Below are 72,089 nucleotides of genomic sequence, written 5' to 3' on the forward strand. Positions count from 1 at the left end.
CACACACACAAACAAAAATGTAAACAATTTGTAAGAATTAAAACATGAAGCAACAGTAGAAGTCATATGCTTCTTACTGGTAAGTTGCAAAGCTTTCCAAAACTGTGTCCGTGTTAATGAGAATGAAAGAGACTTAGCACTCTCATCTAGAAACATGAACAAGCCAAACTTGCTTCCAGCTCCAGATACTTCATGTTTGAGAGTCTGCCTTGAAGAAAAATAATCAGAGGCTCACAGAGATTCCCAAACAGAGAGGTTCATGGGAGTATTGCTTTAAATGTGGAGATAATAATAGCCACAGTGTCTAATGATTGTTGAAATAAATCCACCCTTTACAGTTGAACTTTTGAAAATGGAATAACACGAAATAATGTTAAGTGGGGAGGCAAATTAGACATAAAAGCACACAGATCTCCCGACCCTACTTTTCTGAAATACTGCATGTGATGGCATGCTTATGATAACATGCCCTTGGCAAGAGAAAGGGACTGGAGCAAGAAATGCAGGACACCACCAGCACAAATCAACCCAAGCCCTTGCCTAGTTGGCAGCAACTGCTTACCCTTGTTTTAAAACCATAGCAAAAGGCAAAGGTCAATGTTTAAAACTATAGCAGACCCGGGTGGTGGTGGTGCGTGTGTTTAATTCCAGCACTTGGGAGGCAGAGGTAGTCGGATCTCTGTGAGTTCAAGGTCAGCCTAGTCTATGAGAGTGAGTTCCGGGACAGCTAGAGCTACACAAAGAAACCCTGTCTCAAGAAAAAAAATCAATCAATTACATAACAGAAGCTGATAAATATATTCAATTTCTATTTTTCCAAAAAGATGGTAGGAACAAGACTTATTATTTAAATATGATATGCCCCCCTCCAACAGGCTCGTGTATTGAAGGTTTGGTGTCCCTTCTGCAGTGCTGTTGTGGGACACGCTTGAGAAGGTGGGAGGAAGTTAGGATGTGCTTGCCTTACCTTGGGCTCCCCTGCCCCACCTCAGCTCTCCAGAGTGAGCAGCCCTCCTCTACCACAAAGCTGCCTCACTCCGGCTGCGGGCGGAAAGCTCTGGAAAGCTCTGGAATGATCTCCCTTCTTTCAGTTGTTTCCCTCAGGCACAACGCATCGAAACACAAAGCAAGGGACTCAAAAGGATTTTTAAAAAACTATTTTAACATAAAATTTAAATGAATGTTTATTATTTTTAATTGTGTGTATGTGAGGGCTTTCCAAAGAGCGTTCCAAAGAGATCTCCTAGAGCTAGGGTTACAGGCAGCTGTGAGGAGCCTGGCAAGGGTGCTGGCAGAACTCGGGTCCTCTGCTCGTAGCCACTGAGTCAGCGTTCCAACTCATCAAAGGAACCGTTAAAATTCAAAGACATGAGTCCCTGTCCACATTCTGACGTCAAAACAGTATGACTCTGAGATTTCTTCCTCTCTGGGTGAGGATGTCTCTTCCTGGTGACCCCTTCCTTGTCGAGTAGAACAAATCTCAAGGCCACTTGCTCAGTTCAAGTAGTCTAGATACAGTGTTGCGGGATATTCGATCACACTGTGAACCCCAAGTTTGCGTTTACATTAATATAATAAAACCAAACAGAAGAGATGCTCTTTCTCAGATGCTGGTGAAGGGAGGTCAGCTACTTGCTCTTCAACCTCTCTGAGCTAGCAGGTTTTCACCCCAGCCTGACTCCTGAGTCTTTTCTGGTAAATAGAACAATAGAGATTCAGTTAAAAGCTACATTTGGTGGCTGCAGTAGGAAAGTCAGATCTCAGGCAGGAGGCCACTGCCTGAGAAGCCGCAGTCACCGGCTGAAGCAGCAGTCGGTTCAGGTGCAGCCGCAGTATCAGTGAGGAAACAATGCAGTCACTGCTGCCTTGCAGAGGGAAGTTGGACAAATCTGTAGAAGTTCCATTCTCTGCACCAGAACACCCTTCAGGGACACTTCTGAAAGCAGAACCGACAACTTTGGTGCCAGAGACTACTAACAAGCAGGTGTCCCTAAACCCCAGGGCCAAAGAACAGATCTAAGCCCCTAAGCACTGATTGCTCTCCCATTGGAGGCAGCAGAGGGCACAGGTGGTTCTTGCCCAGGCTCACTCTCTCGGACTCTCCACTCCGAAGTGGCCCTGTGTTTCTAGCATTTGAGCTACTTGTTGACATATCCATTGTGGGACTAACACACAAAGACATACGCGTGCCCACAGTTATACAAGTGCACACACACAGATACACAGACACACAAGTACACATGCAGATACACACACAGGCACACAAGTGCACACACACAGATATGAACACAGACATGCAAGTGTACACACACAGCTACAACACAAACACACAAGTGCACACAGATACATAGACACATAAGTGTGCGCACACACAGATACACCCAGACACGCATGTGCACACACAGATACACACAGACACACGAGTGCACACACACAGACAGATACACACACAGGCACAAAATTGCACATACACACATGCTATCTCAGGCTGGAGCCCTGGGTAGATGATGGTTGAGCAGAGTAGTAACAGCATCTGCAGCTTCCCTTGTGACTACTCTCATGAAGTGTGGATGCCGTGTCACCAGCCAGAACACGCTAGAGCCCAAGGAGAAACAGGCTATGGAGATTTGTCCCGTGCGAAGGCTTATGTGTATCTGTGTGTCGTTCTGCACGACCGTGAGTGCATGGAGTTTCCTTCTCTACCCTCCATACTCCACCAAACCCTTCACAGTCTTTCCCAATTAAAAAGATATTGGGGGCTGGAGAGAGGGCTCAGCTGTTACAATGACTTGCTTCCCAATCATGAGGAATCTCCACAAACACCCACAAAGTCCAGCTTAAGGAAACTAGTGATAATTGCTGGGGCTTGGTGGCTTTCAGGAGACTCAGGTTGAGGGAGAGGTGCGATCTCAATAGAATGAGTGCCGGGGGGGGGGGGGGGGGGGTGCTGCTGTTTCTTCTGGCCTTTACATGAGCGAATAGATGTGCACGTGTGCGCTCTCTCTCTCTCTCTCTCTCTCTCTCTCTCTCTCTCTCTCTCTCTCTCTCACACACACACACACACACACACACACACACACTCATCTATCTTTTAACATGATGACAAGGCCCAGTGACATGTGCATTCTCTGTAATTGCTCTTCTAACCCTATCAATAGATTACTTCCTTTCCAGATAAAGTCTCAGAAGGCCCCAACACACGCACTATCAAACTGATGAGAGTACCCACAAACCATGGAAGCCCCGGCCCTGTCGAAGACAGCAGTTACCAAAGCACGGTGGACAAACTCCTGTAGATCCAGGTTGCTCCTGAGCCCAATTCCAATGTCTCCTGCTCACAGGAGGAAGGGCAAGCTGGAGCTCTGATTGGCTCAGTCATTAAAGCCACCTTGGCATTTGGTGCATTGTATGTGACAGAAAAGCTCCCAGGGCGAAGCTGAGCTCACCACCTGTCGCACTAGATCTGGTAACATGCAGAACCATTTGTTCCTTGTTCGCACTGTAAAGCTGGAGATATTTTTAATTAAAAGAATTGCTGTGGAGCCATCCAAGTGATGGCTCCATTTCTATCTGCGCCAAGCTCTGCAGGACCATTCTCATGGTCCTGGGCCACGTCTCTTGCCTGCACCAGCTGGGTAGACTGCTTGCAATTGGAGAAGCCTGGGTCTTTGTTTTTTCCCATCTTTAAAAAAATTATTTAAATATCATCTCTTCATTTATTACATATCCACCACAGTTTCCCTTCCCTCCTCTCCTCCAAGTGCCCCCTGCCCATCTATCCCTCTCCCCTTCCACACTTCCTCCCTCCAGAAAGGCGCAGGCCTCCCACGGGCTTGAGCAAAGTGTGGCCCATCAAGTTGAGGCAGGACCAAGCTCCTCCCCTTGTGTCAATGCCGGGCAAAGCAATCTGGCATGGGGAACAGGTTTCCAAAAGCCAGTTAAGCCCCTGGACAGGTCCTGATGCCACTGATAGGAGTCTTACAAAGAAACAAAACTATACAACTGTCACACACATGCAGAGGACCTATGTTGGTCCCATGGAAGCTCCCTAACTATTGGTCCAGGGTCCATCAGCTCGAATAAACTCAGGTCAGCTGTCTCTGTGGGTTCCTTCATCATGACCCCCCTGAAATAAAAAAAAAAATTGGTACAAATCTAAAAGAATTCTCAACAGAAGAATCTCAAATGGCCAAAAGACACTTATGGAACTACTTAACATCCTTAGTCATCAGGGAAATGCAAATCAAAACAACTCTGAGATACTATCTTACAACTGTCAGAATGGCCAAGATCAAAAACACTGATGACAACTTATGCTGGAGAGAATGTGGAGTAAGGGGATCACTCCTCCACTGCTGGTAGGAGTGCAAACTTGTACAGCCACTTTGGAAATCAGTATGGTGGTTTCTCAGAACTGGGAACCAATCTACCTCAAGACCCAGCTATAAGCCTTTGATCGTATACCCAAAAGATGCTCAACCATACCACAAGGACACTTGATCAGCTATGCTAATAGCAGCATTATTCCTAATAGCTTGAACCTGGAAACAACCTAGATTCCCGAGTCTTCCTTAGTCCCCTGTCTAAATCCTCTACCAAATCCTGTCACACTTAGAAACAAAGAAGCAACATCCCAAACCACTCTGACACATCATTTGACCAAAAGAAACTCCAAGAAAGCCCTAGATTAAAGCGTTGGCTGTGCTTGAGCTGAGATACATGCAGAATTTTCTCACGGCTTCCAGTTTGGAGCTTCAGCTGTTGTAATGACCACCAGATCACAGCTGCTACTTTATAACACTGTGTCCGATACATCCAGAATGTACCAAACCCTTCCACAGACTGAATTACATGCTGTTTAAAGTAAAAAATAATCTCATGTGATTTTTATACTTTTATCTTACACTAATATTTTCAACTTGTTAGGTCTCAAACCCAGGACAAATGGCTGAGGTGCCCATTAACTTGTCAAAGATGATATTGGCCATTACAGGTGTGACATAGCCTGCCCCAGACCCTGAACTTTCCAGCCCAGCTCTGGGCTGAGTTTCCCTTCCCCAGCTCCTCTGGCCCCTGTATAACTTAGCCATTTTAGCCATGCCAGACTCTTGGCCCAGGCAGCCCTTTTGGTCAGCTGCTTCTCTCATGCTCTCCCTCTGTCCTACATGGCCCAGCTCAGTCTGACCATGCTCACTCTGCACACTCTCCCGGATGTCCCTGTCACTGCCTATGGACTCCCCTTTATCTACAATAAACTCCTCCTCTCCTACAGCGTTCCTAGGAGCAGCCATGTCCTTCCTTTTTTTGTTCCTTTTTTCATTCATCTGGTGCTGAAGCCTGGGACTGAACCCCTTTGAGACCTAACACAACCTTCCATAAAGTAGATAGATCCAAGCTCTCAGATCTATTTGAGGTCTGGGAAAAATAAAACACAAGGATCTCTGTCTCTCTTTGTATCTGTGTCTCTCTCTGTGTCTGTGCCTCTGTGTTTCTGTCTTTGTGTATGTGTGTGCATGTCTCTGTGTGTGCATGTGTGTCTGCCTCTGTGTGTGGGTGTCTGCCTCTGCATGTGTGTTTCTGTGTATGTGTGTGCATCTCTCTGTGTGTGCATATGTGTGTGCCTCTGTGCATGCGTGTGTGTGTGTGTGTGTAATAAAGAACAGATCATTCAGTGACCTTAGTTACTCACCTATAATTAACAGACTACAGAAAAGGAGTGAGGAAGGACAAAGGAGGAGGAAATGGCGGAGAAAGACCTGGGAGGAGGAAACAGCCCCACAGCATTAAGTAAGCTGTCTCTTGCTGGCTTTGCTTTTCCCATTCCCTGTGGTGACTAGGCTGCCAGAGACATTCATTTCCAAAGCAAGTCCCGCTTAGCTCAGCTTATACTGTCCAGACCCCAAATCCAGGCAGTCACTCACTCTTTGATCCCTTTTACTCTTTATTCTTAACAAGGGAATAATGGGAGTTTAGATTCCTTGTGCTGGTTTTTCCCTGTCCTCTCCACCCCTTTGCACCTGCACGGGCCCTCTAATTGCATTAGGGTGTTGCTGCACTAAGATATTGAAGCAGGGTAGTAAGGTGGAGAGCCATGCATGAAGATTGACATAAAGCCAGCTGGAAGGAAGATTTGAGGTCCCTCCCCACCAGGGCTGCATATAAGGGACAGAGTGTAGGCAAAAAGCTTGTTCTGTCCAACAAAGGAGCTGGTGGGCACAGTGGAAATCACTCAGAGAGGCTCGGGCCCTTGAGGCCCTGGCTCCCTGGCCCACTTGGCTCATTTCCACTGTGGGAAGAGCTCTCAGTGTTTTTTAATAAACTCTCTCCAATTCTTTGTTCCCGGACGCAAGACCCCAGACACCCCAGTGTGTGCTCTCCTGACTCCGATCCACAGCTATAACAATATTGTTGTAGTAACTGAAGCTTTCTTTGCAGAATTTTCTTTTTGTTTCTGCCTACCCATCTGGGAGAACAGCCTCTGTCAGTCAAGGAGTCTGGACGTTTTTGTAGAATTCTTCCAGCCCTAACTGAAATAGCATCACCCACAACGGGATTTCCCACCTGTGTAGAAGAAAACACATTCTAACAGCGTGTGGCTGTGTAAAGCTGTTAGGTCTCAAGGACTCTGTCCGAAACGGGATTTAATCAGCCGTTTTTAAGAAGATCTGCTTCTGCCATTGTTGTATTGAGTTTTTTGTTAGTTTTAACTTTGAAGAAGCCCCTTAGCGTCCTACTTGAACCCACCGTGTCGTTAAGAGGTTGTTTGTAGAGGAGATGGCATTCGGAAGCCACTGTGAAACCTGGTCAACCTAAGGGGACTGTCACTAAGGGGACTGTCACTAAGGGGACTGTGGTGGCCTTAGCACCTGACACCACACTGGTCAGCCTACCCGAGGGACTGTCACTAAGGGGACTGTCACTAAGGGGACTGTGGTGGCCTTAGCACCTGACACCACACTGGAGGTTGCTTTTGCCCAGCCCAGACCACCAGTGGTTATGAAAGAGAGCAAACAAGCACTATTGTTGAGGTGCTTGAAAGATGCGCCATCCTCTCTCACAGCACCCAGTCGCCCTCCCTTTAGTGTAATTAAGATGCTCTACATGCAACCACACCGAAAAAAATCCCCAAATCTCGAAGTCCTCACGAGCTGCCTGGGAGAAACAAGATTCAGGCTGCCCGTCTGCATTAAGATGGTATCTACATGAGCTAAGATGGGACAGAGACACTTCAGACTGCTCCATTAAAGAAATTAACAGACAGAGACAGGAGTGTTTACAGGAACATACACCCTGTAGTGGGAAGGGATGAGCAGGATGTTCTGTATCCATTCCTGTTGCTATAACAAACAACAACTTTGGGGAGAAAGGGAAAATTTTAGTTCAAAATTCCAGGTCGCAATCCATCCCCACAGGGCACCAGAGTAGCAAGAGCTCGAGACAGTCGGTCACATCACAGCCACAGTCAGAAGTGAGACAGTAGGTCACATCACAACCACAGTCAGAAGTGAGACAGTCGGTCACATCACAACCACAGTCAGAAATGAGACAGTAGGTCACATCACAACCATAGTCAGAAGTGAGACAGTCGGTCACATCACAGCCACAGTCAGAAGTGAGACAGTCGGTTACATCACAGCCACAGTTAGAAGTGAGACAGTCGGTCACATCACAACCACAGTCAGAAATGAGACAGTCGGTCACATCACAACCACAGTCAGAAATGAGACAGTCGGTCACATCACAACCATAGTCAGAAGTGAGACAGTCGGTCACATCACAACCATAGTCAGAAGTGAGACAGTTGGTCACATCACAACCACAGTCAGAAGTGAGACAGCCAGTCACATCACAACCACAGTCAGAAGTGAGACAGTCGGTCACATCACAACCACAGTCAGAAGTGAGACAGTCGGTCACATCACAGCCACAGTCAGAAGTGAGACAGCCAGTCACATCACAACCACAGTCAGAAGTGAGACAGTCGGTCACATCACAGCCACAGTCAGAAGTGAGACAGTCGGTCACATCACCACAGTCAGAAATGAGACAGTAGGTCACATCACAACCACAGTCAGAAGTGAGACAGCCAGTCACATCACAACCACAGTCAGAAGTGAGACAGTCGGTCACATCACAACCACAGTCAGAAGTGAGACAGTCGGTCACATCACAGCCACAGTCAGAAGTGAGACAGCCAGTCACATCACAACCACAGTCAGAAGTGAGACAGTCGGTTACATCACAGCCACAGTCAGAAGAGAGACAGTCGGTCACATCACAACCACAGTCAGAAATGAGACAGTAGGTCACATCACAACCATAGTCAGAAGTGAGACAGTCGGTCACATCACAACCACAGTCAGAAGTGAGACAGCCGGTCACATCACAACCACAGTCAGAAGTGAGACAGTTGGTCACATCACAACCACAGTCAGAAGTGAGACAGTCAGTCACATCACAACCACAGTCAGAAGTGAGACAGCCAGTCACATCACAACCACAGAAGTGAGACTACTATAGCTTTGCCATAGCCCACACCCACCGTTTCAATTCTGTAGTCTTTGGAAGGAAACCATTCTATGCAGCCACCACCCAAGGAGCAAGAAGTTATGCTTCCAAGCAGAAGTTTTGAGAACAAAAACATCTAATCCTCCATTATATATGTATAACTACCTTCCAACTGGGATAGTTAAGAATTTCTACTATACACAAACACTACATGTAACACGCTGTTTGGGGGAAACCAAAGAGAAGGGGTCGGTTGCCATTCTGTGCAGGGAAGAGAACAGAAGTACAGAGGAGACACACATGGGATCAAGGGGTCCACAGCAACCAGAATGCGGGAGAGCAAGAGAACCAGGGGCGTGTGGACATCAGACTGGGCGCTCCTCAAATAGAGCTCATCCCGCTTGCTTACATCCCAGAGAACAAGGTGACCCCAGATGGCAGCTGAGAAATATATTACTCATTCAAACTATGCATTTAATAACTACTTAGGGCATATTCTGTATCGGGTAAGGAGGGCTAGGGAAAGGCAGGAGGGTTGCTTAACAGCTCCCTTCTCTGAAGACCCTCTCAGAGAAACACAAGTGCCACCAGCTGCTAAGCCATCCGATATTGCACTTGTTTGTGCAATTGATCTCTCATCAACTTCATATCATTTTCGTAAAATCCCACGGTCACACAAGATCTGTATAAAGAGGCGACTGGGGATGGGAGCTTCAGTCTTCCTTGGCCTCAATAGTCTTCCACCAGAGGCAATGGGTTCTAAATCAAATATTATTTGACATAATTATTATTTTATACAGAATATAAGTAAAAACACATCATATTTTTTTTCTAATTCTGTAAACTTCAATATACAAACAAGCAGAAAAATAATAAGAAATTGATCTGTAAATTTATCTTCAAGGCAGTTTTCTACCCTCCCCTCCACCCCAGTCAAAATGACAACTGCCCCTCACCTCTTTCTACTGTGAAATCCGGGAACTCACTGATAGGACACAGGGGGGTCAACACTTCGTTATGGCCCTCTGTTACTAGGAAGAAGCACACACATGAAGCTTTGGGTTTCACCTAAGCCAAAATAGCCCACTAGGCTTAGAACAGCCCAGTTCACGCCGCTGAACCACCTGCTTGTCATTTTACAATATTTTAATAGCCTAATGCTTACATGGGTGACGCCAACAGTCAAGGCAAGCAGGGTACAGCGAGACTCTGAGTTTCTTTTCTTAAACACTTTTTATTTTTATTCTACAGACAGAAGTCTTGCATGAGTTTATATATGTGTAGCACATGTGCATTTCTGCAATTTATTAATGTTAAAAACAGCAATAAAAGCTATTAAAAACAGCTTGTAGCATGCCACAAAAGAGTAAATACTAGTCTAGAAATCACACATGCCTTAGGGTAGAAAGGGCTATGAACCAACACCTTCAGCAACCTCAAAAAAAGGACATGACATGGAAAAATAGCTCTTCTGGCTATAAGATAGTAATATTATTTTAAAACAAGGCAAAACATATATCTATGTGAGCACTGAAGGTGTTAGACTCCACCCATACTGAATGGATGCAGCCCACATCTCTGCGGAGCATCAAAAGAAGGAGGGACCTTGGGTTATCTCAAAGGGCTTTTCAAATGTGTCTTAAGTCTCAGGCTCATGTCTTCAAATCACAGAAATAAGGAACAATGCTGTTTGAGTAGATTGGGTCAGAGACCCCACGCCTCTGAAACACTGGAAGCCGATCTAGTTCAGCTTGTTTCCTCATGCTCCCAAACTTTGTGGGTCTGTTAAAGCAAGCTGCCCAATGAGAGACGTTACAAATGCATGTTTCTGAACATCACTGCAGGCATGTCTGTTTAGAAGTTCAGCTGCAGTCATGGGTTCTCACTTCTCACGACCCTCCAGTGCTGCTGTGGCTGCAGGCCAGGATCCCACCTCCCTCACCTTGGGCATCAGTGCACAAGAAATTAACCTCCAGATGCAGCCTTGCACTGTTGAAAATGGTCATCCGAAACCACCCGTCCATGTCCTTGCACCCATCACTGAATGCTTGCAGATCTTCACCGAGGAAGTGACTGAGTTAGTGGGGCCTCTATAAGGTGTTGTGAGGAGGTGACTGTGTTATTGTGGCATCCACATATAAGGTGTTCTGCCACTCAGCAGCACTTAACTCTGGCTTTGACACTTCTCATCAGAACAGTGTGGAAGCCCAGTCTGCAGAGCTGTCCCCAAAGCCCCTCATTCTCTATGGGACTGTCACACGATCCAGGCTTTCTGAAACCTCTGGTGGGTTTTGGTGGACACCGTTTGAGCTGTATCTTCCATCTTGGTCTTAATACCCTTCTTCTCGTGCCTCCAACAACTGACCCTTACAGAAGGATCTAAAGTCTCCCTTATTCATGACTTCCGGCTGCGTTGCATCAACAAAAGGCATCAGCGGGAGATTGACACAGGGTGAAGAGTGAGGTTGGTATTTCTATCCCCCCTCTTCCTCCCCGACACCAGGCCAGAGGTTAGCTCTGCCATCCTACTGAAACCACTCCCAGCAGGCAGCCCTTTCTCTACAGCCAGCAACCACTGGTTCCAGAAACTCCCCAAGCCTGGATCCCTGGGGTAGCAAAGACTCCCAGCTACAGGTAGGCTTGGGAGGCACCAGCTCCGAACAATCTCAGAAGCTCACTTTCATGAGTCACCTCTCAGTTGGGCTCTCCTCAAACAAGTCACCACCTCCCGTTGGACCCTGACTGGTGCACGGCATCGCTTTCTGATTGCTCTCTCCAGAGCCCTGCCCGCGAGGACTCTTCTCCCACTGATGACCCACTCTGCCTGCACTGATTTCGGGCTAGGAGAGCTGCTCACGCTCTCCATCTCACACTCGAATGAAAAGATAATTCGTCTGAAATCAGCGCACTGTGTGGGAAACTCAGAAGCTCCTACCCACGTTAGCGGCAGCATTTGATGAGTGCTCTGGCTTAGCTGCCGATCAGCGCCTTACTGTGAAGTCTGGGACGGCTAAGTGATGGCATCAGCCCCAGTGCTCAGCGACAGAGGATGCACGAGGAAAGGATGCCACCCATATGTGATGAAATGGTTTCTTTTCAGACATAAAGAAAAACAAAATTAGTGTCATGCGCAGGAAAATGGATATGACTAGAGGCTGTTACACGAGCAAACAAGTCTCAGAAGACAGAGATTTGTGGTTTCTCTCTTTTGTAGCTCCTAGACTTTATATAATCACATAATACATATATATGGCTTTATATATATATAACTATATATGACTTTTTATGTATGTAACACTACATATATTTGAATTTATATATAAATATGAGTTTATATGTAACTTATATAAATAAGTTTATATATATGGTCATATATATATATATATGACTTTATATGTGTGTGAAATTGCAGGAGGGAAGAGAAAAGTGAGTGAAACACTGGGAATGGGGTAGGGATATGCTCAATGAGCGATCTATATCTGTATGAATTTTTAATAACAATAAATGAAAAGGGCTGAGAAGGTGGCTCAGTTGGTAAAGCTCCTGTCACACAAGTGTAAGGATTTGGGTTTGAACGCGAAGAATTCACATCAGAAGCCTGAAGTAGTTGTTGGGCCTCTAACAGCAGCTTGGGAGGGTGGGGAGACAGGCAGCATCCTGACGCTCACTAACAGCCCAGCCTCGCTGAGCCAGGGAGCTACAGGTTCAGTGAGACCCTCCGAGTAAAAGACAAAGTAAAATTGGAGAGTGACCAAGGGATGGCTGGTCTCTACATCCACAATGACACGACACACCTACTCATGCCTATACTAAGCACATATAACACAACACCCCAAAAATACATGGAAAAAAAAAACATTTTAAAGTCAAACGACAGACAAAACAAATCTTGCATGTAGATTTTTTTTAGACACGATTTTCAGTTTATTTGCTTGACCGTTTGCAAGCCTCACAAGGACAGATTCTTTCATTGAGAGGGTGCCTGCCATTCAGTAAACACTAGCTGCCATCCAGTAACATAAACTGAGCTCCCACTAAGATCCTGGCAAGTCCAGGTCCAGCGTGAGCCAACCGATCAGCCTTGTCCCCACCTTCGTGCACACTGCAGCCTCAAAGTCACCAAAACTCTTCTCCAATTACTGCTGTGCTAAGTGCGCTGCCAAGAAACACTGTCACGTGACATGTAAGGCAAGGACTGGGGAAAAGGGAGGAGGAAGTGAGGGGCGGAGGGAGGGTCCCAGACTTTGCTGGGCAGCTAGCCGTCGATAAGGTTGTACCTCGCATTACTAGGGGTCTTTTCCTTGCTCTGAAAAGAAACAGACACATAAAAGGACGCCTCTGTGTTACTTGTCCTTCAGCCAGGCTGGATCAAGCCCCGCCCTTGCAGCTGCCAGTCAAATTCCCTACCACTGACCCCCCAAACTCTGTGAAAAGGTTCAAAGAGATAATTCAAAGAGGAAAGGAGAAGCAACAGTTGGGACTGGGCAGGATGGGCCATCACCCAGCGATGGTCAGTGTGACAGAAGAAAGAACACCATGGTTACAGTCTCTGCTCCCTATCTTGCCCTCAATTATTTTTATATGATATTAGTCTGTTCAGATCCCTCTGCTAAAAAAACAAAACAGGATTCTAAGAGAATTGGGAGCCCATTTTCTGTCTTTTAGGACATCTTTGTTGGAACTGTAGAGTTTCCCATGAATTTGGTCTTAGCATTTTGATGGCTAGGAGAGCCCACTTCAATATTAACTCAATGGTCAAACAATAAGCCTGTGTGAAAGAGAGGAAGGCAGCCTGGATGCTTGGACACGCGTGGTTGCTCTCATCCCTGTCCAAGAGTGACACACGTGAGCCTGCACACGCTCTGTCCTCCAGGGCACCGGCTATGCCGTCCCCTGGATGGGGTCTGCATTCCCTACACAGCCCACGGCCTCCTGTAGCAATGCATTCTCCTGGACATACAGCAGTCCCCGGAGCGTGGTATGGTTTTCATCCGACTTCCGTGTAGGATGACCGAGTGCAGTCCCGGTGCTTCAAAAGATCTCTGAATCTTTAGAGAGAAGGCTGTGAGGGCATATGCCAACCACAGCCCCAGGAGCTAGAGTGAGAAAGCACGGGGGCCTGACCTCTTCTCCTTTGCTGTCCGCCAACAGCCGGATCCCGCCGGAGACTAAGAGCACAAGCATCTCAGCCAGGAAGCTATCTCCAAGTGTTTCCCTGGCTGCCAGCTGTTGTCCCTGTCTTCACTCACCCCAAATTCCCACAGCTAAGCCAGGCTCTGCTCTGAGCTGGAACGTAAATTGAATTTCTTGGTACCTTCCTGTGAATTCCATAAGGTAAATGCTATTGTTCTCCCCATTTTTATGGATGAGAAACATGAAGCCATAAGACAGGGGTTCTCAACCTGTGTGTCACAACCCCTTTGGCACGTTCTATCCCCCCAAATATTTATGATTCATAACAGTAGAAATTATAGCTATGGAGTAGCAAGGAAAATAATTTTACGGTTGGGGTCACCACCGTAAAACATGAGGAACTGTATTAAAGGGACGCAGCAGCGTAGGAAGGTTGAAAAGCACTGACTAAGAGATTAAGTTTCTGACTGAGGGCCCCACACAGAGAACAGGTGTAATAGACGCCAAGCCGTCCAGGTCTGTCTCTAAGCCTTGGTGACCGCTGTCAAGAGGCAGCCAAACCTTTCTGCTGGAGCCTGCGTTGTTGGTGAGGTGCTGGTGAAGGCTGTGGACATCTCTAGCCATCACTCATGGCCCTACTCTGAGAGGTCCCACAGGCTGATTCGCCGTCCTGCCTCCAGCATTGAGCGTGGATCAAGGAAGGCAGAATGTGCTCAACAAATGGATGCTGGAACAAAGGAGAAGCAGGAGGAAGGAGTGGGGAGAAAGGATCTTAAAGGAAGCAGTGAGCTTAGCAAAATAAATAAATAAATGAAACGTAATTGTGCTTGTTTGTTTTTTGAGACAGGGTCTCACTGTGTAGCTCTAGCCGGCTGTCCTGGAGCTCACTCTGCTCATCAGGCTGGCCTAGAACTCACAGATATCCTCCTGTTGGGGATTATTATTTTCAGGTGTGTGACTTTTGTTTACGCTGCATGTGCTTAACTCTGTGAAGCTGCATTACTGTGCCTGCCTAAAACACCTGATGGTCCTAATAAAGACCTGAAGGCCAATAGTGAAGCAGGAGCAAAGGGTAGGTGGGGCTGGCAGGCAGAGAGGATAAATAGGGGAAATCTGGGAGGAACAAGAGAACAAGGAAGGAGGACCTCAGGGGCCAGCTGTGGAGTAAGAAGGAAAGTAAGATACACGAGAGAGAGAGAGAGAGAGAGAGAGAGAGAGAGAGAGAGAGAGAGAGAGAGAGAGAGAGAGAGAGAGAGAGAGGCCAAGAAAGAAAGAAAGAAAGAAAGAAAGAAAGAAAGAAAGAAAGAAAGAAAAAAAGAAAGGAAAGAAAGAAAAAAAAAGAAAGCCCAGAGGGAAAGGTAGACTAATTTAAGAAAAGCTGGCAAGAAACAAGCCAAGCTAAGGCCAGGCACTCATAATTAAGAATAAGTCTCCGTGTGTGTGATTTGGGAGCTGGGTGGTGGGGCCCCTCAAAAAGCCAAAAGAAAAGAGTAAAAAAAAAAAAAAATCACACAGCACTTGCCTGCCTGTCTCCCGAGAGTGCTGACTCTAAAGGCCAGCCTACCATGGTTGTGGGAATGTATAATCCCGGGACACTAAAACCTTGTCTGGAATGATCTGCCCCCCCAAGAGATGCAGAAGCAGTTCCATTTTTCAGCAAATAAAGGAGCCATGACGAGGAAGGGCAGCCATTTGTCACAAGCTGGAGACCAATCAGCCAGGCCACACATAGGCTAGGAGAGCACAACCCTTGGGAAGGACAACACAAGGCAGCTTTTCATTCCAGAAGATTCCAAGAGCAAGGGTGGGGAGAAGACAAAGGTGACCGTGAGCAACACCAGGGTGAAGTAAGGAACCGGGGCGGTGGGGGAGGGGGGGCGGGGGAGGGACATTTCCAGCAGCATTCAACGGGAAAATTTTCAACTCTTGTTAAAACCTGATAAGGTCCCAAGGCCACCCCCACTCCAAAAAATGTGCGGAGGAACCAACGCACCTCACACCAAGAATGAGTTACTAATGAATCAGGCTCATTCTGCCTCTCTGCACCTCTACCAGATGCCCAGTGCTGGAGTCGGATGAACAAAGGCAGTGTTTGCGCTCTCCTTCAACATGCAGCAGATGAACGAGACGCCAAGAGATGGGTCTTGGGAGAGGGGACCTAAGCTCGATTTTCCTCACCCATGTAAACAGCTGCTACTGGGCACATTTGTAACTCCATCCCTGAGGGAGCCTGACAGAGGTGACCTCCCAGGCTCTCTGGCCAGTCAGTACAGCCCATCAGTAAGTCCGTGCATCAGTGAGAGACCCTACCATAAAAAATAAGGTGGAGAGAAAGAGGGATAAACCCTCTGTCAACCTCTGGCCTCCACACCCACAAGCGTGCATACTCACAGCTACAGGCCTGCACACTCAGATCCACCAGCACACAATTCTTTTTTAAAAAGAGAGGAATGCCAAGCAATGATTAAATGGCACTGAAGATGAAAACGGGGCTTTGTAGCTTTCAGGGGGCCTATGTCACACCAGCAACCGAACACAGAAGCTATCGGAAAGGATATGGGCTCCACAGAGAAACCTTGCTACCAGTGTAAAAAATGGCCCAGAAGGAAAGAAGGAAGCCACTCTGGGCTTCTCCATCAGGACAAAGACTACAAGCTATTCTTTCGGAGTCGATACAAAGCTATTCTTTCGGAGTGATACAAAGTTATTCTTTCTGAGTGATACAAAGCTATTCTTTCGGAGTCGATACAAGCCGCTTTTCAGGATGCTACGAGAAGTGTGGCCGGGTAGATGGTAGCAGCCCAAACCATACACAACTGTGTGGAGGCAACAAATGAAAGAAAAGAGTCCACCGGTGTGGTTGAGGGGACTCGGTGGCCCACGGTTGCCTGTCCTCTAGAAGCCAGCCTAGTTCCCCAGCCAACCTAACTGCTGCAGAATCCTCTGTTGTTTCCAGGGCGCTGGAAATGAGAAACTCACTCTGTGTGCCTCTGAACCTCACTCAAGGTAGGGACCTTTGTTGTTCTGGCCAGAGGTCTGGCAGCTGAAGAGAGACACAGAGATGATGGCAAAGCTAGAGGGAGCCTGGGCAGTTCCCATGGTGACAGGACAGCGGAGCTCGTGGGCACGGGGTCCATCTCCAAGACCGACCCTTTCCAGCTCCTCACAGGTACCTCGGCTGAGCCCAACCGTTCGGCTCATGGGAAAAGTGAAGGCAGGAGGCGCATCAGCTGCCGGGTCACAGCTGCGGCTCGGCTTCCGGCACAGGTGGCACTTTACAGCAAGCGGTGCAGATGCAAATATTTTGGTTCCCACTGGAGACCTATGTCATGGCTGACAGTCAGGTCTTTACTCTCTGGACACAGGGGAGCTGCCGAAGGTTTTCAGTAGGGCCGGGCTCAGATCCATGAGAAATCTGGATCTGGAGACGCGGAGAGAGAGAAGTGACAGAGACGGAAAGCTCTCCAGATGCGATGAAAAGCGAGGGGTAGCTGAGAGGACTGGTGTAGGTTTCCCTTGCAGAACAAATACAGAGACTCCTGCTGAGTCTCACTGTGCAAAATACAGAGCGAATCACTTCAAAGGCCATGAGGGCTGGGCGGTACTCAAGCTGGCCCTAGTGAGGGACGGTGGCCCGCTCAGTCTATCTGAAGCCTGTTATCACATGCTTTCACACTGCAGTGCTAGAGCCCTGCTAAGTCCACCTGTGTTACGTTCACTCTTAAAAGCTCATCTCCAAGGTGCTGTGGGCTTAGGCATGCATACACACACACACACACACACACTTTTCAGGGAACTACATAGCACGCGTATCATTTACATGGCTTTGTTTCAACTGAACAATCATTTAATTCTTGTATCTCAATCTCAGAGAGAGAAAGAGAGAGACAGAGAGAGAGACAGAGACAGAGAGAGACAGAGACAGACAGAGAGAGACAGAGAATGAGAGAACGAGAGAACAGATTAATCTATACGTGTATGGATGTGGAGATCAGAGGACAATCTCAGGCATCCATCATTCCTCAGGCCCTGCCTCTCTTTCCTTTACGACTGGTCCCAGGGTCCCCCACCTCCCCTCTCCAGAGCTGACTCCGGCCCTCCCTGCCACACCTGGGCTCTGGGGCTGGAGCGCCAGTCTCATATGCTTGCTACACGAGGACATTCCCGACTGTTGTCTTTCAGCCCACAGCCACCCCTCCTAGTCTACCCCTGGCATCACACGGTCCCTCAAGGGTACTGACGTCGGGTCTCTCAAACCAGCCTCACAAGCAGGGAAAAGTCCAATTTGTTCATTCACTGCCAGAGTCCCTCGGTGTCTGCTCTGCCAAACTGCAGGCTTTGCCGTAAATTTCTGTGCACACAGACACAAGAACCCCCTGGGCTCTTTAAGATTTCTGATCCTGGTTATTTTGTTTCCTGATTACATGCACTTGTATTTCAGTTTTTATTGAGCTAAATATTTCTTCCAATTAAAATAGTATTCTTCCACGGTGTATTTTTAGAGACGAGGGCAAGATGAAAACTTTTTAATTAAAAACATTTTATAACCCATCCCAGAACAAAAGCAGTGGCTGGGCCACAGAATGTCATCCAAAACCCAGCAGCTTAAAAGGGGATTAATTTCTCTCATGGCTGAATCAAACAAGAACAATTAACAGAACTCGCTTATCCTCCCACCAAGAGGCTTCCTTTGTGAATATTCAAGTTCGGAGCCTGTGACAGGTCAACACGACTTGGAAATGAAAGACCACAGGGAAGTTTTCCATGCCAGAGAAACGCGACTCGCCGTACACAGCGGGCAAGGCTCCCGTATGGACCAGGAGTTCCTTGTTGTGAGCACGGCCCTTGACATAGGCCGTTTCTCAGAGTTAGTTCACTTTTATTTTATTTACTTAAGGAGTCCAATTCATCCCACACACCAAAGCCAAAGCCGTTTGATCTGCCACATACCGGGTGCTTTTGGTGTTCCGGGACTGAAGAAGATCACACGGCAGACACCTCCGACCTTCTTTGTGTGCTGAGAGCCACTGTGTGAGCATTTGGGCTTCTTACAAAGGTTGTAGCCTTGAAAATTCCTATCATAGCTCTGTGACCTCACGTGTTAACATATGTCAGAAACTGTAAGAGGACCACTAGATACAAGTTCTCCCCTTCCACACCCAGAGACAGCCCACGTGGACCTACGGAGTGAACCTGGTGGAGACATTTCCATTTTCAGGGAAGAAAGAGCCATAGAATAGACCATTCTGCACCCACGAGGGGCCAGATTTTACCAGATAAATATACTCTTGAAACAGACCAAATTCTGGTGATAATGGTTTTCCCCTTCTGAGCACATACACCACAAAAGTTCACCCACCTCTAGAGCCCTGCCCTTCCGTTCCTAGGCAGTAATGAACAGAAGCATTTAGCTGGTGGGTGTGCCCACCCCCAGGGCCATCTCAATGATTTTGCCAAGGTTTTAAAAGAACTAAAAGTCTTTCATCAGGAGAAATTATGAGTATCTTAGCTTTTCCATGCTCCTTATTTTGTTTTTAAGATTTATTACTTATTTTAAATTGTGTATATGGCTCTGGGCAGGGAGGAGGTGTGCGCATGTAGGTACAATGTCCACAGAGGCCAAAAGAGGGTAGGCAGTTGTGATCTGCCCAGTGTGGGTGCTGGGAACTGAACTCAGGTCCTCAGCAAGAGCAGTGCATGCTCTTAACTGCCGGCCCGCCTCTCCAGCCCCTCCTCTGCTATTTTCCCTGTGCCATGGCTGAACGATGCCATAAATTCAAAGCCTCAAGCTCCCTGACAAATTTTGTGCAGTCTGAATGCTCACCCTTATCCTGTTGGAAGGAAACTTGTTCTGGTGAGCCTGACCTCTGTCAAACAGCTAACTCAGCCTGTTTATCCACGAAGACAGACAGCTTTCACTGGTCCTTCCAGGTCCTTCTCTAACCATCTCCTGTCTTCTCTATACCCAGAAGGCTGAATGCTATGGAATGCCGGGCCGGCCTCCTGTCATCTCTGAGGGTCGTGGTTAGCATTTGCCATGAAGGAGCTCTAGAGTTGATCGGAAAGAAGAGCTCTTCTGGCAGTCTTCCCGGGAGGTGCACACTGAAGGCACGGCCAGTGCCCCATGCTCCCTTTTCCCTGACAGCCTAGCGTGGCTTCAGCCATAGTGGTTATTGTCTGGATTCCCCCAGTCAGAGAAACACCTTAAACAAGCTTAAATGTGAACTATTGGTTGAGTGTGTTTCTCTTCCCTGCAGAAGCCTGCAATGTTATTTTGTCTAGCATGCCTCATAGATGCCTCTACCTGACATTTCTAAAAACCACATACCCTGAAGGACCAGGGAAAGAGGAAAGATATCAACTGGTTGTATATTATCTATAAAAACCAACCCATTTCTTTATTCCTTGGACAGTTGTCTACCTTGAATTCTTTAAGCTGTCTAAAGATTTTAATGCCAAAATATCTCTACTTAGTGGGAGCCATGGTTTATAGGCAGAAAGCTTCCAGACTATGGTTTAATGACATAAGTAGATTTAATATAGCTCATCACAGCAATTTATGTCGTGGGGTTAAAGAGTATTGAGTAGAGAAGAAGTGATTAAAAACTGTAAAGAATAAAAGGATCCTGTCCCATAGGAGATGGAGCAGAGGTGTATGCTTTTAAGTGACAGGGTAGTGGGTACAGGAAGTGTCCAACTATTTCCAAATGACTCAAAAACAATTTCTGGGAAATCAGCAAATACTGAGGGCTGTTCTTTCCACCCATGGAGAAGGCTTAACAGATGCTAATAACATCCTCTGCCCTCCTTGCTTAAAATTAGAGACAAGCCAGAAGTCGTTGAGTGGGGGGTTTTCGCAAGGCAGAACCCATTGGAAGAGAGCATTGTACAACCTCACGTGTTTAGGCTTCCTTAAGAACCTGGTTAGGAAAGGCTGAAAAAAAAAAAAAAACAGTTCTGCACTTGGACCCAAAGAATAGTATTTCATGATTGGCCATGGCTTTTTGGTACAACTCTACACAGAGAACCTATTCCTGCCACTGTTATATCTGGGATTCAGTGTCCTGTGACAGTGACTGCCCAAGCATCCCATACACTGGGAGGCTGGACCATCTCCTAGATGCCAGCCCTCTCTTAGTGAGCCATGGCAAATGTCAGACTCAGCAGCAGGGACCTTAGAGCATGCTGTATTCAAGGGCCCATCTAAGGACTGTCTACTCTATTAAGGTGCTAAAATTTCTCTAAAAAGATTATCCTGTATTCTCCCCTTAATCCTTTGCTGTCAATTAATCCCAGCTTCAACCAGGAAGAGCATTCTCAGAGCATCTCCCAGCTTTGCCTTACCCTGTTATTTAAAGCCCTTCAAAAATAATTCAAGACACTAATTAAGCATCAGAGACAAAATCTGGTGGGGGCCGTGTGACAGAGACTCCGACTTCTCACAAGTCAGAAGTGCCAGGCTGGCAGCTCGGGAGGTGGGTCCTTCTGCTCTAGGTAAACCCTCTTGCCCTTGCTTTGCTGAGCCCACATCCTGCTTCCCTCATCCTATGGACGAGTCTGGGGATATTCAAAGGTGCACTTAAAGAGGGAAGAGAAAGTAATCTTGTGGACACTTAGTTTTTTTATTTTAAACATGTTGACAACTTCTACGTCATTTCTTCCATCTGTGGTAAAACTGAATTTCCCTTCTTTTGAATGTAGATGCCTTTAGTGACTTAGGTCCAAAAAAAAAAAAAAATCAAATGTGGTAGGAATTGCGGTGTTAACTAACTGGTTTAGTTAGATCCAAAGAGCTATAGAACACATTCTCTCTGTCTCTCTGTCTCTCTCTCTCTCTCTCTCTCTCTCTCTCTCTCTCTCTCTCTCTCTCTCTCTCTCTCTCTCTCTCTCTCCCCACCCCTTTCTCTTTTCACTTTTGTAAGAGCAGACAAACTGTATGGAAGTCAAGAAACTGTGTGCAGGTCCACACAGACAGGAACCAAAGTTCCCATGACCTTTGGCTTCTAACCCTGACCTTCAAACACTCCGCTCACAGCCAGGACAGGCTTGCCATCTAGGAAGTGGATCTTACAGCTTTCAGATGAAGTTGTGTGGAACAGAGCTGAGCCCTCCCATTGGGACCGGCTTAGATTAGAGATGGCAAAGACACACGAGGGAGGCTTGAGCAAGTTAGCTATGTAGCAATAACCAAGGCCAATGTGGTATTGTTAGATGGGTCCTTACCCAGGAAATGTGCAACAAGGCAGATTTCATAACTTTTGTACTTTTTAAAGCATGGGGCATCTAAATATAACCCCCAAAGCAACTGCAACCTCTTACCACTTGAGACACTATCAATTTTGAAAGCTAGAAAAATCAAAGCGGAAAGGAGATAAAGATAAGGTCACCGGGAATGGAGAACAGACTTGATGGATGTCCCAAGCCCTACCCCATCTCTTTAGGATCCCTGGGACATTTCCTTCTCCCCAAGTTGTTTATTTTTGCTGGCAAGAGTATTTAAACTCAATATTTATCCCTAGAAACACCATGAGGTCAAATTCTAAAAGCATCGCTCATTAGCATTCAACGGGTGGAGGTGGAGGCTCCGAAGCCTTCCTGGCTCGCGCCTCTCAGAATGATTTTGCACAGGCCTAGTGTATGAAGCTCCTAAGAGACCTCCCTTCTGCCGGCTGAACAAGTCTGGTTCTTTTGCTCATCTTCTGCAGCACCGTGCTTCCGTCTCGCCTGCCGTTTCCAAACCGCCTTGCTCCCACCTCTTTTGAGTCAGGCCACACCGCAAGCCCTTCCTTGCCCAGTTCCCTGCATCCATTCATCAGGAGTTCTTGCAAATTCCTGTTCAAGCCTGACTGTGATTTTTAAAAACAAAAAGCAGAAACTAAACCTTGGCCGCTGTGACTGACAGCAATTCCATCGTCCATGTAAACTGAGACAATAGTCAACCCAGCAGACTCACGCAGAGATGACTGTTACAGGTCCTTGAAGGGCAGAGCAGGATCCTAGCGCCTTTCTCCTTCTCCCTTCCCCTCCAAACTCACCAACAACCCAGCTCAGTATGGGCAATCTATTTTATGCTAAGTGATTGCTGCTGTATTAAATCAGCTCAATAACTGTGGCACATTCTCACAAAGAGACTTTGAGGGTATTTTTATTTTAACAACTGCCTAACCTTGGGGACGGATTCTCTAATTGGATAGTTTTGAGCCAGACCTAGACACTTTGAATGGGCACGGGGCAGAGGTGAGAGTCACTCCAGATGCCTGAGGGTGGATCCTGATGCCCTGTTAGTTATGTCAGGAGACCCACAGAGATATTATCATGGAATAGATCTCAACATTCCGCACAATGATCGTTACCTGTGTTAACTGTGCATAAAAAGGCATAGAAAACATTTAGTATAAACCTCCCTTTTAGAGATAAAGACAGTAAAACCCAGGCCCAGTCACAAGCCTTAGCAGCTGGTTATCAAGAGAAAAGAACGGCCTTGACCTCAGGCCTCCTGCCTGACATTCGTTCCCTGTAGAAAATCAGGTGGCTGTGGCTTGCCTCAGGCAGAGCCCCTCAATGAAGAGCAGAATTTAGCAGCATTTTAGAGTACTGAAGGACACCCCGAACTTCAGCTGTTACGGGGAGGAGTCACCTTGCCAGACGTTTTCTTCTCAAGCAAAAACCAAACGAAGGAGACACAAAATATGTTTAATTTTCTGACTGAGAAAAAAAAAATGTGTCCCTATGACTCACAAGCAAGTTTTGCACAAGAAGAGGGATTTTTATCTGAGTGCTGCGTCACACAATGTCTGTCCACTGAAAAACAAGAACCAGACCGAGGAGCAATACGAAGATGAAAGCCAGAGTGTTAGATTCAGAGAACCCAAGCACAATGCGCACATTTACTCAAGAAATTGCTTTTTAAAAAGCAACGTAAGTCACCAGGCCTTTTCTTGGGCACCTTGTCATCATCCCATCAAGTCCTTTTCCACAGCCCAGGTTCTAAGACGCCCTCCCACTGACTTCATCAAATTTTCTCATAAGAGGAAGTAATGGAAGCAACAGCACAGCGCAGATTAAGATCTCACTGGTAGGCTAGCACAGGCCCCATGGGAAAATCCCCTCAACAGCGTCTTCATTAAAAAAGAAACTCATAAGAAATGGGAACTCCATGTGGTTTTCAAGTTCTATTTTGATAAAAAGAGGAGAAATATGAAATGGTTATATGCATGCAATGTGTATGTAACACATGTATGCCTGTGTACATAGGGGGAGTGTCCCATAGATGTAGTTTCTACACCTTCTCAGCCGTAGATTGAAAACGCCCCTCCCCAAACTGCGTCTCTATTGAGTGTGCAGAGACCTTCCCCCTTTTCATTGTTCCTCAAACAGTATAGCAATCACCCACATTGTGTTAGGTGTGCAAGTAACCCAGAGAGGTTTTACGTATTCAGGATAAGCACAGCTAGAGGGAAACACACCGTCTTGTCTAAGAAGCCTGAGCACTTGAGGAGGTCCTAGAACGAATTCCTCCGGCTACCTAGGGCTGACTGTACATACAAACTGCAGGGTACAATAGTTTAAAACCTAGACATTAGAACCAGACGGTCTCTGTCCCTCACTGTGTGACATTAAAGTTTCTTAGAAAGTTTCAAAGTCAGTTTCTCCATCTAGAGCAAGGGCACGGTGATGTTAAACTATATAGCTGTGGGGTTTTGGGTGACAGAAATGATAAAGAGTGGAGAATAGTGTCTGTCCTTTAGAAACCATACTGAACGAGCTGCTGTTATAGTTACCTGTGACAGAGACGAACGTGTTGCAGTGTGACTAGCAGCATCCCCTCCACTCCTTTTAAGGAAGGCATACCCTTGTTCATCAGCTCAGCCTGGAGTTTGTATTAGTTACTGCTAGTTAGCTAATTCGTTACTGTTAGTGTTATTTAGGTAGGAGAGGCACATCCTTGTTTATCAGCTCAGCTTGGCGTTTGTATTAGTTACTGTTAGTTGGTTAGTTATAGTTAGTGTTAGTTAAGGAAGGCATACCCTTGTTCATCAGCTCAGCTTGGCATTTGTATTAGTTACTGTTAGTTGGTTAGTTATAGTTAGTGCTAGTTAAGGAAGGCATACCCTTGTTCATCAGCTCAGCTTGGCATTTGTATTAGTTACTGTTAGTTGGTTAGTTATAGTTAGTGTTAGTTAAGGAAGGCATACCCTTGTTCATCAGCTCAGCTTGGCATTTGTATTAGTTACTGTTAGTTGGTTAGTTATAGTTAGTGTTAGCTAAGGAAGAGGTGAGATGCAGTGGTACCAAGGGCTGAGAGCCCCTGTCTCAAACCACAAACTCGAATCTGAGAGTACACTGGACACAGCACATGGCTTTTGAAACCTCAAAGCCTGCTCTCCAGTGACACACTTCCTCCAGCAAGGCCACGCCTCCTAAGCCTCCACAATAGGACCAGATGCTCAAGCCCAAGACCTATGGGGGTACAATTTCATTCAAACCACTACGCGTCTTTTTCTCACTGTGTGAAATCTGAGTATGAGCAAACTCTCTTGGAAGATACGGAGATTCTTCCCCAACGGAGGTTCCAGCCAGCAAGAAGAGTTGTGTTTTGGAGTGGGCTGGTGTAGGTAGGAGCTTCTGGGAAGGTAGCTGAATACCTGAGCTATAGTATGCATCAACAGGAAAGCCGTGGGGAAATAAGACAGCATATGAATGGGAGCAATTCCAGCATGGCTTGACTGAGGGAAGAGACGTACTTTGGAGGACTTTCATTTCTTTGCTAACTATAACCAACATTGGTACTTTCTCCTTGGTTTGGATACTTGGGCATTTATTGTATGTGATGCTATACTGAGACCCTGATGGGAACCCAGCTGGTGTGTGTGTGTGTGTGTGTGTGTGTGTGTGTGCAGCATGGCAAAGTGACAAAGAGAATATAATTTGGAGGATATGGCTTCAGATTAATGATGTGAACAGATGGTAGCGCAGTGGTAAACATCATTTCATTGAACAGGGCACAGACCCTTCAAAATGTTCCCTAGATGATTCATCCCAGCCCTTTGAAAAGCATGTATCCAGAGGCATAGAAATGTCTTCCCTCTTTAATGTAGCAAAGCAAGAAACTTGGAGCATGCAAGATGCTCACAGAAGCATGGTTTATAATTTAAAAAAATGTAGTGTGAAGCGGCGGGGCTGCGTCCCGCCACCCACCGCTGGCTAGCTTTACACCCGGAATAATTACACGGAAACTGTATTCTTTTAAAACACTGCCTGGCCCATAGTTTCAGCCTCTTATTGGTTAATTCTCACATCTTCCTTTAACCCATATTTAGTAATCTGGGTTGCACCACGAGGTGTGCCTTACCAGGAGAGATCTTAACCTGCGTCCATCTCGGAGAGGAGCAGCATGGAGACTCCTATGGAGACTGCCTGAAGCGTCTCTCCAACTCTACTTCCTTGTTCCCACAATTCTGTTCTGTCTACTCCACCTACCTAATTTTCTGTTCTTAAAGGGCCAAGGCAGTTTTCTTTATTAATTAACCAATGAAAGAAACATAGACAGATAACTCTCCTCCATCATTTCCCCTTTTTCTGTTTAAACAAAAAAGAAAGGCTTCAACTTTAACATAGCAAAATTACATATAACAAAACAGTTATCAAGCAAGTATTACAGTTACAATATTTAAATCTATTTTATCTTTTATCATAACTAAGGAAAGCTATAACTATCTATTTATTCTTCAACTCCATCAAAGACTCCAGAAGGATACAATGCTACCTAAGTAAACAAGAAATAAGTAACTTATAAAACTCTAGAAATGACAGAGACAACTCGCTGCCTGGACAGTCACCCAAAGTTCCTCTGTACCGTTGGGGCATCCATCTTCGGGCTTCAGGCCCACAGTATCCAGCAGACATTTCCATGAAGCAGAAAATTCCAAAGACAGTTCAGTCACTTTCTACTGTGTCCTGCAGAACGTCTCGCAGACTCTTTAATGAATCAGGAACCCCAAAAGACCATCTCACCTTTAGGCAAGTTCAGCAGTCCTCTCTCTGCGGGTTCTTTGTGTCCAGTTTATGGAACAGTCCAGCCAAGAGCAGTTTCTTGCCCAAATGGCTCCATAAGTAGCCTCTTCGATGCCCATCTTCCTCTTGAAGTAGATTGGTGCTGCCAGGAGCAGACGTGTCTCATTGTCATGAAAAACCCTAAGTTATTAAAACATTAAATGCCATATTCTGCAGTCTTTGAAAGATATGAAGAATGCCTATCTGAAATATATCTATGCACATCTAGAAAATGACTAACATGACTACAAGCTTGACTATTAATCGATGATTATCCATTAACAACCTATATTTCCTAATTATACATTACATTCTTTAAAATGAACTACAATCACAATAGCTTAATCAAAATCAGAAATACATATACATATAACAAATTGACCTTAAAATCTATACCAATGCAAATTCATATCTATATCATCTCCCCCTTTAAATGTAAAAGAACATTTATAAGCAATATTTGGGAAAATGGGCGCAGTTTTTTCTCTCTAAACTGCTTCCTGCTGAATGGGGGCGCTGTTATTTAGGTCTTTCATGGTATAACCTGTGTGCTAGGTTCATCTCAGTCGGCAGTTGAACGAAGTAATTTTTTGAGGGTGTTCACAGCAACCTTTCAGGAGGGCGTGGTCTATCATACCATATTGGGATAGAAGCAATCCACAGAGTCTCATCCTCTGTGAAAACAAAAGAAGAAACTCTTTTCCAAAGCATCATGTTCTTAGATCCAAATCCTGAAGTCATACCGTTAAGATGTCCATTCTGGTCTAGCCTGGCAGCCCATATAATGAAATGTCTCTCTGTATTTAGCTCCTTTACAGTCAAAAAAATGAAAGAAAACACAACAAAATACATAATCCAGACTCTCTGTGAATTTTCCATTTTTATGCGGCTTATTTTTACTCTATCACTTTACTTCTTTTAATCTATAACTATCTGTACTCTGTCTCTTTAAAGACTTTAACCTTTTTTTTTAAGGCATTAACTTTATTCTCTATATTTTCTTTTTCTCTCTTTTAAGCCTACGTGAGCCATTTAAAGGCCTTCTATGTCTGAATCTTTTCTATTGTGAATCTGTAATTTTTTACTATCCAGGAGCATTTCTTAAAAGGTTAAGCACTTCTTAAAAACTTAAGTTGCGCCACTTATAGGTAATACGGTACTGCCTGTTTACAGCCAAGTCTAAACCTTAACTGCGCAGTTATTGTGGTAATTACGATAGATCCTGCCTGAGATCAGCACAGTTCAGCATGGCGGAGCAGAGCCAAAGCCGCTACTGCAGTACACAGCAGTCCACATTGGAGCTGCACTCAGCAGTTTAATTTTGATACTGAGCGTGCAGCACAGAAACTCTTTTAATCCAAGTTACAGCCAAATCAGATGCGCAGAGCACTGCGCAGACTGAAAACACCTCTCTCTCTATGGCGGCAGGAATCCGCAAACGCTGTCCCGCTCGCCTAAGCCTGATTCCGCCATCTGCCCAGGTGCAGGCAGGGAGCAGTGAGCCATTGGCATGGTCTCAGAGTACTTTCTTTCCAATACCAAGCGGGCAAGGTTTTTAAGTGGATTTAGTGACCACGTTGGAGCGCCAATCTGTAGTGTGAAGCGGCGGGGCTGCGTCCCGCCACCCACCGCTGGCTAGCTTTACACCCGGAATAATTACACGGAAACTGTATTCTTTTAAAACACTGCCTGGCCCATAGTTTCAGCCTCTTATTGGTTAATTCTCACATCTTCCTTTAACCCATATTTAGTAATCTGGGTTGCACCACGAGGTGTGCCTTACCAGGAGAGATCTTAACCTGCGTCCATCTCGGAGAGGAGCAGCATGGAGACTCCTATGGAGACTGCCTGAAGCGTCTCTCCAACTCTACTTCCTTGTTCCCACAATTCTGTTCTGTCTACTCCACCTACCTAATTTTCTGTTCTTAAAGGGCCAAGGCAGTTTTCTTTATTAATTAACCAATGAAAGAAACATAGACAGATAACTCTCCTCCATCAAAAAAAAAATGGAAACAACCAACCCAAACCATAGCCTGTTGATGTAACAGAATGGTATGACTTTGTTTAACAAAATAATGTTGTAACTTGAAGAAATGTTATGATATAATGCTACCTTGTAAAAACCCAGGATACTAATGCTCGTTCTAGAGCTCTCCACATTGTTTCAAGGAGTCAGAAAAAAAAAATCATCGCTCCTATCTTAGGCCAGGGCCAGCAGGATGCCATAGCACGTTGGGGCACCTTGATGCCAAGCCTGATGACCTTAGTGTGACCCACGTGGCAGAAAGATTAAAATGAACTACCAAAAGTTGTGCTCCTCCACATAGACACTGTGGCTTGCCTATTCCCACTCCACCCCCAAAACGCACAAATAAATAAATGATTAAAATCATGGGCCTACACTCCACAAAAGGAAATACATACAAGGCACTGCAAATCTGGTCAAGAGCCCACGGTCAGGGAGCTCACAGGCCTTGGGAGTGAACCTATGACTATTGTTCTGCTAAATGCACAGAGTAGAAACTTCCCTCAAATTTCTATCTCTACTGGTGCAGTTCTCGGACCTCATTTGTTCAGTGAATGGTGCTTAGCTCAGAGATTCATAACAGGTAAGAGTAAAGAGTTAATGTCAGAGGATTGCTCAGCCACGGGGGGTGCTCCCTCTCCCCAAGAGTCAGGAACCACCTAGGAACAGGAGGATGGGAAGACTTAAGAGCCAGAGGTTGGGGAGGCCTAGACGGGAGCTGCCCCTGCACATGACAGGACCACAGCAGTCATGACCTTGGCAGCTGTGGGTGCCTACACAAGGTCAAGCCAGTCAGCATCGGGCGTGGAATGAGAAAGGCTTAGGAGCCCATCCCCAGTCCCCAGCCTCATCCCAGCTATGGACAGTTGATGGCTTCCGGGGAGGGAGAGTCAGTTTTCTTCAAGGATGTGGTTTCCAGTAGGTAGCCCATGTTCCAGTGGATGGTCCCACACCCAGCAGTCTACGGGCAGCCCAAATTAGAGTCTAGGGATTATTTGTTTAAACAAGAAAAGGACATGAAGTTGTGGGGAAGGCAGGGTGGTGGGGTAAGCTCTAGAAGGAGTTAGGGGGAGAAGGTCAATGGGGGTTGACTTGGATCAAAGCATTTTGTATAAAATTCTCAGCGAATTGATAAAGATATCACTTAAGGAAATCTTGGACGATAGCCTCATTGTGGATGCTTTTCTGGCTAAGTCATGTTCGTCTCCTTGCTCCTGAAACCCTTCCTCTTCCTCAGACTAAATGACTCTGTTCATCTCACCCTCGTGAACCCAGAGTTGCCCACCCAGGTTAGAAAGATGTGGCCCAAAGCCTTTTGTTCCCCCGGGTTCTAGCGCAGGAAGAATTAGAAAAGCTATTTGCACGTATTCCTCTGGTTTTGAAGCTTTTTAAAGTCCCATGCTCTCAGACAATCAGATTGAGAGGGCTAACAAAACCTTTCACAACCCATTCCTTTAAATGCCAGCCGGGCACACCTTGGAACAGCAGGAGGCAGACCAGGCACAAAGATTTGTTGAGAGCCTTTGTTGAGCCCCTGAGCCCTGCACAGCTAGTCCTGGCTTTGAATGTAAGGAACTTGCAAGAAAAAGCGAGAAGCAGAGAATCTTAAATCCTTTCACTTGTCACTCGTTCACTCGGCAAGGGAGCACCAATCATCTGCCAGACCCTGTCGTGGGTACCAATCATGTCACAGCCTCCACTTACAAAGTGCACAGAATAGTTTGTTCCTGCCAAAGCTTTGAGAAAACTCTGGCAAACAAAGAGAGCACAGCTGACCCAGGGAGGGGGCGGCTTTCAAGGTCAGCTTCAAAGAGAAGAGGTGGGAAACAAATGGAGATTTAGGCCCTGTTGAGATTTTATTTGTGTGTGTGCATGTGTGTGCATGTGTGTGCATGTGTGTGCATGCAAGTGCATGTGTGTGCGCATGCATGTGTGTACATGGGTGTGTGTGTGTGCGTGTGCATGCATGTGTGCATGCACAAGTGTGTCTATTTGTCAGTGTGTGCACGTGTGTATATGCATGTGTGCATCGTGTGTGTGCATGTGTATATATGCATGCGTGCATCACATGTCTGAATGTATGTGTATATTGTGTGCATGTGTGTGTACATAAGAGTGTGTGTGCACATGCACACACATGCGCATGGGGGAACACCTTCTCCCATAGGGGTGGGGCCAACTCTCCTGCTGCAGTGTCCAGTGGGGAGTGGGGTCTGCTCAGCACAGCCCTTGAACCTCAACACACATGATTCCCATGACCTGTTGTGGTAACAAAGACCCTAGTTACAGTAGAAACACAGACCCAGACATGGCCCTGGAGGTAGAATGGCCCTCAGAAAACAACAGGGTCTCAGGTGACAGTCCAGACCTGAAGGCATCCATGACCTTGGTGGCAATGGAAGCCACAGCCATCTCTGGCTTTTTAAGTGGGTTCTGGGGATCGAACTTAGGACCTCACGTTTTCATGAAAAGTTCTTTATTAACTGAGCAACCTCCCCAGTCGTCAGTATTCTTGTTTCTAACCCATACTCTCTTAGACACCATGGTTCTGGGGTAGACAACATTTCCTAGCAGAGCCGACAGCAACCATCTCGTGACAAACATGACAGACAGCAGACACACCAGCATCCCATGGCTGCCCACCCCAGACAAATGCTAATCTTGGCTTTTTGATTCTCTTTCTCTCTTAATGACAAGAGTTTCTTCCTGCCATCTAGCTTGGCTTTGATTCAGCTCCTTGCATGGCAGTGGGAGAAAATAACTTGATTTGGAGCTTAGGCAGAAAGGAAGACATGCTTGATGTTTTTTTTGAGAATGGCAAGGGCAAGATGAGTCATCTTTGAAGGGCATGGATGACTAGCATCCTGTTTTTATGTAAAATATCTCTCTCCTCAAGTTCTCCTGACCCCTGACCTAGCCTAATACAGCAAGCTGTGTGTTGACAGCCTCGTCACAGACACCCCATCACCGTGCGCCCTCCACCCCTCACAGAGACGGTCCCAATCTACTCACAACTACGAGCCATTTTATGTCACGTAGTACTGGACTTGAGAGGAAAAGCCACCCTTAACCTATCCCAAAGGCAAGCCCACCGATACAAAAACACTGGCCTTGAAATTCTCTGAATAAGGTTTCGGAAAAACAAGAGCTAATTCTGGAATATGTAGGACTTCAGCTATCTGTGCCACATACATTCGTCTGAGTTCCCTTCTCAGGGGGAGCCCAGGAAGTCTGGGAGGGTCAAGGGCCCAGAGAGGCACAAGTTTCTGGCACCAACAGAGTAAGCAAGACAGGACCTTAAGGAAGCATGGCCATGGAGATCAGTACCTCAGCATGTGCAGGGGCCTGGTTGCGTGGAGAGACAGACACAAGCAGCGAGCAAACAGGAGAAGGGAACGCACCTGCAGGAGTTTGCACAGGCTCTCTCTGGCAAGCCCAGGACCATTTCACACCATCCAACACAGAGGGAGGTCTCTCAAAAATGTCAGGCTGACTAAAGACTCACCAACAACATGTCTCACAGGGACTTGCCACACTGCTGATCAGCAGTTCCAGCATTGCTCTGAGTTTCCGTTCAGGTGCTGGACTGAATCCCAATTTCTTGGGATGAGAACTTGCTAAGGGAGCAGGCTTCTGAGTCTCATGACATATAAAGTACTTATTAAAGCCCCACAGGGCAATATGCCCACATAACGAAAACCACTAAGAACTGAGCCAGCTGAGCAGTCAGCGAGGCCAGGGACCATCCTTCGCTGGAGCCAGCTGGACAGGCAGACACGATTGACCATCGGGCTCGTTCTTAACACCCCTTCCCGCCTTTCCACGTCTCCCTTTTTCTCTTCTTGCCCTGATCATATACAGTTAAGTTCTCTTAATTAGAAGTGTAATTGTTTTATTAAAATTATTTGAAAGCTAGAATTTGCAGCTGTCGTGATGGTTTATTAAAGACACTTGACACCAAACCTGCTGAATTAAGTGCAATCCCCAGAACATACACAGCACATATGTAAACATGCACACCTGCACGCAAGTGCACACCACATGAATGTAATCTTTAAAGCTAAAATTATGTGTATATTATTCACAAATGTTGAACATGTAAAAGTAGCCTAGGAAACACCACTAAAATACATAAAGGCAACCAATATATGATATATCAACAACCAAAACAAAACAAGACCATCGAAACCGTCCCTGGCTTTTGTGACAGACAGAAAAGAGGTCACCTGGACTGACCCATGCCATAATAGCATAAATGGCTCACACATGAAGCTGAACAGCCAGATAAACTGGAGCATGGATATAACATCTGTGTCTAGGTCATCAACAAGGGTAAGAGTGAATGGGAGTCAGCGTAAAAAGAACTGATACCCAGAAGATGCTCAGGCAGTTCTGGGGAAGGGTGGCATTTCTACCATGCCCATCTTGGGGGTTAGGCAGTACACAGCCTGTACTCAAGCCTACAAGAGCCATTTCCTTGGTATTTAGTGCACTATTATGTGCCGAGTTCTCACTACGTACTGAGGGGTGTGTCTGCCAAGGGATTTCCAAAGATTTTCTAGTCTAAACATCGAGATGCCCCCATGAGGTCACGTCTTCTGACCACCACCATGAGAGACTGGAAGAACTGAAGCTGGGCAGAGAGCTGTGTTGGCAAAACGCCTGCACGCCAACACAGGAACCCGAGTTCAGTCCCCATGTGTGTGAAAGCTGAGTGTGGTTCACGTTTGTAATCCCAGTGCTAGGGAGGTGGGGACAGGAGAACCCCTGGTGGGGGCTGGCAAGTCAACATAACCTAACTGGGGATCCCAGGTTCCTACCAGAGACTGTGCCCCAAAAGCACAAGGTGGATGACTCGTGAGCAACAACACCTGAAACTGACCTGTTCTCCAGTCTCATACGTGCACGTGCGTGTGTGCATGCGCACACACACAGAGAAATTGTTGAAGTTAGGTGCAAAAGGTGTAAGTAACTTACCAAGGACCCTCCAAGGTGACTTCACTCTTTGGCCCAGGCTCTTGCTAGCTGTTCTACCTGTAGTTGACAACAGGGACAGTGGGAAAATTCATTTTAGAAAAATAAAGTAAGAGACTTTTTAAGTGCATTCTATAGGGGATAAAAGCCCTACAACAAACAGTCCCTTCTTTCAAGAATACACGATCCCCATGCATCACCCCGACCTTTTTCTCTGCTGGAGCAAGTATTGGGAATGCCACACCCCTAAATTAGCAACGTTATCACTAGCTCCCAATTAGCAAAGGCCTTTGTGGGACTGGCTTCCAAGGACACATCACCTGCTGTTAGTTAAATTAGGGAGCCACGGTTAGTGACAGGAAGGACCGCACAAAGGTAACTGCTAATTGGCGGCTAATGAACCAGTGTCCCCAGGAAAAGCACCCTCAACCAGCAGGGACCAGGACCTCAGTCTGCAGCCTTGGGAGCATTACTTAGAAGTGACATTCCTTGCTGAAATGACTGTTTTAAGCCAGGAAGCTCCATGGAGGGAAGCAAGCGGAGAAAGATGGTACCTGGGAAGGGATAAGCCAGCTCTTAGTCCCACTGCCACCCCACCCTCCTCAGGACATAAGAAGGCTGTGAGGTTTGAGGTATTTTACATCTCCTAAGCAGAGGCCACACACTTGAGGCGATACAACAGAACGAATGGGAGAATCAGACCGGCTGGAAGCCTTGGGTCTGACCGTTGGGTCAATTCCTCAAATCCCTTGAGTCCTCTGAGCGCGTTTTCTCAATTATATAATTAGGGCATGAATAGCATCTACCTTATAAGATCGATGTGAACACTAAACGCTGATCACCCCCCTGCACTCCAGACACAAAGGAAGTTCTTACAGACTCAGGACTGATTGGAAGTAGTGACACTGGGCCCTTCAAAGCAATTGCTTTAGGACTGTCTCAAACAGATTTCTTCCCTAAAGCTTCCTTTGTCTCAGGCATGCTCAGAGCGTCTCTGGAATCGCCTTCAGCATGAACATCCTTGCCGGCGCCTTTCCTGCACGCTCATTTGGAGCCAAGTGTGGTACTGAGAAGGGCATCCTTTTGGTCACACATGAAGAATGATGTCCCCAGTGTGGCTCCCATTTCTGTCTCCACCTCCATTGGTCACCACCCACTGTTTCTCCATCTTCTGTATTTCAGAACCTTATTGTTTCTTGACTGCTCTGCTCTGATTCCCAGGGCTACTCAAGGCCCCCTGCTCCCAGTGGAATGTCAGAGCCTGGTTTCCATGATCCATGCAGAAATAATCCCATTTATCTGCCAGCCCCCAGCTAACACGTCCATGAATCTTTTCCGGCCTGGAGCTGTTCAGTGGTTAAGACGACAGATGTGGGAGTCCAGACTCCACAGGACAGGGCTAACGAGAAGCAGGGAAGCTGCTCAGAGGCCTCATTGCCTGGCTCCAGAGCCTCCTCTGCTGTGTGTCACCAGCTCAGCGACCTTGGGGTCACCTCACGTTCCTAGGTCTCAGTTCCCTCTATGGTCACGGCTACTTCCCAGGTTTATTTTTCAGATTAGGAAACGCGCTAAGAGAGTGCCGTATAAATGCTTGTATGATAAAGTCCAAGGCCCTTGTGTCTTGGCAGGGTGTCCAGGATACTTAGTCAACCGATTTGCATCTCAGTTTAAGAGTCAGAAAAATATCACCTACTTCCTATTGTTGGAATTAAATAAAAAACGTATGTAATTTGCTTAGTGTATAATGTATATAGAACCTTATATATCATAGAATTTCAACAAAATGGTAAACTTCGTCAGATATGGTGGCACACACCTGTAATCCTGGTCCTTGGGAGGTGGAAGCAGAGGAATCAAAAATCCAAGGCCAGCCTCAGCTACACAGCAAACTCAAAAGCCAGCCTGAGCTAACTATGACTGTCTTCAAAAAATAACGCAAGAAAAACAAAACAAAACAACAGAACCGTCATGCTAAAAAATAAGAACAAGGGAAAAACTTTCCTGAACTCTATTATGCCACATGCCAAATTATCATAGCCTAAACCGGGAATTCCCGGGAGAGACTGCGCCATTATTTCTTCTACTTTTATAGTAAAGCAAATTCAACTTATAACCAGCATGTGACAGGGGACCTGGGACTTAAGTAAAAGCCGCAGCTTGTAAAGCCATGACTCATAACACAGACCTTGACGTGCAAGACGAACTAAGTCCAGACACATAGCAGCAGTCCATTGAGCCCCGCTGGCTCTCAGTAGGAGGCAATAAAACCCAACCACAGCTCTGCACAGGTCCATATTCTAAAGATGAGACCTCTGACTGTCCCAGAAACGTCCTCACTCGCGGATTCTGACTGGTCTGCAGTCTCAACACTGCCCATGTCTTCCTGACTCCACGACATTCCGGGACATGCGTCCTCTCTTGCTGCAGTGCAATAATAAAGCCAGCTTGTTCTATGGCGGTGTGTTCCCTATTGTCCTTCTTGGTGGTCTTAACATGCTGTAAATGCCAAGGGTTTGATACAGTGTTGGGTATTAGGTGGCTATGCAGCAAACTGTACCTTGAATTAAGATTGGAGTAAGAAGAATTTTATAAAACATGCAAATTGTAAAAAGAACCATAGTTTTTTGAAATATCAGAGGCCCCATCAGCAACCTGGGGAGGACTCTGTCCATGGGTCTCCAAGCTGTACACCTTATAGAATGATACAAACTAGGAATATCTAATAAAGAATGTGGCTGGAGACCTGATTGACCCTACACATTTATAGCTAACAATGCCCTGTCTGCCATGCAGGAAATCACAAGCTAATCAAGGACACAGTGTAAGACCAGCAAGGTGGCCTGTTTGTCCTTCCTATAGCACCTTGCACTGGGTCTTGCCCACAGCATTTGCAAAAAGAAACTTTCGGTGATTGCAGACAGAGGATTTTATTCTGTCGACTGTAGACTGGGAGGAGAGCTTTTAACAAGAGACCAGATATATGTAATGATCCAGGAAGCCTGATGGTAGCAGGAGCAAGGGAACACTGTGAGCAGCCAAGCTGCCTAAAAGTTAGCTCTAGAGCTCAGGCCGGGGGAGGGCTCTGGTTACAGAGCTAACAGTGAGGAAGGGAATGGTGTCCTCTGAAGAACTAGGACAAGCATGGTGAGCAACTGACTTTTGAGGGAGCACCAAAGGCCACAGAACTGGAGCCGTGCGCGATTGCAGCCCACTGACATAGGAACCTGCATTTTACTTCTGTTTTAATAAACAACGTTTGCTTGACGGTCAGAGAGCAAAGCAGCCCCAACTGGTCAGTGGTGACACACACCTTTAGTCCCAGTAACCACACTGGTTGCCACAGAAACCAGGTGCCACATGACTTTAATCCCAGTGGTGTATGCCTTTAATCCCAGCACTAGAGAGGAATATAAGACGGGAAAAGATGACTCTCAGTCAGTCTCATTCTGAGACTGCTGGAGGCAGGATCGCTATTTCGGACTGAGGTCGAGGTAAGGGCCAGTGGCTGGCTGCTTTGCTTTTCAGATCTTCAGGTGGAACCCTAACTTCGCTGAGTTTTACTAATCCTCTTTCAGAAACCATCTTGAAATCAAGCAAAAAGCACTGTGGAAGGTCAGAGGCCTTCTATGCATTGGAGCCAATGCCCAAAGTCGTGGGGTTCCGACTCTTAACTTGGGTCACAGACAGCTAGCATGGTGTGGCATCAGCCACCACTGCTGCTTTGGTATCTCACACAGGCCAAATCAAGACAATAAAGCAAAGGTCACAGCATTTGTGTAGAGTAGGTTAACCGTGAGCCACTGATTTGGTTACTTGGCAAGCAGCAACAATCCATTGGTAAAGCGTGCTAGACAAATTTATTTTAGTTTTGTTTAAAATTTCAATTAAATTCATTTAAGCCATGAGAGTCAAAGGCCTTTGATCTCTGCTAGGGCTGGCTGACCACTAGAGTGAATCGCTCATGAGCTGATGGCCCTATTTTAACATTTTTACTCAGTATTTTCCTGCGGGCAACGCGGCTGGAGACAAAGACAGATCCGGCACCCTTTCTGGGCTAAGGAACAACAAAAGCCAAGTCTGGCCTGACAAGAGTCTGCGTGAATGTACAGCATAGATAGCTATAATTTTATCAAACATCCTTTTTGCTTTCAGGAACTTTAAAGGTAGCTTTGCCTGAGAATCCATCACTACTATGGGAAGGATTTAGAACAAACAGTAAATGGAAGCCGGCGACAGACGCATCAGCACCTTGAGAGAGCTGATGTTTCTCAGAGATCATCTGCCAGGAAGAGAAAAATCCAATATGAACTCCTTTTCCTGGAACTGTGCTGCCAGATGTTGCTCACCGAACGTGTGGCTGAAGAAGAAACCTTCAGGTCCCTCTCCTAGAATGGCACTTTAGCCCTTTCTGCTTCTCTGGGCTCACACCAGGCTCAGCAAAGATCCCGGGACTGCGTTCTCGGAGAGTTGCCAAAAGCAATTAAGTTCGCTCTGTGTTCATTTTCAAAGAACTTGCAGCTAGGGTAAGAGAGCACAAATATTTTTTTTCTCCAGAAATGGGTCTTTCCATGGCTGAAACTTTTGGGTCTATTTTCATTAAATTATTTCATGCACAAATGATCAGTGGACAACTGGAAATGATTATTTAATAATTACAATTAGCTCTAATAGAAACAACCCATCAGGGCAATAATAGCACACAGGCCGCAATGGCCATTTTAACTCTGAAAGTGCCAGCTGGGGCAAGTGCTGGGCCCCCTTCTTCAGAGGCCTTACAGGCTCCTTCAGCCTCCATATTACTAAAGAATGACATCTTTCTCAATATACTAAGAGGCTAAGTAACTCAAAGACATAGGGCGTTTTCGAACCAATAACCTCAACTTCACTCTAAAAGCCTGCTGTCAATTCCGCGACTGCCTGAGGAGACACCTCCTTCATTCAGTCTGGATATTTGTTTATTTGCAGTTTTCATTGCATTATTAAACTTCCACCAGCATATTTGCTGAACTTGCTATGGGTTGATAAACTGGACTGCTTCCAAGGCTAAATGTAAATGTATTCGATTCTCTACCCTCCCCTTTGTGTCTGCAGCCAGGAGATGAAGCACCCTGCCCCCCGGCTTTCCAGAGTCATGTCAGGTTTACTAAATTGAGGCTGGTGCAGGAGATCTGTCGGTGGCTGCTTCTCCTACATACATGTCTGACCGCTGCTCTGCTCCCTGCGCCTCTTCCCACGGTAGACAGCTCCCGGATGCCTTAGCAACCTCCATCTGTTCCTTTAATTCTGTCTTCACCTCTGTAAACAACATTTTGTTCCATTTTCTCCAGGATGCTGCAGCTTGCGCCCTACGTGCTCCGTCCGCTAGGTCCCCGGCTGATGAGCGCTTAACTTGGGAGAAGGGCGCAAATGTGCCACTCGAGAGGAAGTGGAACTTGTTAAAAGTGCAGAAAACACCACACAAGAAGGGCCGCTAAGGAGACGGAACATCGAGGGCTGAACAGAGAGGGTCATTACTGGAAAATCTGGGGCAGTCTGAGCCACCGGCAGCTTAGACCTATCATACAGATGTCAGCTTGTTAGTCTCGATATTGCATTGTGTTATTCGAGATGTTGACATTAGGGGAAGCTAGAGAAAGGGAACTCGGGGATTCTTCACACTGTCTTTGAAGCTTCACTGGAAAGAGAAAGTTTATTCCAAAATAAATTATTTTCCTTTCCAGTTATGTACATACATACTCACGCATGTGTCCGCGTGTGGGTGAAAACATGGGAGTTCTGGTGCCCGCAGAGGCCAGAAGAAGGAATCGGATCTTCTGGAGCTGGGGTTATAGGTGGTTGGGAGCTGCCCAGCATGGGAGCTGGGAACTGAACTCAGGTCCTCTGCAAGAGCAGTCAGTGCTCTTAACTGCTGCACCATCTTTTCAAACCCCCCTCCCCCGCCAGCCACTCTGAAATGAAATCTTTGTTATGAAAAACCGGATTCCTGGGCCCCCAAGTCAGAGCTTTAGCAGTGGATCCTTAACTGGAGAGTTTGAAGAATATGGTCCTACTTGGAACTTGGAAATTAGTGACCCAGGTTGAAACAAAGGCGGAAGCAACTATTAATACTAAATTATTACATAGTTACTTGACTATTCAAAGAAAAAGGCCAATTAAAGCTATGTCAAAGTCCATCTTCTCTTCCAGTCAATTAGACGGCTCTCCCCTCAACCAGCTGCGGAATTCAGTTTCTTAGAGTGGAAAAAGAAGAACCTTGAAGCGACACAAGCAATTGTCCAGTGTGACGAAGAGACGGGCGAGCCCTGCTGTTTCTCCCTCTCTCTTAAATCAAAACGTTTGTAGTGGGCGTCCTTTGGGTCAGGCCAACCACACTGACTTAGCTTTCTCCTGAGGCTGCCTGCAGCTCCGGTCAGTGGGTTGGAAATACGTATTTCCCCTCTATGCTCATATTTATTTCAGATGGATGCTTACCAGCATTTTCTATGACATTCACAGACGTGAGAGGGGTAGGTCAGAGGTGGAATGTGAGGCTTGCATTACTTTTACTCTTTCTTTCTTGAAGACAGGCTGTTTTGGTTTGAATGAGAACGGCCCTGGGGGGGTGGGGTGGCCCTCGGGGGCTCATAGATTTGAATACTTAGTCACCAGGGAGCAGCGCTATTTGAACGGATTAGAAGGTGTGGCTGTTGGAGGAAGTGTTTCATAGGGGGAGGGCTTTGAGATTTTAAAACCTGTACCAAGCCCAAACACTCTCTCTTCTTGCTGCCTGCAGATCCTGAGGCAGAACTCTCAGCTCCTTCTCCAGCACCATCTCTGTCTGCATGTCGCCATGTTTCCCTGCCATGATGATAATGGACTAAACCTCTGAAACTTTAAGCCAGCCCCAGTTAGATGCTTTCCTTTAGAAGAGTTGCTGTGGTCGTGGTGTCTCTTCCCAGCAGTAGAACACTGACCAAGATAGCTCTAGTTGGCTTGGAACCCACTGTGTAGACTGAGCTGGGCTAGACCTCACGGAGATCTGTCTGCCCCTGCTTCTTGAGAGCCCAACATGCCGTCTCACCGTTTTGTCACAGACTTGCACTCTAAGCAGAGCTCTTCCGGGACGCTGGGAACCTTCCGAGCCCAAAGAATACAACTGGGAGAAAAAATGGCCTGGTTTGGAGGTGCTTAAAGCAAACCGGGGTGCGTGGGAGGGTGAAGAACAAGCACCTTCTCCTCCCACCGTAACACTCTGATAGGGCAACCTGAGGCTGAATGGGGGACCGGAAGAGGAGGCTAGAGGCACCCTGCCTCCAGGAAAAATTTGGTTTTGAAAGAGGCATTTCTGAGTCATGAACGTCGCCCCAAGTTGTGCTGTTCTCTGATATTATTTTGAATTAAAGGCATAAAAAAAAAAAAAAAAGACACGAGCTTATTCTGACCTTCATTCTGCTTCCTTAAGACCAGAATCTAAATTAGCCACAGGTATCACGGTATACCAGAAAGACAGTCGTGACTGCAGTGGGAAACTCTGGGCTGGGGGAGGGTGTCAGGACAAAGGAGCTTCTCTCCCAGCCCCAGCCCCAGCCCCAGCCCAAGGCCTTGTCCACACCACACTTCCCAGTTTACTAGCCTCTGTCAACTTGCCACGTGAGGTCAGTTCTTCACGGGAGCTTCATTTCTTATTCCTTATCTGTATCCTGTAAGATTTGCTTTAAGCAGTGTTTGTACTTTACACGTAGGTCGGTCGGTGTGTTTCTGTCCTATGATTCTCAAGGCAGGAGCAGGAATGGAGACTCTAAAGGGAAGGCAGGGGAGGGGCTCCTGGTGCATACTTATAATCCCAGCACTGAGAGGTGGAAAGGGGAAGCTCTGAAATTTAAGGTCATCCTTGCTTACAGGTGAGTGCTTGGGGCCTGGCCTGAGATACTGAGTCTTAAAGGACAGCACTAATACCAAAGGGGGTGGGGTATGGGAAGCTTGCCTTGCCTAAGTTCCCTCAGTCTTTTAGTCTGAAAAGGGTAGGGACTGAAAACAAACAAACAAACAAAAATCTCTCTCTGCCTAAGGGAGGTTATTACCCCCCTTGTAGTTCAAATAACGTGGTTAAAAAGGGCTCGGCACAGCCGAGTGTTGCATGAATGCCACACAATAGAAATTAGCGGCTTAAACAGTCCCTGCCTCCTAACTCTAAGGCAAAAAGCTGGTGGTCCGGGGTCTTTCTGTGCAGCAGAAATTTCAAACAATAAGAATCTATAAAACCCAATCCTCTCAATTAATTTAACCAGAAATTAATAGAAATTAGATTAGCATCAAAGAATTGTTTCACTAAAAATAAAAGCATCGTAATAGTGCCTGTGTGTGAGAATATGGTGTACATTGGCTCAAGTAAGAAGGGCACAGAAAACGGAACTGTGGTCGGGAAGGGTTTATGGGATGGTGCAGATGCAGTTCGGGCTTCATAACTGCTGTAGGGGCAAACACGTTTAGAGAGCTAATAGAAAGCGAGCACCGAAGTCGATTCCTCATGGTACCACAGGTTTTCATTAAAGTCCATTCTGATGTTAGTGTCAAAACAGGAGGGGATAAAAGATTTGCTCATCTGCTTCTCCATAGTAACCAGTTTACCATCTAGCCCTTAATACTGTTTTAAACCTCAGATACACATATTACATTGTATCTTCAAGACGGAAACAAAGAACTCCACCAGAGGAGAGAGGTTGCTTTTAGAGAACACGGATCTGTCTTGTTCTACTTGGTAGCCTCATTTTTGCTCCTGAATAAACAGGATGGCTCAACAGCTTTAGCCACTCTCTGAAATGTAAAAGGATTTCTTAGCCAGGGTCACTCACATCTGTTTTATTCAGAAAGAAGCCTTCCCATGAGAGATGACAGAGAAGCTGTCCCAGTGAATGTGAAGGTACCCAAACCTCAGAGCAATTTTCAGCAGACGTCGTGAGAAAGATTATTCTGGAGAGAAGTTCTGAAAATCAGCTTTACTGTCTCAGATAAATACTGTTTCTATTCTCGGCCTCTGAGGTAGAAAATGTTCCTTCAAACCGTTTACTGTCTTTGTGTCTAGAGAAGTCGGTGAGCTTCCAAAGGCTGTCTTTGGATGCCATGGTAACCGCACGATTCCGGTCAACTCTATCTTGTCTAGGGTAGAGCTTGAGGAATTTCAAAATGTTGACCGAGAAAATAAGCACTAGGGATACATGCCACTGGCAGGAATAAACTGGACATGGGACACACTCATTCTAGGCTTTTAGGTTCCCAGTGCCTCAGAATGACAATGAAGCACAAAGCTAACTCAAAGACTCAGGGCGGTGCAAGCCAGTTATAAAATACATAGGAATTGTGGCTGGAGGGATGGCTCAGGGTTAAGAGCACTTGTTACTCTGGGAGAGGGTCCACATTTGGTTCCCAGCACCCACATGGTGGCTCACAACCATCTGTAACTCCAGCCGCAGGGAAGCCTGCATTCTCTACTGACTTCGGCAGGCACTGCATGAACTCCATGCGCATACATGCAGGCATACAGGTGGCTCAGAGGTTAGAAGCACATACATTCTTCCAGAGGACCTGAGCTAGACTCCCCATATCCCCACTTTATGACCAACCCCCACTTCATCTCCTGAAAGGACACTTAGACAGATGGACGGATGGACACGGACGGACACACACACACACACCCTTTCTTCTCGGCATAATCCAAGAATATGACAGAATTTCTGTGGGAGTCTCCATGTCCAACCCTGAGTCAATTCTGCAATCTTTGCTCCCTGCTCCAACACCGAAAACTCCAGAAGAAGCATGCACCCTGACAGACACCTTGGAGGAAGCCATGAGCAACCGCAAAAGTGAATTTGGCAATCAGAATGTTAAGTTCCTGAGAAAGGGACCACCCCTTCAGAGTCTTAACTGCAGATTACCTCAGCAAGAGCAATCAATCACTGATGCAACGAGTTAATTCCAGGAATAAGGAATGGGAACAGTCAGTGTGCACTTGACAGTCATCTCTCATACCTGGCTTATTTGCAGATAAGCACATGAGCTGTGTGTGCGCTATTCTGAAATAAAGCATTCCTATCAAGGAGCCTCAGATGAGAAGCCTCCCGCTAAAAGCTGGCAAAGGGCGCTCTGGATTCAGAATGACAAAACCCTTGAAATGTACAGCCTGCCACGTTTTCTAATTTAAGACAACCTTACTATAAATTAAGATAGTGTATCAAGATCTCACTAGACCTTAGGGGAAGCCACCTCTAAGGCTTCTCCAAGTAGGAACCGACCTTAGATCATGTCTGTGTTTCTCAAAAGAGGATCCCCATGCTAGACAGAAGAGCAAGTACCAAAGGACCCTACAACATATGACTTCCCAAAGAATAAAGTGAGCATTCCATCGGGCAAAGGCCCCTGTGAGGTATGACATTTGTATGAACAGATGCCTGTATGGGTGCCCCTGATGGAGGCATAAGGACATGGGATGTTCTTCCCTTAGCCCAGAAACAAACCTCCTCAGACCTGGGTGGGGACCACTGTTCTGGCAGAAGATTGTGCCACACAGGCTGCCAACCTCATACCAACTTGGCAGGAACAAACCCGATGTCGCCTGATTTTGCTACGGATGTAATAATATCTGACAAGAGGCTGACTGGACAGCATACGATGCTATTTCCTCTAATTAAGGAACTCTCGGGAAAAGCCCAAAATAGTCACAAAGCACTGTCAGCAAGGCAATCAGCGGTGACAATTATCTGTCAACTTAAACTCCTGGGTGAGCCTTTGTGAGAAGCTGGACCAGTTGCTAGAAATTTACAAATCAGCATCCAGCAGAAGTCAGGGATGACAAGGACACGAAGGGGAACAAGGCCGGCTGCTCACGCACGGCAGGTTTCTCCTCAGAGGAGAGGAAGAGCAACATGCAGGCTGGAGGAGCCCAGTCTAAGGGGATGCGCATGTGTGCATGTGTTCATGCACGTGTGTGTACATAAGCCTTCGTGTATGCATGTGTGCGTGTGTGCACATGCATGCACGTATGTACATGTGCATGTGTGTGTTCTAGAAGGCTTTGTAGAAGATTCAAATGGCATCCTGCAGAAGCTTGAGTCCACTAGCCATGGCCTGGGATGCTGGCACATCCTGAGTCACGCCACCCTTTATCTGAAGCCATTCTCATCCCACCATTCTTTAACATCTACAAGCAGAACGTGCCCCTCCTTTATGTGGGTACCAATGTTCACCATGCATGCGTTCTCCCTCCGTTGGCTTCCATAACAGATGACCATCTATACTAGGAGGCAATGAGGAGCCCGATCTCAGTGAGCTCCAGGCCAGCCAGGGCTACACAGAGAGACTCAAATCTCAACAGTAGGCATTTCTCACAGCTCTAAGGGGTGAGAAGTCCCAGGCAAAGTCCTATGGGAACCAGGCCTTCAGCGGGCGATATGCTTCTTCCGGCTTCTTTAGCAGGGCGCTAACACCATCCCTGAGGGCTTCCCTAGGCTCTAGACCTCTCCCAGACCTCAGCAGTGTGTTCATTCACCATCCCTTAGAAGAGGAAGCCCCAGAAAGATTACTGTTAGAAGGAGCTGAGCACTTGAGAGCTAGAAGGGCAAAGCTCAAAGGACTATGGGAATTAAAGCGTTCCACATGTAAACGGGTGATAATTGTTCAGTTAAATTGAATAATCTTACTATGAGATGCATTTAAGTGTTTTAATTCTGTGCCTTAGACCCCGGGGTATCGTCAAGGAGACTTACCTTCACAATATTTTGATATGAAGGATTTTAATCTTATTACTAGGAGTGTATGCAACTATAAAAAATAGAAATAGTGATTATGTAAAATACTGCTTCTCAAATGTTCAAGTGCTTAAGAACCATTCTTATTAGTCTTTTGAAAGGAGGGTATGACTCACTTAGTCTGAGGTAGGAACTGTGATGCTGTATTTCCCTTTTAAAGTTGTGGGTTACCACCCCTCCCCCACATCAAGCCCCGGACCCTGTGCATGCCGGGAAGCGCCCCACCACTGCACTACAGACAACCCCAGCCCACACTTCGGTATTTCCAAAAGGCTTTCAGGGGTGCTGTTTGGGTGGCCCCATGGTGGCTCCCGGAGCTCCCAGAGTGACTTGAAACCATGACCGTGGAGCAGGTGCAGCCCATGCCTAGAATCCCAGCACTGAGGAGACTAAGAGAGGATTACTGCTCCAAGTTAGAGACTAGCCTGTGCTAACCAATGGATCATAGGGCTAACCTGGGCTACAGAGTAAGAACCTGTCTCAAAGATAAATAAGAGAGGAAGGCGGGAAAGATGTTGAGGAGCCGGGGTGACCGTTCCACAAATGGCCTTAAGTCATTGAGCTTTGTCTGGAATGGGAGGACTCCCTCCTCAGCTCCTCCATTAGTGACCCTTCCTCAGGACCCTTCCCTCACAGTCCTCTCCTGTGGAGCTGGGAGCTGCCCAGCCCCCTCTATTGTCTCCTTCTTAACTCATCATTGGTCCTCTTCCTGACGTCCCTTCCGCAAAAACATTTAAGGTTGGAAAAAGCGAGCCCTTCTCCTTTCCTTACCTCAGACCTAGGGATAAATCTCTCCTGTCATGCCCCTACTACTGTAGGCACAAATTTCTTAGGAGTCAAAGAAGGAAAAACGTCAAATACTGCAACTCAGGAGAAGAGTAAGATTTGAGTCTTCAGTTTGCCTAGTAAGCTTTAGGTTGTGGTTTTTTTGTTTGTTTTGTTTCGTTTTCCAGGACAGGGTTTCTCTGCATAGCCCTGGCTGTCCTGGAACTCACTCTGTAGACCAGGCTGGCCTCCAACTCAGAGCTCTGCCTGCCTCTGCCTCCCAAGTGCTGGGATTAAAGGCGTGCGCTGTCACCACCCAGCTAGGTTTTGATTTTTGTTGTTTTCTTTTGATTCAAGTTTTGTTCATTTCTAATTGGCATTTTTATTTACAGCCAAAATTTTCTTTTAATGCAAGTGATTATTAAACTCTTTAAATCATACACAGTTGTATGATATGGAGAGTCATGGTAAATATCACTCTCATAATTAATAAAGTTATGCCTCATTTGAGTCCATCAGAAGGCAATGGTCTCAAGGCAATTATAAGAATTAACTTGTTAAATGTGGCATGCCCCTCCTTGGAGAAAGGAACACATAAAATGTCACTGCTGTCCGGACATAGTAGGAAAAAGGTGCCATCAGAAACCCAAGAGAGAAACAGCTAAAATGGAATGGAGTCTAAAAGGCCAAGTGTGGTCTCCTTGGCCGCCTGGAATTCCTTGGAGTCTCACAGCGTCTATAAACCCCTCTTGTGCTTTTCCCCATGGATCTGCCATGGCATTCATGAGAAGGACTAAGGGCAAAGTTAGAGACTAGAGAATGCCCCCTTGTAGTTAGAAACAGGAACAGGACTCCGTCTCTTCCCAGAATGATATTTCATGGTGAGCCACAGCTTTCAAACACAGAACAACAGAATACCTCTTCAGCCCTCCACTGTCCACAGGGAATAGCCTTGGGAATGGACAGAAACAAAAGCTTGCCATCTGCCCAACGGAAGAACAAGAAACTCCCCAGTGTCTCTGTGCTCACACAAAGGAAAAAGCCACAGAGGGAGGACCAGGCCACTCTCTCCACTTCAAACACCCGTCAGAACAAGGCAGAGATCCCCTGCTCAGCACTCACACAGCCCTGTCTCGAAGCCAGGACGCATCGGGCTGCCTAAGAAGAAGGCTGGGCCAGGAGAAATGACCACCACAGCTTCTCCCTAAGCAGAGCAAAGCAACCTCACTGCTAGAGATGAACGTAAAAGACTCCCTAGGCAGAGCAGTTACCAGTCAGCTGAAAGCTAATGAAATCTTCAGCAATAAAAGCTTAGTGCATTGGACCCAGCAGGGCAAAGGTAATTATTGCCTCCCCAGTTCTCTAATGGAGAGCTGTGAGCAGCTGTGGGCCCAGTTTCACCCAAGCTCATCACGAACTGCTCATGTTGGCCGGCTGTAGCGAGACTGACCCGGCCCCACACCAGCAGCCTGACAGGACAGTGCCCAGCGTCATCTCGGCATCCACTGCTCTCCTATGAACACTGTCCCGCACGCCATGAAAATTACAAGCTGCTTGAAAGAACAGAGAAAGGAAAAGCCAAGTCGCTGTCAAGATAAAGCAAACAACACAACTAGGGTGGGGTGACCTATACGTTGGTACTGAGAGACACTTCTTAAAGAACACTGTTAAAATATGTTGAAGACTCAGAGAAAAGAAGGATAAAATGCAAGCAAAAATGGGGCATTCCGGTAGGCATGGGAAGTTAGGAGTCAGGTGGGATTTCCAGAAATAAAATGAGCTCTCATAAGTGAGGAAGTTACTGGGCACAGACCTGCAGTGCAGGTGGGGCCAGGATCGCCAGCTTCAGGCCTGCTTGGACCACACAGAAAACAGCGATGAGTGAGGCTCAACAAGGCTCTTCAAAGTTATGAAAGAATGAGGTGTCTTGTTCTCCTGTTTCTCTTCTCTTCCTCCCTCTCCCCTCTTTCTTTTGAGGTAAAACCTAACTACTTAGCTCATGCAGACTTGAACTCACAGCAATCCTATTGCCTCAAGTTTCCCTGGAACACAGAGCCAGCTTCTGAAGGCGCCTGGAGCATCGCCACCTGTAAACAAACTGGCAGCGGTCCCCAGCACCTGCCGTTTCCTGACTTCAGAGGCGATGCTTGCTACAGAGCACATGGGTTTGCTCTGGAACCATTATCCCAATGTCCAAGGAGGAGCAGAGCCATTAGAGATGTCATGCTGGGCTGTGAAAGGCTCTCAGAATAGCGGGCAATCATGCTGGGTTAGAATGAAAGCCCATCTGGAAAGAAACAAAAATAAGTTTCCAGAGAAATATGCTTGTTGTCATCTTCCCAGTGAGTCGGGTTATTTCCAAGAGGCTCTGTTGAGTGAAGGAAGACTCTGACTTTTGGCAAATAACAGAAAAGAGGAAGAGGAAGGCTAGGCACCTGACCATTCTCCACAGAGTTCAGGTTGAGGAGTGGGGGGCACAGCGGTCACTAATTAGTCAGCCAGAGGAGCAACCGTATTGCCTAAACTCTTCTTGCAGGTGACACTTTCTCCCAGGAATTTGGGTTAAGTTCATCATCAAGGAACCTTCCAGCCCTCAAAATATGTGACTCTCTAACTGGAAAGAGACTTCCAAGTTCAGAGGCCAAGGACTAGACATTGAAACGTGATGCACACAGGAAGTCCTACCATTATCAGCCAATAGTTCCAGCCTGACAAAGAACAGAGAAGAAGCGCTATGCACAGGCTTGGCCTGATGCCTGCCTAAGCCCCCAGCACATTCCCACCTCAGGTTTGGAGGATGCTATCCAGCTAGGCTATCCCATGCATCCCGAGAATGCTCATCCATAAAAGGCGCTCTTTTAAGAGCCTTCATAGCATTATCTAGGACTGTTCCAACCACACTGCCCTTTTCAACCGCTGACCCAGCTCACAACGAGAACACTACAACTCCATGTTTTGTCGTGTCGAGCCTAAGTCCAACTGCTGTTGAGTCCTCATAAAGAAGAGCAAACACCAGAGGTTGACGTGTGGACTTCGTGGGAAACTGAGTGGGAAGAAAGCAGAATGTGGCAAGCTTCATCGTAAGATCTAATCCTTAAAAATAAAACAAGCAAACAAACAAGAAGTCATCCTCTAAAAAGGCCAAAAATAACGTATTTTCAAATCTTATGAAGTCGAATGTCTCTCAAACACATTCAGAAAAAGTCTATCATGAGTCACTCTGAGTCAAGCAATCTGTCCATTGTAAAATGCAAACACTCTTTCACGAATAGTTCACATGCCTCCAGTTCCTTCAATAAATGCCATGTTAACATATCAAAGATATTCAGTCAGAACTTTATTAACCTCAGGAAGCACTAACTAGATAGCTATTGCATAACATCAGGCTGGCTCTCCCGTGAGCTCTGAGCACTGATGGAGGCACGCTGCATGCACCATCCCTTAATGGAGTCAGCTCCTTCTCTTCCCGCGTCTTCATCACATAAGGCGCCCACTCGTCACATGAGACAGGAATGTGATGTTCCTCCTACGGTCACTTTCAATAAGGAAACCCTACGGCTTGTGCCTCCTGAGCAACCCAGCTCCCACTCTCCATTCTGGTCACCCTTGCTTTAGATCAGTGTGCCCAACCTGTGTCCCATGACCCTTGTGTGATCCAGAACAACTATGCAAGAGACTCCGCACATATGTAGACCACAGTGTCATAGGGCATTGTCAACCAGTTGGGCACTCCTGCCTTAGAGGAGGCCTTCAGCATCTGTCTGGTGGTCATATGCCAGCTCTCCCAGATTTCAGTGTTGTCAATGAACTCGTCCATCTTTGAGACTGCTCTTTCTGAAACTCCACCCTTGGTCATGCCCACTCAGCTGCCTCCAGGATAAACTCAAAATTCAAGATTCAACATGGTGTCCATGGTGCCATGTCCATGCCCCAGTTTTATGAAACTTTTACGGTTTTCTAGTTACCACACTTGAGACTTCCCATTCTAACAAGCCTGCTCGCTCCTATGTCACCTCCAATGTGGTCACTCCCTTCTCTCTGTCTACATATTTAATTTCTACCTTTATTTCTCCTTTCTCTCTTCACCCTCCTTACCCCCTTCCCCTCCCTCTCTCCCTTCTCTCTTGTTCTCGCCCCCCTCGTTATCCATCCCTCTGAAAGGCCTATTCCCTCATCAGCAAAGTCAAGTCTGCAAGAGGGAGACATTTCCCATCTACCAACCTGCTGCTTATCTTGAATTCATTCTTCTTACTTTGGTTGAATGGAATTCCCTTGGAGAGACTTTTGCAAAGGTCATTTCTGTCCAGAAGAGAGTCTGTGTTTCTCAACCGTGCCCATCATTGCATTTACCACAGTGAAGGTTCTGTCTCTGAGTGTGGCTACTGCCTCAGAGCTGTCCAAGTTCAAGGCGTGCTCACCTTTCCAAAGTAGAAATTGTTCGGACACGTGTTTATCCCTGTTTATCCTCAGAGGTTAGCACAGTGCCTAGTGCTTAATGCCAGATTATTTTTTAAAGATTGTTTCAGTTGCATATATGTGGGAGGATGGTGCATGAAAGTGAGGGTAGACTCCTGCAGAGACCAGAAGAGGCCATCTGACCCCTAGGTCTGGAGTCACAGGTGACTGTGAGCCACCCGACACAGGTGCTGGAGCTGCTTGTCAGTCCGCTGCAAGAGTGACATGTGCTTTCAATCACCGAGCCATCTCTCTAGCCCAACACAAGCTTTCAAAACCACTGTGTGATAGCAACAGCCTCCTCCCTTTATCAAGAAGCTTTAGATCGTTTCTACCGCGAAGGTAAAAGGGGCCACTGCCTCCCTTGCAGCTCGGCAGTGCAGTGTGCTGACGTAATCAGAGCTCCTGTGAGGTTTAACACGCCTCTATGTCATTCTCCTGCCACACCACAGCTTCTCATAGACAAAAATCTTTGCACATGTGGATCTTTTAACAAAAGAGGTGCAGAGCGGACCTATGTCCATCCAGAGGTGCCAGTTGTGAAGGTTCAAAACAATATTAGCAAGATTATTTGGTATATTAAGGTACATGTTAGAGGGGCTTCCCAACACAAATAATAAGCATGTTATTTATTTATTCATAGCAAATTCCAGCTGGAGCAAGAGAAAAGGACAGAATTATGTGACGCTACTTTTAGGTTCTCTCCCCCATGCTACTGATCTCTTCTCAGAATCCGGCAGCACACCTACAAGTTGCAGGCATTCAGTAAAAGCTGGATGAATATGTGCATAAATAGGTTAATGAAATGATAAAAAATAAAACCTGTATGTTTCATATCATCAAAGGATTTACCAGCTAGAGAGAAAAAAAAAACAACCAGCAAACAGATCAACTTTCTGAAATCTCTACAGATATCTTTTTTAGGTTAAGCCCAATTAAATCGTCTTTGTTGTAGGGCAGGACTCATGCATACATCTTCCTACTCTGTTTATTTATAATTTTACTTTGGGGGATGTTTCCAGCCAGAACGGACTGAAAAGAAACGAGCCATAGGAGGCAAGAAGGCTGTTCGGCTCAACATGACCCAGTAGCTGGTGCTGGCTCAAACTTCAGGAATCTAACGCTGAGTGGTTTATTTCAGGCATATTTAAGCAAGAACAACTTAGTGAAGAGTATTCTGGTGACAATTAACTCAATCCCAAGTGCACAACAAACCAGACATAAATTTCTTTGAAGAACGAAGTAAGCTAAATACAGATCAGACTTGACTGATCTGTCCATCAGGACATGTCCAGAAAGATAGGTTCAATAGATTTGCTGAGAGAAACAAATTTAAAAGTTTGGGGGAGCATCTGGAGCCCGAAATCTCTAGCCAAACAGGTCACCAGGCTAGAGAGAACTTCTGCGTCCAGTCTCTGGCCAGATAACAGGCTTAATACTCCTTCCCTCTGTGTGGGACATTCCAGGTTCCCCAGTGCTTACCCGAGTACAAAGAGCTCTGTGCCTCTCATCTACTCACCCACACACATCTGTACATATAGAAACACACATTCCCTACTGTCTAGGGGTAAAGCATGAACTCCTGTGGCTATGTTTTCTTTCCAGACTCATTCTCCACGTTTCTCACAGACTCCTCTTTGGATGGGCAATAGTGCATTGGAAAAGAACATAGTGTTGACTTGTGTCTGTAACTACTGCAAAAAAACCAAACTCATGACCACAATAGAACTTTTTAGAAAGCTCCTTCGAGTCTTTCCACTTCCTTCCAAACTCACAAGTCTCAGAATTGTGTTTATTTATTCACGTGGACAAGGTCCTTGGCAGAGCTGGTAGCAGGGTATATATCCACCAAAGTAAGAATTTGCCTTGGGTTGCCAGGTACTCTTGTGGCTTAAGTCCACTGCCATGGACTAAATACCCAACCTCACTACTAATTCACTTTCTCTGTTGAGTCCTGGCCTTCAGCTGCTCTTCCCTGGCTAGAGCCTTCTTAATTGAAGTTACTAAAAGCTGTGCCTAGCTTAGAGGGTCAGAGGATGGGATTTTCATCTGTTGGCCATTGACGGCTGGGTATTTAAGCCTCCATGGTGCTATTAAAGAAGGGCTTTTGGTACCAGTGATTGGAGGTCCGTGTGTCTGTCTGTCTCTGCGTGTGTTTCCTCAACCTCCAGCCCCTTGCCTGAAGGTCGCGAACTGGGGTCTAGTGCATAGAGCGCAGACGGGGGGGGGGGGGGGTTGTGGAATGCACGGCATTTCTCTGTAAATATTGCCCTATCAGAAGTATCCTCATTTGGATCATAGACTTCTGATCTGCTAAAAATCCCTTTCAGATATTCTAAGGCATCAGAACAGAGCCAGAAGAAAGCTTTTCCTCCTATAGACATTAATATTTTCTCCTCTGAAGGGAAAGGACTATGTATGGGTTGTCCCTGAAGACTAAATATCCCAAGGGGAGGTCACATTTAGGGATCCGCCCTGTGAAAGAAACCAGGAAAAGAACATAGTGTTGACTTGTGTCTGTAACGACTGCAAAAAAACCAAACTCATGACCACAATAGAACTTTTTAGAAAGCTCCTTCGAGTCTTTCCACTTCCTTCCAAACTCACAAGTCTCAGAATTGGGGAGAAGGACACAGGAAGGAACCAATGCACTATTGCCCATCCAAAGAGGAGTCTGTGAGAAACGTGGAGAATGAGTCTGGAAAGAAAACATAGCCACAGGAGTTCATGCTTTACCCCTAGACAGTAGGGAATGTGTGTTTCTATATGTACAGATGTGTGTGGGTGAGTAGATATGCCTATCTGTGTGTGAAAGGGTTCATGTGTGTGTTTCTGTGTGTCCAATGTGTCTGGGTGAGTACACATGCATGTCTATATGCATGTGTGTTCATGTGTGTGTGTTCCTATGTGTACATATGTGTGTGGGTGAATACATATATATCTCTTTGTGTATCTCACATGCTGATTTGGCTGGGCTGGCTAGCCAATGAGTCCTAGGAATCTACCTACTCACTAGAGCTGGGGTGACAGCCATACACTCTGATGCCAGGTCTCCTCCCCCTGCCCCCCCCCCCCCCCCCCCCCGTGGGTGTCTATGTGTCTTGGGTATTGAACTCAGGACCTCTACTTGCATGGCGAGCTCTTTGCTGACTGCGATACCATCCTCACCCTGGCTAAAGGCTTGAGAGTAAAGCAGTGATGTGACGGCAGAGGCCCGAGGGTAAGGACACAGTCGAGGAGAATCTCCCATCTTTTTCAAAGGCTTCCTACCCCCCACCCCCAAGAACATCCAGAAGCACAAATCTGGATTACAAGCCCAAGCCCATAGGGAAAAAAAGGCCCTAGACACCAGCCACATAAACCAGAAGCGGTTGTCACAGGCGATAGTGTCATGAGCTCTTCAAAATGACCTTGTTTTCTCTTGTGAGTTCTGTTTTATGTGCTGGGTCAAGTGATATTTCTGTCAATTTTGCATCATAAACCTTCTTCATAGCCCAAATGCCAGGAAGCTGCTATCACATAAACAAAAAATGAGGGTGTTAAAAGACTCAGGACTGTCCCAGCTAGAAAAGGAGACACGGAAAATAGGATTTGAGTTAAAGGAGCAGCGGGTGGCCAAGAGGAGTGGCAATCGGCTTCCTTTGCGGATGGGGAGTAATGATATTTCCAAGGCACGGTGCATTCAGTTCAACTCTTTCTCCAGTGCACACTGAGGCACTCACGTGGTTCGTAAACTGGATTAGCTTTTCCCTAAAGGTGACTTGTAGGGATCTGCTGGTTTATGCAGTGAGCTCGGGAGGAGGATTAGGAACTGGCGTTCTCGTGTTTGCAATTTCATCCCAGACATTTGACTAAACAAGGTTTCCTGCTTCGCAGAAGAATAAGTCATTCTAGAGAAAACTATTAATATCAGATCTTTCCGGAAAACAGGGACAGCACTGGGGAAGCAATCTCATGTACAAAGAAGAATAGCCCACCAGGAAGCCGGTGTTCTGGTCTCTAAACACAAAGCCAACAGCGTTTGTAAATAGAAACCACTTACTCCCTCTTTATAGAGGGCGTTCCCTCCTCTTCCAAACACACTCCCTGGTCAGTTAAGGTCATCAAGGAGTTGGAGCAAGGCCTGATGGGCATGAGAAGTTGTTGACTCTTCAGTTCATAGAACTTCATATCCACAAAAGACATCCAGGAATAATATCCAGGCGAAGTATCCAGAGTCAGCTTTAATAGATTTCCACTGGTCAAACCTGCAATCTATTGGACTCTCAAAACAACCATTGCAAATCCAAGGGAACCCAGGCAGCATGCAGAAGCTACCAGTTCCTATGTGGATACACGTGTTGGGGTGGGGGGTAACAAAAGAACCGATCTGCGGTTTTTAAGTCTAGTAAACAAAGTCTAGAGAAAGCTTTTTTCTGGCAAGTGAAACTTAGAAAAGGAGAAACAATTCTTCGCCAAAGCTGGATCACAGGCCTGGCTACAGGACGTCAAGATTAAAGAAAAGCCCGAGAGAGCAATGATTCTGAGCTTGAACATCAGCAGTTGTTAGTATCACTAAGAGACGGACACTGTGGAGAGAGAGCATGGACTTCCCAAGGGGAAACTCCCCTGGAACTCTACCCAAAGGATGTATGTGTGTGTCTAAGTCAGATCAAACCCCTAAACCCAGCGAGGATGCTTTGGGGGACCTGAAGGACAGAAGAACACTGCTAGAAGCAGCAAGGATGCTGCCAGAAAAATCCAGACTGTGAGAAACGCCGCTGAGCAGACCCCCAGATCACCCGCAAACTATAAAGAAAGATGCTATGAAATAAAATATATGAATTAAAAGTGTCGTGTTTTTTAATTAAGCAATACAAGCTATAATATCTAGGGATACATATTAGGTGATGATTATAAAATCATAGATGCCATTTACTTTATGGAAGGAGGAGGGTTTTATGACAGAAATGGGTCACAGACACAGAACTATTTCTTGGTTTGACTGGTGATTACAAATGTGTTTGCCTTGAGGTGATTCATTATGTATTGGATTTGTAATGGAAACCGTAGCTCTGTCTTATCATAAAATAATGTAATTTAATAAAAACAGAATGGGAGATGATCTCATGAAACACCTTAGAAACAAAACACTCTGCTGTTTTCTAAAGCATTTAAGGACATGGCAGGTAAGCGAAGCAGAAGCCATTATTACACTCTGAACTCTACGGCCTTCAGTGATTTTTCCATAGATATGCCTGTGGTCCCAGAAGACATTGCTGCTCTTATCTCAGGTACAAAAGTACATGCCATATCAAGCCCTATGTAAGACTCATAGCTTAGAAGACAAGAGTTTCAAACAAAACCAGCCTGCTGTTGTCATTGTTAAATTTCTCCACTGAAGAAGCAGCTGCTGCTAATTTTCTGTCTTCAAAACCCCTTCTTCAAGCTCCATGGATATCTGATGGCCGTGTGTTGAGGTGCACACTATAAACTGGTCACCATTTAACCCCCCAAGCCATCAAATCAGCTAAGTGCTGCTGGCTTCCCTCACAAGGGAAAGTGGTATATGAGCCTCAGCATGTCCTGGGGACTTGAACAATGAGTCCTATGGCCAAAGAACTCCAACTACAGAGCCCTCCTATCTATTCTTCCTACATTGCTCTTTCAATCCATGTTTCTCAGTAACCAGAATGCAGGGAGAAGGATGCCGGTGCTCAGTTTAGTTCCTCCTCTTACTTCAGCCCCAGACCCAGGCCCCCTGAGGGCTATTGCCCACATTTCAGCAAGGCCATTCTCAGTCTGGACAGCCCCTCACAGAACTGCCCAGGGATTTGTCTCCAGAGGCTTTTGGATCCCCATCAGGTTGGCGGTCATTATAAACCATCCCAGTTGCATTCATAGGTGCTCCTCCACTGCCTACCAGCACTACCTGGGAGCAGGCTGGTACAGGATCCACTCAGACGTAAACATATGTTTGAAGCCCCTTCAAACATAAAGGAACATTTTCCCAGGTAGTGGAACTTGGGCATATGTCTAGATGTCTACTTTCTTAGGACTGCAGAAGGGTCAGAATCTGTGTCGACTCAACTAGGTAGTGTTTGATTTGGCCAAATCATCATAAAATTGGAAAGGACAGAATTAGAAAATTAGAAAACACCAAAACATCTATAGAGAATAGGCATAATGATAACCTTTCAGAATGGACAGATCATGGAACTTGTGTCTCATTCACTGAAGGGCGCCACTAAGAAGGTTCTTGATAATTAACTGGACAAGGTAATACATTTTGAGAGTATCAGTCTTTTCCTCCATTTTTAGGACCCTATGCTACATAGTTTTCTGCCAACTTGACAAAAGATAAAGTTGTCTGAGAGAAGGGAATCTCAATTCAGAGAATGCCTCCATAATATTGGGCTGTAGGCATTTTCTTAGAGATTGATGAACGGCCCAGCCCATTGTGGGTGGTGCCATCCCTGGACTGCTGGTCCTGGTTCTATAAGAAAGCAGGTTGAACAAGCCACGAGGAGCAAGCCACGAGGAGCAAGCCACGAGGAGCAAGCCACGAGGAGCAAGCCATGAGGAGCAAGCCACGAGGAGCACCCTCTATGGCCTCTGCATCAGCTCCTGCTCCAGGTTCCTGCCACGTTTGAGTTCCTGTCCTGACTTCCTTTGGTGATGAACATTGATGTGGAAGTTGCTTTTGGTCATGGTGTTTCATCACAGCAATAACAGCCCTAACTAGGTCAGACCCTAAGTGCCTTCTCCATGAACTTCTCTTCAGAGTCGTCATGGCAACCATCAAGGAAGTTCTGTGTGGACTTACAAGGCAAATTCAGCCCTCACCATTAGTGAGTGGGGAGCCTGCCAACAGCAGATGCTAACAATGAGCCTACGTGGGCCAGCGAGGCATCATTACCACCAGGAGTGCACAAAAACCCGTCCTCACTGGAACAGCTGCTCTCCCTTTAGCTGTGCATCGTCTTTCACAAGAATCACCCATTCGCAAGACTTAAAGACTGCTTATCCTCCCGGCATCTCTCATAGCACGCTGATGTGGGCGATCCTCTGTATCTGTGTTGCTTTTATTGGTCGATGAATAAAGCTGCTTGGGCCAATGAATTAGAGTAAAGCCAGGCAGAAAATCAGAACAGAGAAAGAGCAGGTGGAGTCAGAGAGATGCTGCCGAAGGAGGCGGACACCATGTAGCCGCTGAAGAACACACCGGAACCTTACCAGTAAGCCACAGCTTCGTGGCGATACACAGATTAATAGTAATGGGTTAATTTAAGATGCAAGAGTTTATGAGAAGCCTGAGTGAATAGTCTAAACAGTGTCATAATTAATATAGTTTCTGTGTGATTATTCAGGTCCGGGCGGCCAGGAACGAAAGAGCAGTCTCTGCTCACAGCACATCTGATCAAAGTCCAGTCTCACAGCAGCCTGTGTGTAGCATGTAATTCTCTGCTCTGTATATGTCTCACCTCCTAAAAGAGACTGTCAGAATGGTGGGGTCACTGACGGATGGCTAACCTATGGCTCTTAACTTGAACGGCTGTGTGCTATGTATACAGTGTTCCAATTGGAACTCAAGTCAAAGCGCAGTTTTTTTTGATAACTAAATCCATAGGTCTGAGGGCCAAGGGTTAAAGCTGGAGGATCTATTTGTATTAGTTCACCTAATAACACAACAACAACAACAACAAAAACCAACCATGTTAATGTTCCCATGGTTTGGCAGAGTTAGCTATTCCTATCGGAAACTATTTCCACATGATGGTTCCACTGGGGTCAAACCTGAGACTGCAACAGGTGATATATTAAGTCCCTCATGCCTCTGAGCCAGCTGACAGAGAGCGGGCTCACCCTAGTGACGCGACGAGTCAGAGTTCTCAAGCTTAAAATACGGCTCCTGCTGACAGTGGCGGCACAGGAGAGAACGTCTGGAATCCAGAGGGTTCCCTGGCTGCCCTGTGTTTCTTCCAAGTGCAAGGATAAAGTTAGCAGAGTATTTTAACAAGCCAATAAAAGACCATGACTAAAGACTCAGGCGCTTCAGCAATGAAGACCTGGAAGAAACCACCAGAAAAAGAATCCCTGCGAACCAAGTGGCTAGCTGGAAAGAACAGAAATATGGGGATGTATAAGGAAAAACTAAAACACACACACACACAGTGTATGTGTGTTAGATATAGTCTAATAAATGTGTGTTTGTAGTAGATGTCATCATTGATATACACCTGTTTTATCTATATAACATACCTATATCTACCATGACCTTGTCATGTACTACAGAAGTAGGAACCATATCAGCTACAGTGCTTTCTTCCTTTTATAAAACATACATATTTATATAGACACATAACTCTTTTCCAGTTGAGGCTACAGGTTTGGTATAGCACTAGCAAGACCCTGGTGTGATTCCCAATGCTTGAAAAGTACTCAGTTGTGGCAGAAACAGACTGTGAGCCAACAGAAAGCAGGACCTGCCTTGGACTTACGCGTCACCTGCACCAACTAGTCAAAGTAAACCCACAGTAGGCATGTGGGTTTACTGTTTTGTTTTCTTTTAGTGTGTAAAATAAAAAACACATACAGAACATAATTTACTATCTTAACCATTCTTTAGCATGTATGTGTATGTCTGAATGTGTGTATGCTATATGCACATACTTGCATGTGCAAGTACATGCTCCACAGAACATATGTGGAGGTCAGAAGACAGCCTGTGGGAGTCAGTTTTCTTCTACCATGTGAGTTCCGGGAATTGAACTCACGTCTTCAGGCCTAGCAGCAAGCACCTGCACCCACTGAGCCATCTTGCCAGCCCTGTTGTAACCTTAAGTGCACACTCCAGAAACGTTCAGTGTATTCACTTACTGTCTCTGCATCCCCAGAACTTCTCCCTACTACAAACTCAGGTGTCTGTGTCCATTAAGCAACACCCCCCTCTCTGTCCCTGCTGATTATCATTCTGTTTCCATTTCTGTGAATGTGCTCCATTAGACAAATTGGTAAAACATAGACCAACAAACAAATGAGTAATAAAATAATAATAATAAATAAAACCTCATGTGCTTAAAAATCAGGATTTAGAGAAATTACAAAAGCAATCTGCTCTTGTGTCTTGCCCTGTGCATGAATCCCTCCTTTTTCATCTTTAATTCAGTAACCTTTACATCTTGGTAACTTGGATTCTACTGGAGGAGATTCTACTGCTTTGGAAAGCTAGTCTTCCTTCTGGGTGGCTGCCTTAGAAGGCTGCTTCCTGTAATGACAGATTCTTCCCTGTATTAGTTGAACATAGCCATCGACCCTTCAGTTGAGGTGTGACTTCAAGATCAGAACACACTGCCCCCATCGCCTCTAGTTCACTTATTGTACTACCTTAAAAAGCATGTTTTATCAAGTGTTTTACCCTGCCAGACCAACTCAACGCAAGACCAACTCAACACAAGACCAACAAACAAAGACTATCAGTTGTAGCTGGTATTCAGCACCCGATGACAGCACATTGCATAGCCAGAGGTCTCCCAGCCTCTGGGAGTCTTCAGAACTCAGGAAGTACCTAAGCAGCTCTTCTGAGTGCTCCCTCCTGCTTGATGGAGCATTGAAAAGTAAGCCTTCCTCCACCTGTGTGGGAGACGCCTGACAGTCTCCTGCCCAGAAACACCGCGTTTCTTAGTAAACAAAAACTCTTTCCCCCGGCAGTCACAATATTTACCACGATTGTAAGATGAAAATTGTTGCTAATGAAATCTCATCCACCAAAGCCCACAGAACTGCGGTGACTTCTGAAGTTACAGAGGCAGGATGCTGACGGGGACGAGCAGCATTTGTAGCGCTGTGCCCGACAATCCCTTCCTTAATTGATGATATGTGCCATTTACATGAGAGATAAATACTGTTGCTCCACAAACACGCCTCTCCCACAGAGGCAACAGACCACAGTGGAATGTCTCTGATGGAAGGTCAGAGACAGCACCCGCCTGCATGGGAATCAACTTGCGTGAGACCATGGTCTGTGTGGCGCATGCCACATGCTCGGAGCAGCCCTTCAGCGCCGTAGCTGTTAAACAAGCTCAGTCTTCGATAAGTGAAAATCACTTAATGTCACTTTGAAAGAGAAATGTAAAAATAAGATCAGAGAGCAAAGATTTATGAATAAGTATAAATTGCAAATAAACACAGCGAAAATATCTGTCTAGCTCACAAGAATTGCAAACCAAAATACCACAAGATCAAAATAACACAAGATACGAGTGTGGCCTTAAGGCCCGAAGAGATGAGGAAATACAAACAACATCACATGCAGAGGTGTAAGTCGATGCAGACTTTCACGGGACAAATTGCTCCCCACCCCCCAAAAAAAACCCACCTTAAAAAGATGTCTATATTTTTCTCTAAGAACTTTACTTCCAAGCATGTAATTTAAAGAAATAACTTTAATGGGCACATGAAAAAGTATATACAGGATCTTTATTCCTAATCATCAAATATCGGCCCATGCTAAAGAAAACCAATCATAGCCAGCACGTGCAGACAGAACTGCATACGACATCAACAAAGGCAGAATATTTTATATCAGTTACTATGAGCCAGGTTATATTTTAAGCAAACTGATAAACGTGTGTACTCATTTACTCTTTATCGTGAGCCCATGAAATGGCATTGTTGTCTTTACATAACCGAGAGAAAGGGTTGACCTGAAGGTAAATACCTAGACCAAAGCAAAGCATGAATGAGCCAGGATTCACTCAGGCTCAAGCAGTCTGACTCACCATGTGCTTACCCATAACCATCATTAAGTGTGGAAAGATATTTAGTTACATGTTAAATCTCCAGGGGGTGGGGAGGTGGCCCAGTAGGTAAAACGCACAGCCAAGAGACTCTCGAGTTCAAATCCTCAGCACACACATACAAACTGGGTGGTCTAAGCCCAGTGCTCGGATGTGTGCCGACAAGTAGGCCCCCAGGCTTGATAGCTAGCCAGTCGTGTAGAAATGGCGAGCTCCAAGTTCAACGAGAAAATAAGACAGGAAGCAATAGAGAAAGACATCAGACACTGACACACACAAGCATGCATGTACACACATAGATAGGAATGAAAATGTTTTAAAACTTCAAAACATAACTGGGTAACATTTTAAAATAAAGTTACCAGATTATAGTTCACAGATGTTGAATCTATTTAGCATGACTTAGACAAGTATGTATGTATATATTGTACATGTCATTCACGGCATGTCAGAATACGGACAAGTATGTAAGTATATGTTGTACATGTCATTCACGGCATGTCAGAATATGGACAAGTATGTATGTATATGTTGTACATGTCATTCACGGCATGTCAGAATACGGACAAGTATGTATGTATATGTTGTTCATGTCATTCACGGCATGTCAGAATACGGACAAGTATGTATGTATATGTTGTACATGTCATTCACGGCATGTCAGAATATGGACAAGTATGTATGTATATATTGTACATGTCATTCACGGCATGTCAGAATACGGACAAGTATGTATGTATATGTTGTTCATGTCATTCACGGCATGTCAGAATACGGACAAGTATGTATGTATATGTTGTACATGTCATTCACGGCATGTCAGAATATGGAAAAGTATGTATGTATATATTGTACATTCACGGCATGTCAGAATATGGACAAGTATGTATGTATATATTGTACATTCATGGCATGTCAGAATACGGACAAGTATGTATGTATATATTGTACATGTCACTCACGGCATGTCAGAATACGGACAGGTATGTATGTATGTATTGTACATGTCACTCACGGCATGTCAGGATACGGACAGGTGTGTATGTATATATTGTACATGTCACTCACGGCATGTCAGGATACGGACAGGTGTGTATGTATGTATTGTACATGTCACTCACGGCATGTCAGAATACAGACAGGTGTGTATGTATGTATGTATTGTACATGTCATTCACGGCATGTCAGGATACGGACAGGTATGTATGTATATATTGTACATGTCACTCACGGCATGTCAGGATACGGACAGGTGTGTATGTATGTATTGTACATGTCACTCACGGCATGTCAGAATACAGACAGGTGTGTATGTATGTATTGTACATGTCACTCACGGCATGTCAGAATACAGACAGGTGTGTATGTATGTATTGTACATGTCATTCACGGCATGTCAGAATACGGAGACGTATGTATGTATGTATGTATGTATATATTGTACATGTCACTCACGGCATGTCAGAATACAGACAGTTGTTATTCAAGTACAGCAATTAAGGGAAATCTTGTTTTACTTCTATTTTGACAATTTCACTTTTTACAACTAGCTTGCATTTTATTTATCATAAAAAAATGCAAGAATGCTCTTACCATCGCCCTAAGTGTTCCCAACAAGTCACTGTCTTCAGCCCTAACTCTTAGAAGATGGGAATTCTCGGCCTGACCATTTGAGGACAAACTGAAGAACTTCTCCTTAGGTCCCCCTCCTCTTTTATCTAAAACACAGGGCTTGCTTCCTTTTGGAAAGAACAAACACAAAATGACTGGAACTCACAGCACTTTACAAATAAAAACCTCTTATATTGATGAAAGATTTTTATTTATGCCTGCAATTTCAGCATGCACTATGCTTGTCTAGATAAAGCACCTGTCTTTCCCCACCTCACCCCTAGGTCATCAGAATTTAAAGTTGGAAGGCAATTAAACCTCACAGACAAAATCCCTCCCTGGTAAAGATAGTGCTGTTTATTAGGGTACGAAGAGCATGTGACTCACGGTTATTTCCTAGTGGCCTTTGCCTTACTGTTCCAAATTGACCCTAAAGTTCCTCCACAATAATTCACAACTGGATCAACTTTCATATTAAAATTGTTTCCAGAAAAACAAAAACAAAAGCAAGATGGGACCGAAATTAAAGCAGTGCCTTCCCACAGATTCTGCCCTTACCAAAGGAAAGGTAACAATTGATAAGGGTCAGCAAGACAAACATACTAACTTTATTATTTAAAACAGAACAATGCCGCTCAAGGTGAGAAAAGTCTATCGCCCAAGGCACTGCCTAGAGCTCACAGTCTATGAAATCACTGTTGTCAAGACCACATTCATGAGCTAGCTCAGTAATTTCACTTCTTGGCATTCAGTGGTCTCTGTTGTCCCCCATGACAACAGGGGCCTTGAGCAGGAAAACGCCTGATCCCATAGATCCATTCAACCACATCTTGGTGATGTAGCCACATTGGCTAATAACCAGTTCCACACATTTAGCGCTTGGCAGAGACTCCCCAGGAACATCAATTCCAGGAGGTAGAACTTCTAATAATATGTAATATGTAATAATATCTAATGATCTGCCCTTCAAATGGTGGTGGCTGTGAAAACATTGGGGCAGTTACTCCTCACCGAGCTCTCAGCATGTGATGAGTGGCCATGGGAGAGTCATCCCATCCCCCCCCCCCCCCCCCCCCGACCCAGAGAATCCCAAGTCAGAGAAACACACCCTCTGCTGGCCAGGAAGGAAGTAAACATCTGTGCTGCAAACTGCCATGGGTGCCTATGGATGATGAGGGGACCTCACTCACAACCAGCATGGAACAGGAACCTTAGCACTCCAACCGGAAGCCACGGAAGCTGCAAGCCGGCACCAAGTGGCACAGAGGAGGGCCTTGAGACTCCAGTGGGCATCACAGCACAGTTACCACCTTGCTTTCAGCCTGTTGAGACCCTGACAGAGGAGCTGGATCACCTCACTAACCTGTGCTGGACTCTGGACCCATGTGGGCTATGAGGTTATCGGTCTGTGCTTCTCACACTCAAGCTGTGAGTTACGATAATCTGTTACACAGCAAGATAAACCGATACAAGGCGGCTATGTATGAGTTCACGTCTGTCATACAGCACCTGGAGGCTGAGACAGGAGACAGTGAGCTTGAGGACGGCCTGGGTCACAGAGTGGCATCTTGTTTCAACAAACAAAAAAAGGAACGCAATGGCCATTGTTAGGTGTTGTTGATGCTATCACGCTCCGTCTCCAGACGGAAATAACACAACTTGGGAGGAAGACACTCGTCCAGAGCATTAACCCTAAAAAGGCCGATAGAAGACTGGAAAATGATATTTTACCAAGAGTCAGCAGTTACTTGGTTTTAGACGCATTTTTATTTGGATTTTACATCACCGTAACGGAGTTCAAGAAGCAGTGATAAGGGCAGACTCCCATGCTGGGCAGCCTAATTTGGATCTTGTGATGCCTCCCAGATGGGTCCAGGACAACACGTCGCCCTCTGCCTCAGACTCCTTTGGATCATATGGGCATGCAAAATACCTCCTTCTTAGAGGATAGAGAGAATTCAGGGCTTTTGCATAAAGCCTAGTGACAGCAGGCACTAGGTAAGTATTTATCATCCCCGTTATCAATGGCATTATCTAAATACTTCAAGAAAGTCACCCTAGCATTTACATTAATCCTGGGAAAGGGGAGGTGCAGCCTAAAGTTCTCACAGGGTCCACAGCAGTAACACTGCCTTATCTCGGGGAAAGGGAATGTGAAACTTAGCACAAAGGAGCCCTGCCCTCCAGGTCCTGTCCTGAGGAGAGCCAGGGACACAGGCCAGTGGACGAGTTTGTTGTGCATTCCAGAAGGACCATAAGGATTTTCTTGCAAATAGAGCCTCGGTTCAAACCGTTTTCTGGGGTTGAGATGAGGATATAGACACAAGTGGGTCCTGCCACTGTGGTCGGTCATGTGGCTGCATCATAGTCTGTAGCACGGGTAAGCTGACACATGACTAGACATCAGGTGTGCCAATAGCAAGAGGTCTTTCTTCCAGGTGGACTTGTCATCCTAACACCCATGAGCAATTGCTGGAGAAGCGAGAGCATTGGCCATGCCTCCTGCAGGGCCACCAGTCATACATAATAAAGGAGGGCTTCCCACTTACCCTCCTTTTAACATAGAAACAGACACAAACAACATATGATAAAAGATTACACTACCAGACCAGATGGGAAGTTCCCCGTCAGGGCTACTGTGTTGGACTGGCAGGTCTTGCTTCCTGGACACTGTGACTCTATGAACGTGTAGGAATTAAGGGTCTATTTGCCTAGATTTGTTCTGTGTCCCATTACACAGCACCACTAGCCCAAGACCAACTCAGGCATCCCTGGGCTTCTAACGTCTCAACTCAGTTTGTAAAGATTAGCCCTTATCTCTAGGGGCAACAACAAAGTGTAAAAGTCTAGCCAGCCATAAGCCAGCAATTGGGAGGCAGAGGGGTTGATGTCTATGAGCAAGGCAAGACTAGTCTACAAAGTAAGTTCCAGCTTAGTCAGGGCCACACGGTGAGACCCTGTCTCAAAACACAAACAAAAACTCATAAGGATGCATGTGGATGCCTAATTGTCTCATTGGTTTGTTGATTTTATTGTTCCGATTTTTGTTGGCCAGCCAAGTTTCTCTTTTTCTCACCTGTGCAGTGCAGATTACCAAATGGCCAATCTCTCTTTTTATCTTGTTCTTATTTCCAAAACTTAATCCTCCCAGCAACACAATTTTGATAAAGGAAATGAAAAGCCACGGCTAACGGCACTTTATCTGATCTCCAAGTCACACAGAGGCGTGTTGGTTTATTTCAGAGTCTACCTTAATTCACTGGGAAGATGTCCAAAAAGATGCCGTAGAGGCAAAGACAGAAGGGGTGATGCTCAAATGGGAAATCAGAAAATCCACAAGGAGCACGCCTACACCCCCAAGGAAGTACCAGGTGCAGAATACCAGGAGCCCATGCATGGCCCAGAGCCACTGGTGGTGATGACCTGTGACCCAGGTTACAAGGACTGAAGACCCTTGGCACAGGCATGAGGGACTCAGAGATAAAAGCAGAATAAGAACTGCTTCCTGAAAATTGCCATCCTCGTTGACCTGAGTCTGGAACAGTCTCCTTGCTGTGTCTTAGAGAGCCAAAGGAAGCTGAGGCCACATGGTGATCTAAGCAGAAAGACAGTGATGGAGAGGGTGCCCCCCACTGAGTCTACATCATGAGGCAAGATGGAGACCACAGACCAGACAGAGTTTGGATCAAGTCAAGTTAGGTCCTGTCTCCTCAGGCTCTCCCAGAAGCATCAGATTCCTGGGAGCAAAGGAGTTAGTGAAGACAGGCAAAGCCACAAGCCAGGGACAGGAGGGTGTGCCCCAGCTGATGGGCAGGCGTCTAAACAATCCAGAGAACCTCCTAGGAGAGACCCCGAGAGCACAAAGCCATCCAAACTCAGTCACACTGAAACAAAACTCTCTAGTTCCCTTGTCCTTATACATGGAGGACAAGACACCAGGCAAGGCAGGAGAAAGTGATTGGGAACACAGACACCACCAACCTTGGGTGCTCCAGCCACACCCACACAGCAAGCAAATTTAAATGGCGGAGACTCTTTTAGAGCCCACAGGTCTGGGGGTTTGGAGGTGTCCTCTGCTCTCAGGTACTTGAAGCTCTTTATGTACCTTTCTGAGAGGATCCCGATTGTTGACAGCTTTCTTATCCCCTAACCCAGCAACGTGTGTCCGTGTTCTTGATGAAACACTAACCGCCTGTCCCAGATTGAAAATCTGAACGTGAACAAAATACCCTTCAAGTCAAGGCTGCAGACCAGGAGTTTGGCAGAGGGAAGACAGACTTCATCAAAGAAGAAACACAGTCTTGAGGAATGACCTGAACTACAAGGCCTGCAGGTGAGTGGTCCAGAGGTAGCCTACGGCTGCTGTCTCCAGAGAGCAAGGGTGTAAGCTGTATCACGTGCGTTTGATCAGACTCGAGCTGGAGGACTGGGAAAGGCAAACACTGCTCCGTCCTCTTCGCTTCCCCGCCCCTACCTAAAACAAAGGCCACGCCAAAGAAGACATTCATGGCCCCTGAGCTCCAGGACTCTGGTTGTATGTCTAAGAGGGAAGAAAAACAATCCAAGCCTTCAGTTCAGATTCTGGCTGGCCTCAAAGGACTGAAATTAAAATGCTACTGGACTCTGAGCACCTACACTTGGGATTTCAAGGTATTTTCCCTTGCAGCCAATTATAGCCTCCTTATAGGAAGAATACAGCAAAGCAAAGGGAAGTCGCTACATGGATTATTTTAAACCAACTTTTAAATAGCTAAAGAAAAATAAATTTAATTCTGATAAAAGAAAGAACTGAAGAATGGATTTATTCTCACAAAAGGCTGGAAGAAATGGCTACTTAATAAAACTAAACAGATAAAATCCTTAGTCCTCAGTGCCACTCTGAGGCCACACTGGCATGAGCTCATGGTCCATGGTGAAAAAGTACTTGTCCCAGGTCACTGTGCGAATGTGTCTAGCAAACCGTTCACAATATATTATTTTTCCGTCTTAAACTCAAGCAGAATACTCTACTTATCCTCCCTTCCACTTCACTGCACTGCATCTTTGAAGTGTTGGTCGTGACCCCGCCCCAGCTGATACCATGATGTCCCCCAGTGCTTAAGACAATGCTGCATTTTATGCCAACCATCTCCAGCAGTCCGCTGATGCTGGTAGAGCCTGTGACATGGTAGGCTCTGGACTGGAGACTACATGTTCAGAGAACATCTAAGTTTTACAATCTGTTCTCCAAATAAGTAGCGTATGTGATCAAGATTCCTTCAGCTGCTCTAAAAATAGGCAATGCTGTTATTATTTTTGCTCTTTATCTGAATTCATCTCACAGTGTGTATTTTTAAATGTCACTGTTGATTGTCTGTTAATCACAATGTAACAATTCATTGTTGAGTACATGGCCCTTGATGTTAAGCCAAGCACCTATAAACCCCACTTTGTTGGCTGAGAATAGCATGTAATATAGACTTGTGGGTCTTAGACAATCTTCCTAGGAAAAGAAAGAGACAGACGATAGACAGACAGACAGACAGATAGATGATAGATGGATGGATGGATGGATGGATGGATGGACGGACGGACGGACGGACGGACGGGTGGGTGGGTGGATGGATAGATAGATGATAGATAGATAGATAGATAGATAGATAGATGATAGATAGATAGATAGATGATAGATAGATAGATAGATAGATAGATAGATAGATAGATAGATAGATAGATGATAGATAGATAGATAGATGGATGGATGGATGGATGGATGGATGGATGGATGGATGGATAGATGGATGGATAGATAGATGGACGGGCGGACGGACGGGCGGGCGGGCGGGCGGGTGGATGGACAGATAGATGGAGAGGAAGAAGTGGGGACAGAAAAGGAAGGCAGGCAGACGCTCACCCCATCACTAAGATGAAAGCGGGCTTTACTTCACAGTACTTGATCTCTACTATAGGCCAAAGCTCCTCTCATGACCACCCCTCACAGACACTTTCCACACGTCTCCTGCCGTCTCTCACACGCTACAAGGCCACCACCAAAGCCTGTGAGGCTCCATTTGTCTGCAAGATCCAGAAATCTAACTGTCTGGCCACATTTTTCTATTATCCATGTGTTCTCACTCATCTCTCACGGTATAGAATTTGACCATTAGCAAGGTTATGTCGATCTGGTGTCAATTCCACTGCTTAGACAATGGTTGAAAGATGACTGGGTGCGTGCGTGTGTCCAGAACGCCATTGGCTAAACCCCAGAAGGGGCTGGCCTCACGGAGTTTTCTGGGGAGCTGGCGAGACTCTGGCTGTCACAGCCCCACACAGTAGCCACCAGCCATGTAGGGGACGCTCCTGGAAATGTGACTAATGTCCTGGAAGACTGAATTTTAGTTTTATTTAAATCTTGATTAATCGCCACATATAGCCAGGCATGATATGAACATTAGTGCAGACAGAACATTTACCGTAGGACACGCCATTGACCCTCCCTCATCTCTCCTCTCCTTCCCTCACTTACCTTACCCTCCCTATCTTCTCCTCTCTCCTATCCTCCCCTCATCTCTCCTCCCCACCTTCTTCTCTCTCCTACCCTCCCCTCATCTCTCCTCTCCTTCCTCCTCTCTTCTTCCCTCCCTTACTCTCCCCTCCCCTACCTTCTCCCCTCTCCTACCCTCCCCTACTTTCTCTCCTTCCTTCCCTTACCCTCCCTTACCCTACCCTTCTCCTCTCCCCTCCCTTCCCCACCCCTCATCTCTCCTCTCCTTCCCTTCTTGTATGCCATCTCCCCCCCTCCACGTTCTTCTGGTTTCAATAGATATGAAAACACACTGTTTCCAAGAGACTTAAGAATAAATTGTCTTTCAATTATCATTTTTTAAAAAAATCTCTACTTAGTGCCCAACTTGGCCTCTGAAGAAGGAAAAATCTTCAGCAGAGAATAACTACAGCTCTAAAAACATGTCTCTATGATTTAAACAAGAGCTTTGGGTTCAAGGGGTGAGCCGGAATTCAATTATATTTATGGTTTGAAGACTGCCCACTCGAGGACAAGATACTATTTTTACATTTACTTAAGATTTATTCTTGCCAGGCTCTGAGAAGATTTGAGCAGCTTATAGATTAGAATTCATAAAACATCTAAGGACCATAATGAGCAGAGATCCCTCAGGGAGGAAAGCAGAAGGAACAAAGCTTTTACGTTTTGAGACAGAACACTGACCAAAGATTCCCAGCTAGGGAAAAAATAGTAATAATTTGTTAGTTAATTAATAACAGCATCAGGCTTTTGGCTATGCAGAGAATCTGTTGTTTATTTCTTGACAAAATAATCAAACTGGGGGCTAGGGAGATGGATGAGTGGATCAGAAGAACATCAACTGAACAAGGACCTGAGTTCAGGTCCCAGTTATATAAAGAGCTGAATGTGGTCCCATTGTGCAAGCCCTGCACAGAGACGTGAGGATTGCTGGCTGGCTGGACCCCAGCCCACCCAGAAAAATATAAGCTCCAGGAAGAGACTGTACCTCAAGTACCTCAAGGGATCAAGGCACAGAGTGACAGGAGAATGCCCAGTCCTCCTCTCTGGCCTTCACAAAAACAGATGCACACATATACATATATGCCAAATAAATAAATAAAACATTGAGATTTCACCAAAGATATTAAATATGTAATTCTTGTTTCTCTCTTCCTCCATAAAGGCAGAAGACACAGAAAAGGAGCCATTGTTTCCTGAGAGAAACTGCACCACCCTCTGTTCACAGAGTCCCCTAGGCCCTCAGTCCCCTGCGCTGCTCTGCCAGGGTCCTCTGAGCAGCAGCTCTCGTGCCTATGGCTGCTGCTGGCCACTTAGAAACCCTTCTCTAGACTCCTTCACTTACAGAGCAGGAGAAAAGGAAAGGAGCCAAGGGCCACTGGGCTGGGTGACAGAGCTGCTTCTTCACACCACAGCAGGAGATTTTATTAATTAGCTGTTTATTGCCACCTGCTTACAAGTAAACTGAATCTGTGTGTGTGTGTGTGTGTGTGTGTACAAACAGTGCATGTAAGTATATATGTGTGTATATATACACATGGGGGTGCGTGTATGATGTATGTGTGGAGTATGCATGGTGCATGTGTGTGGTATGTATATACAGTATATGTATGGGATGTGTGTGGTGTATGTTTGTATAGGATATGTGTATGTGGCATATGCATGGTACATGTATGTTTAGGCTATATATATATGGTGTGTGTGCATGGTCTATGTGTGTATATAGGGTATGTGTGTGGTATGTATCTGTTTATGTATGGTATATGTGATGGAGTATATAGGATGTATGTATTATGATGCATGTATATACTGTGTGGGCATGGTGCATGTGTGTATAGAGTGTGTGTATGTGTGGTATGTGTGTTTGGTCCATGTGCATGTATGGCATGTATTGTGTGTACAGGGTGTGTATGTGTCATAGGTCTCATTAAGTGCTTGAATTTATTTGTGGGTTTGTTTCTTCTTATCTGGAGAACAAAAAAATTACAAAATATATATGCACACATATATGCACATGTGCAACATACACACAAAAGCAACTACATGTATGTACATGTGCATGCACAGATACTCAAGCACACATGTGTGCACACACAATGTACGTATGCATACATTCCTTCTCCCTGAAGCAGTAGCTACCCCCCAGATACACAGCCCATCTCGCAGAAGTGACAGCCGGGTGAGGACACAGGCCCTGAGCAGACAGGGACTCTCGTGAGAAAGAAAACGTCAGGTGGAGTTTGCAGAGGGGCGAAGGGGGAATGGCATATCCTTACTGAGAACCACCGACACCCCTGCCAAAGGATCTCCCAGGAGGGCAAAGAGCCACACGACTGTGTAGACTCCCCACCAGCCGTATGCCACCCACACTGGGCCCTACACACACAGAGCTGGCCACACAGGCAAGAAAGTGCCCAGTTCCGCTGTGTTTCAAAGTGTCACCCACTGTTCTCGCGGTCACCTCCTGCCTATGACTACACTCC

The sequence above is a fragment of the Arvicola amphibius genome, chromosome 9, assembly GCF_903992535.2.
Source record: "Arvicola amphibius chromosome 9, mArvAmp1.2, whole genome shotgun sequence".
In the NCBI taxonomy this organism is placed as follows: domain Eukaryota; kingdom Metazoa; phylum Chordata; class Mammalia; order Rodentia; family Cricetidae; genus Arvicola; species Arvicola amphibius.